The sequence below is a fragment of the Colossoma macropomum genome, unplaced genomic scaffold, assembly GCF_904425465.1.
Source record: "Colossoma macropomum unplaced genomic scaffold, Colossoma_macropomum, whole genome shotgun sequence".
In the NCBI taxonomy this organism is placed as follows: Eukaryota; Metazoa; Chordata; class Actinopteri; order Characiformes; family Serrasalmidae; genus Colossoma; species Colossoma macropomum.
The window spans coordinates 18,027,534-18,099,622 of record NW_023494796.1 but is presented as its reverse complement, the minus strand read 5'-3'; the positions used below and the strand labels follow the sequence as shown (position 1 = coordinate 18,099,622).

The window sequence follows — 72,089 nt, the reverse complement described above, 5'->3', positions numbered from 1 at the left end:
TGAACTGAATGTTGTTTTACGTCCAAAAATCATCTGTCTCATATGTGTGTTTTTTACATGCTTTAATCTATGACCATCAGATGCTGCTGAAATTTAGTAAATATTACAGACCATTCATGCTATTAGTTAAAGCTGTTGCTCTCAGTTTGTAGCTCAAGACTGCAGCATCGCCTGAAGCAGTTATCCAAGGGAGGAGACTGTAGGGATAGCTGGCTAGTCTCCATCCAAGGCTAATGGCTAACAGCTAACCCCAAGAGACTGACTTTTCCTTTCACTCTCTTTTCCCCACTGATTAACTCATTATACTCTTTGACAATAATCTGGACTAACTCATATTAGGATGCAGCTCAGTACATGAGAGGTGAGGGAGTTATTTGCATACAGGTACAATAATAGTGACAAACCCGTGTACTGGATATATCATTCACACAAGCTAAATTTCCTTCATCTATCACTATGAAAAAGACTAAAAGGATGTTGAGTTGCACACATCAGGAAATGGCTACAGAAAAATCATGAAATTGAATTGAATGATGGAGAAACATGAAAACAGTTGAAAATGTCCATTTGCACTATCAGTGAAATACTTCAGAAGTTTAAAGTAACTGCAGATGTTAAGAATCTGATTGGACGATTGGCCAAAGAATCTCCAAGGATTATAGCTAGAAAACACCACCTACATAACCACAAGTTGTTTTGAAGCGTTGCTAGGGAAAAGCCTCTGCAGTCATGGACGAATTAACTCAAGCGCCTACAGTTTGCCAAACGTTACTAGAAGTCTAAATGGGACCATGTTCTATGGTCAGATGAGACCAATATAGAGCGTTCTTGGCAAAAAACACCAAAGTTGGGTTTAGTGTAGACACAACAATGAATATAGGGAGATGTAAGCACATTACACCCACTGTGAAGTGGTGGATTTGTAATATTTTTGGGCTGTTTTTCTTCCAAAGTCCCTGGATAGCTTGTAGTTGGACCTTCCAGCAGGACAATGATCCAAAACACACCTCAAAATCAACACAAAGTAGTTCACAATTCATCTGTGCCATCACCATCCAGGTTCCCTGACCTAAACCCCACATAAAGCCTGAGGGATAAACTGAGGAGGAGAGCACACAGGTGTAGACCTCAGAATCTGAAGGATCTGGAGAGATTCTGCATGTGGACAAAATGAAACCCACGCCTCTGTGGAGACCAGTCCTGACAATATATGGCCGTGACGGCACACTCTTGATAGGTGCACATGATTTTAAAACAAGAAAATGATCATATAGTCTCTCAGTCAAAGTTTAGTTGCAACTCTGGACTAAAGCAAATGAAACTGAATGAATCTAAGAGCAAACTGTTTTAAAGGAGGGTGGATTGTCTGTCCTGCTTTGTACTTGGTCACATCTCTGACTTGAAAGATGAAGCTTTGGTATTTTATTTTATACCAATAGAATCCAAAAAAGAGAAGAGTAGAGCCTAAAAACTTAATGCTGGATGTTCCATTGCAATTCTGTAAGTTTGTACTTAAGTAGTAATTCATTAGTTTTTTGTGTTGCTACTTTACTTTTTTCTCAACTTATTTTTGAGGAAGGTACTTTTATTTTTAGTCAAGTCATTATTTTACCCAAGTAACAATATTTTTACTTGCAGATGGATGTAGGCTACACTGCCCACTTCTGGGCATGTATATGACAACATGTTGTTACTCTTAAAACGAAAGTTCTTCAAATATTCTTTAGTAAAGTTCTATATATAAGAATAGTTCTATATAGAAAGATGAACACCCAAAGGACTCTTTAAGGAGAACCTTTTCATGATGCAAAGAGTTTTTCAGATTGATGGAGAAAGTGTTGTATATGGTCCTGTATAGAACCTTTTTGAAAAAAGGTTAAGATAAGATAATCCTTTATTAGTCCCACAAGGGGGAAATTCACAGTTCTATGTAGCACCAAAAAGTCAAACGTCAAGCTTGTTACAATAGAAAAACCCTTTTTGGAGCTATATACTTGGTGCTTCAAGAACCCTTAAAGAACCACCTTTTTAGGTAGGGGGTTAGTAAAATAGTAAATTCCTTAGCTATACATTTATAAACTGCCACTATCTACACTGACCAGAAAGTATACTGCCATTTAATGGTTTTCTACTGATAGTTTTGCTGCCAGATGGTCTAGCATATGTTTAATCTGTTCATACAGTTCTGGTTTGGATGCAGTGAAGACAATAAGAGATTAAGAGCTGGATCTAAATCAACAGAAATCCCACAAACAGAGAAATACTGAATGAATTCCTACAGTGTTCACCCCTGTTTATCTTATAACCGGAGGAAAGAGAGTTTTTAATAACTTGAAAACTTTAATTAGAACAGTTTTACAGTGACTCAGTAATCAGAAATGTGTGTCCACCATTTGCCTCCTTGGGTCTGGCCTCAATTCTAGAAGTTTCCAGACCTCGAGTATCTTTCATTACAGTGTTTTCGTCACAGTGAGCCGAACACTGTGGGCGTGGCTCAAACACACGCAGGCTGAGGTGCAAAGACTGAAAGTTCCAGAGCAGCTTAATATTGTTTTAATCTAAAAAAGAATCATCTGACGTAATAATGAAGGGTTTTCTTTAAACCCAGAGCCGTATAGAGAGAGTAGCGTCAACGAAAGTTCAAAATGCTTGATGGTCACGTGATTTACGTAGACTTCAGATAGTTCCACGAAGTTCTTTGCAGGCAATTTAAACCCATAAACACTCAGCGACAGAACTGCGTCTTTTGGTACTTTAAAGTCAATAAATGCACTGATTTACAATATTTATATAGAAACCCAACGTGTGTGTGTAGTTACACCAATGATATATTTTAAAGTCAAATTTGCTACTATGGTAGGAAACAGCTATCGTTACCTGCCTTTTTGACATGTTAGGTTAATGTGAACATGGTTTCAAAGTGTGTTTTCGTTGTTTCATTGCTTTGACTTTTCAGTATTATAGATATTATGTTCTTAAACTTGTATGGTAGTTAGGATCAGTCATATCCTAATGTTTATTGATATACTTAGAAGGAGGGGAAGGGAAGGAATGTTTCAAAATTGAGATCAGATTCATTTTAAACATAAATAAATATAATTAACATAAATACATCTTTAATTAATGGTAGTTTCAGTAATCCCAAGGCCTAGATCATTTTAATGACTTGATGACTACTGTAAACTCTATGACTTTCTGAAAGGACAGAAGGAGAAGGAGCCAAAGAAATTTGTTTGGCTTGCATATGAAAAAATCTGTATTAAAAAGCGTACATTAAAATACATCACATCCAGACAGGACAGGACATAAACACATCTATTTATATTTGTTTGTACACATTAGCTTAATGTTTTATTTATTAAAAATAAGGAACAGGTAAAGAATTGCAAAACCCAGAGAGCTGAGTCTCAGGGTGCAGGGTGGGGGTGCTGTCTTATTGTAGGGAGTCAGGCTGTTGAAACCCCCCGTGGTTCTTGCCATTAATCCAAAATCATCTAAACTGCAACATAATGTACAGATAAGTCAACAGAATCACAAAGCCTGCAAACATCCAATCCATAAGTCTTATATTTGTTTACTCTTTAAAGTCTCCAATATGCGCTCTAAATTCACATCAACAGTGACGTATGACGAAAATAGCTTTCTTTTTATTGTGTAACCTACATTAGCTCGTACTCCAAAATGGATAACGATATTCTCATTTTATCTCCTCCACCTCCACTCTGCAAGCTCGTGCTCCAGTGTTGTAATTAACAAATATCCCACCCACCCCGTGAAAAATCACGTTTAGAAGCCTTTTCTAAGATTCAACAACGGTGGATGAAATGACATTAAGAGCAGGGATTTTACCATCACCAGGCTGTTTATGATATAATGTTAACATTATGGGTTCCTAACTTTACTCAGTACCCTAGCCTAATCTGTTATCTGTTAATGTTCCTTAAATCTACTAATTTAGTCGGGGATAATCCACTGACATACTTTAATATACATGTTAATTTGATTCAGATGTATTATGTACAAACTGATTCTTTAATAGTTTTACCCTTTTAAAGTGCATCACAACCGGTCTATTCTGCTGCAGCTCGGTCGCGCTGCTAGTATTTGCTGCTAACCTCCGCGAACTATTGAGAGGCTCCACTGGAGTGAACGGAGTTGACGCAACTCTCTCTCTATACGGCTCTGTTTAAACCGACCGCTGTATCTCCCGCTCAGTGAGCGTTTCAGTGTTAAATCTCACCGCGTGACTGTGAGCGTCACATAAACGGTTATGGCGCCAAGTATCAACAATCTGATTGGTCAGCACTCTGCTCATTTGCATAAAGCTCGTCCAGAATATGAGCAGAGTCAGAGCTGGTTTATGAAGAGCCTGGTCCTCTTCCTGTTTACCCGTTATATCAAAAACAGGACGGGAAAATGAAGCTAAACGGCAAAAAAAAACAAAAAACAAAAAACAAAGTAGTAAAAAGTAGTTTCTAACTAATTTTAGAGAGCAGAAGGATGTATTTCACCAAAAATGCAATGAAAACTTACCTGTATGTTTACTTTTTTCTACAACAAACGGTTTTGGGGTTGCAGGAGGCTAACAGTACTGCTACTGAATGCTGATAGCAATACTTCTATCGAGTGCTAATTGGTTGACGAACGAGCAGCTCATTGGCTGTTCGTGCTCACTGACGTCATTAACGTAGACGAGGCGCCGTTTTAACATTGTTTTATGCTGTTCTGTGTTCAGGAAATAAATGTATTCTTTTACATTAAAAAATGTTTTAGCATTTATAAACTAGGATTTTGCCCAAATGCTCCATATCAACCCATTCATTTTGGACTCGCTCGGGAGCGCCCTCTAGCGTTTGAGAAACCCAGAAGACATTACTGAGTGGTAATTCTCCTCTCTACAAGTTCTCTGCCAGAGTGATGATGTGCATCAAAGGTCTGATGTCTTTATTCGCTTCATTCGAGCACCGTATGGCACGTTCTGTTTGATGTAATTTGGCAAAAAAAAAAAAAAAAAATGTAAAGGACATTTATTTTGCATGACGTCATCGCCATCACTGCTTAAAACTTCAGCACCCCCAATTAAAACCCCTTCCCGCGTCCCTGCTGAACACTGTAGGCGCTGATTCACCACTGAGTCCTCAAGATCACTGATTCGACACTGCAGATGCTCCTTCAGCGCGAAGAATTGTGCTGTGCATTTGTATAAAAGTTGACAAACTTATGAAAATCAGTCGGGCATTTAGGCTACGTTTATTGCCTTATATTGGTCTCCATCACATATCAAAACACACACACACACACACACACACACACACACACACACTTACTCTATAAAGACCACCCCCCCGCCCCCAGACTCAGCAGTCTCCTCCACTCTGTACTATGGTGAATAAGAAGGTGCAGATGCTCGCCCACGCCTCCCCGCACTTCTCCTCCGCGAGCCTGCGGTGATCCGCGCTCTCCGCGCACTCCGGTGCGCGCGTGGTGCTCTCTGGGAAGTCCACACTCGCTGTTGTGGTGGTCTTTGGTCCCGTCTCCGGACGCGCGAGTCTGAAGTGCGCGGCCGGCGGCGCACGCACACACATGCCCGCCCGCACCACGGCGCGCTCGTCGGCGCACAGCTGCTTCTGCTTCGCGAGAGCGCGCCCGACCTGCCGCCAGTAGCGGCGCGCGCCGGTGCCGTAAGCCGAGCACGCCGCCGGCTCGCCCGCGTACTCGCACGTGAACTTGCCGCGCGCCTCCGACTCGCACGCGATCCTCAGTGCGAACGTCTTCTCTCCACTCGCCGTCCACGTGCAAAGCGAGCTGTCGCGTGCCGTAAAGCTGCCCTCGAACACGCTCCCGTTTCCGCTCCGAGCGCTCGCGACTGCGTCGCCTCCCCGCCTCTTTCCTCCGCTGCGCGCTCCCGCGCCTTCGCCAATCAGCAGCAGCAGCGCGAGACTTCCAAACAGCCACATCTGTATCTCACACGCACGCGCCGATCTGAAATATAATGATGTGTCTAGTTAGAGACAGAATGTATTGTTTTTGACAACAAACGGCTCAAATGGCTCCCTACTCCCTACACAGTGCACTAGGTAAGTCATGAAATAACGGCTTCTGCTCACTCAATGTTAAACATGCAGTCGTGCAGCCCACAGCTCACCGCCAAACTATTATTATTAGACATTTAATGCACCATTTGGGTGTGAAGGTTCATATTTCATGACCTACATAGTGCACTTCAGAGGAGACATTTGAGATTCATCCAGAGTTTAAACCAGGAGGGAAAAGTACTTAATCCAGCGTACTTTGTTACTATACTTAAGTACTATTTTGGAAAAAATCTGTATTTCGAATAATATTTAAATTGTACTTTTACTCTAATTACAGTAAAAAAACACACTTTGTACTCCTCACATTTTCATTTAGACATTCAAAGTACAAAGTATACCACCATGAGACAGAATTGTTAAAACACCCTAAATTCATTCACAACTCAGTGCCCACAGCTCCACAGCCCTGCAGCGCCTTTTAGTAAACACGGCAAACAGCTGTGAGCTGAATACAGTTAAGAGTCAAAAAGATAAGAGTCAGTTCTCCGTGACAGATGTAGCCTCTCCTGCGCTCAGTTTAAACACACGATCCCTTTTAGTTCGTTATAACTGTACTTACCGGTACAGAGATGCCCGGAATGCGGTCCGTGCAGCGCGAGGCTTAACGCGCGGGTCCTTTATACTGCACACCCACCTCCCTCTCCACAATCACACACACACACACACACACACACACACACACACACACACACACACACACACACACACACAATCTCTCTCTCTCTCTCTCTCTCACACACACACACACACGTTCATTCCAGCTCTTTTCAGTGAATTAAATCAATCGGTTCAGATCCGGCTCTTTCGACTCCCAGATTAGCCAAGTTAGCAATACTCTTCATCACAGTGGTCACCAGCCCTGTTCCATCCTCAATCTCACACACATCAGCTAATCAGGAACTTCTGAAGGCAATAATTATGATCAGGTGGGTCAGTTAGGGTTATGGCTAAAGCAGACGTGTCAAACTCAACCACTGAAAGGGCCATATTAAAAAATCTCATCAAATCTGTGGGCCAGCTGTGTTTTTATTTTATTTTTATTTATGTCTTATTTAAGTCATGCTGCTCTTCATGCTGAACAGCCTTCAGTGGGCTATACAGCACAAGCTGTGTGCAGGACAGGGGGGTGACTCGCCTGCCAGCTTCAGGGACTGAGCCAGTCAGACTATCTCAAACAGCCAGTTCTAGCGGCTTTTAAGCGTGTCCATTCATAATTTGGTCAAGAGATGATGAGCCTGTATGACTTTTGAAAACACTACATACAGCGACTGAGGGCAAGACGCTTCATACTCATCTCCAAAGCCAGTTTTTATCGTTTCAGCTTTGGATCTGTCTGTGTGGTAAACCTGTGTGCTTTCCAAGCTCACCTGTTTTCCTCCGTTTGCGAGTCGTTTCACTCTCATTACACTCGGATTGTTCAGCTGAGAGCAACTTCAGCTAGAAAGTTACTGCTTTAACCGCGTTATATTCGCAGTAAGTTAACTTCATTAGATAGATGAGGTCAGCAAACATCAGCAGAGAAAAGCTGTATAACAGAGAACCTGTAGAGAGGAGAATTACCAGAGGCGGTTTATGAGGAATCTGACCTCTTTCTATTCCCCCTTAAATCAAAACAGGACTGCTAAACGCCAGAGGGCGCCCAAGAGCGAGTCCTCAATGCATGGGGTGAGGAAAACGGCTAAAAACGAAAGGTTAAAATAGTTTCTAATGACTTTCCCAGAACTTTCCTTTAATTTTAGAGAGTAGAAGGATGTATTTCATTTTAAAAGCAAAGAAAACTCAGCTGTATGTTTCCTTTTTGTACAGCAAACAGCTTTTAGGCAGCAGGACACTAACATTACTGCTACTGCTACTGATTGATTAGTATTACTGTTGCTGATTGAATGAGCAGCTCATTGGCTGTCCGCGCTCACAGACGTCATGAACGTACATGAGGCGCTGTTTTAAACTCCTGTAACTCGAGTTCTAAAGCTCTAAAATATAACAGCGGTGTTAATGTTTTATGCTGTTCTGTGTTCAGGAAATGAATGTGTTCTTCTACGATAAAATGTTTAAGCATTTATAGACATTATACAGTGGTAATTCCAGAGAACTTGTAGAGAGGAGAACTACCACTCTGTAATGTCTTTGGGTTTCTTAAACACAAGAGGGCGCTCCGCTAATATAAAGCAATACATTCATTTCCCGAGCACAGAACAGCATAAAACAGTGAGCGTGAACAGCCAATGAGCTGCTCCGCTCGCCAACCAATCAGCACTCAGTAGCAGTAACGTTAGTGTTCTGCTGCCCAAAACCTGTTTGCTGTAGAAAAAGGAAACAAACAGGTGAGTTTTCTTTGCTTTTTTAATGAAATACATTCTTCTACTTTTTAAAACGGAAAGTACTGGGCAAGTGATTAGAAACTATTTTAACTTTTTGTTTTTGGCCGTTTAGCTCCATTCACACCCATTCATTTAGAACTTGCTCTGGTGTTTTGCTGTCATCTTTTTGTTATAACAGGAAATAGGCCAGGCTCCTCGTAAACCGGCTCTGGGTGTATCACAGAAGTACATTCAATTCCACAGTATGCAGTACCGTTCTGTCCCCTACACACTTGAGTGCTGGATCTTCAAAAGTCCTGCAATGACTGATGGGTAAACTTTCCTGCACCTCCATGTGAAGAGATAAACCAGTGTTAACTACTCCCTGTGCAGTTTAAAGTTCTCTCTCAATGGACATTTTTCACTCCCTGTGGTTTGAAATCACCCTTAACATGTCTGAACACCCTGTGCAGTACACTTTGCAGGGGCCTATGAGGGCGACTGGAATTAACCCAGAGATCCTACCTGTGTACTGGGATATTTGGTAGGATTAGTACGTCATCCAGGTATCTTTGGCGTAGGCCTACTGGTGAAATTCATGTTGGGCACACAGGCATACTACTTAGGCCTACTCCTTTTGGGTTCAGTCAGTACGAGAGCAGGATGTCAGCTATTTCGAACACAGCCATAGACTTTCAGGTACAGCATCATGTGATTTGCCCACTGGTCTTGTCCTAATTTCCCAAAAATCGGCTCTTCGATGCAAGTTGGCTCCTAACGTTCACCTAGAAGAGCCGAATCAAAGAGCTGACAGCACTCAGTCACACACAAGGCCGCGAGAGAAAAAACAAACAGATCAGAGCTTATGTCTGCTTCTCTTCAACGGTCGTGCTGTTTGTGTTTCAGCACCATTTCTCCTCCAAACCTCTGTTAGCACTTTCCTCTTCAGAGTGGAAACCATATGTGTACTGAAAACACGCAGACTAAAAGAAGACAGTAAAAGTGACAGAAAACAAAACAAAATCAAACAAACAAACGAAAAAGAAATAGTGCACATAAAAGCAGTTTGGTGATTTTGATGATGAAGGGTTCGGTAAATTTGTTGTTGTTAGCTTAACACGTGCGATGTTGGTTGTGCTACTCTGTGTTGGTCTGTGGGTGGTTGGTGTTGGGCCGGTGTCTACCATGGAGTGGAAGTGTTTGGCTAGAAGTGACCTCAGCGCTTGGTTAGCACCGAGTGGCGGTTCACTTGCTGCCTGTCCAATAAAAGAGCATTCGCCTTCAAAGCGCAATGTTTCTGCTTCGTCTTTGCTGATGCCACAGTATGCGGCAGTATTACTGTCACATATACATTTACTTCTTTATATATGTCTTGTTGAATATCAGGCCTATCTGTAGTGTGAATTCATTGTTTGTCCATATGCCCAATGATGTTGCTAAAGAATGGAGTGAAGCGTTAAATAATTTGCAGTATCTTCACATATTTCACACATTTTGTGCTATTTATGGTTCCAGCTTTTTTGGAGAAAGTTTGTAAAAGTTGTGGGAAACACAAGGTGCACATATGTATATATAAAATGTAGCCTGTGCAAAAGTAGAGCAGAGTTTATTTATTTGTTCACAATATGACAAACTAAAATTTGAAGAAAAGGCCATAGGTTTGTTTTCTATAGATGTTTTATTTTCACAAATTCAACCAGGAGTTTTGGATACAACTGTGACTTTTACTTGGTTTATAAAGATTCCTTTGTCTTTACATGTTTTTGTAACAGTTATCACTGTTAGTTCAACTTATTTTACCATGCATTTGTTGCTATGTGTTGTTTTCATATCTTGACTTTTATATAGTATGGCATGTGCATGGTGTAGGCTAACTTGTGGCTCGTTGATTAGCTTGCAAATTCAGTCAGTTTATCTCGCCTAGCTGGGTAGGCTATCTTTAGTGAACTTCCATTTGCTGGATGTCACAAGACAAATTAAGGACATCGCCAGAACTTCAGTGGTATCTCTGTTTTCCCATGGAATTTTAGTCAGTTCCCTTATTGAAAAGAAACCCATATGGGCATGCATATTTTTATGTGAGATACATTTCAAATATATTGTTTCATTCCAAAACATATTTCACATACTATAGTATTCATCCATTTTTTGGTCATTTTCATATGTAAATATTTAAATTTGATAAACTTTATATATATTTATTTTTCATATGGATTGATTGTAAATGTTTTTATTGATAATAGGATTATATGTGCTGAGTTTTATTGTATTTTTGGCTGATTTCTGTCTTGATCTGGGGTTAACTTATTTAATTCTTGTAAAATTTCAAATTGTTTTTGCTTTTTACAGGGCAATTCCACCATTCTCTCAAAAGTTTGCATATTTCAGTTGTTGAGATGTACACAAAGTCATTCAAAGAGGTTTAATGTGAAATGGTAGTAGACTTGGATGGTTTCACAGTGGTTGTGACAGGGATCAGATGTTGTGATGTCTACAATGCAAATTTTATTTACTATCCAAAAACACCAGTGAACCTACACGTCTTCTGAGTTTTTACATGTAATGGTGATGATGGCAAATGGTGGCAAAAATATGTTTAGCTTGGAGACCATTTTGCCATACAAGACACTGCATGCATCTCTCTACCACGAATGGATTTAAATGTGAATGTAAAATGGAAAAAAAAATGAGCCAAAATCTGATCTCAAAGCGATCATAAAACAGCCTAGGCAGGCTATCCAACCATTTCGTGAAACGCTTTAGTCTTGTTCCCATCTCCACCACTGTAAACAATTCTGACTCAAAAACGTTTCTCTAAAAAGGAGAATTTTACATCAAATCACTCTGAATAACTTTAATAATTATACAGAGATTAAAAACAGGTAGAATTCCTCTTTAAGTTGTTATTTCCCATAGTTATTACTTCTTAGATTTAGATTTAAAGTTCCACTGTAATAACTCAAGCCATAGATTAGAAGCTAAATATTGATTTATTACACATTCAGAAAGATGTCTGCTGTTAAATATAAAAAAAGTTAGAAATACAAGACAACACAAGGCTTATTATTCAGTAATAAAACTGGTTGAGCTATTCTTACACATAGAAGTGTGTAGTAAAACTTTGGTGGGCCCTGGCAAATGAGTAACTTAGGAAATTCAGCAACTTGCTATACAGTTTACTAAATGTAAATGAAAGTGGGCTTGTTGACAGAGAGATCACAAGTTTTTTCTGCATTTTATTTTCTTTAACTAAAAAACAAACAAAAAATGCACAAATCAGACTCACACACACACACACACACACGCACACACACACAAACATACATATGCACACGCACACAGTTGCCCAGGTCCCGGGGGATGGCCTTGGCCGGTGGTCTGAAAGACTCAAAAAGTCTCCTATACTGCAGGCCTAGACGTAGGAGATGGGGGGAGGGGGAAAGAGAGAGGTTCAACAGTCAGCTCATTGAGAACTGTAAAGGTGCTGCAGGCAATATAGCTAAAACACTGAACCCCTGAAACACAGTGATGTTACACACCATTACACTGTTTTGTTAAGTAACATTAATGATCAGACATTATCAGAGATTACAGTAACCACTGTAAGACCTTTTATGAAACATGCTCAATATATTTATACTCTTGCATCTGTAAAAATAATAGTCTTAAAGACTTAATTCATGTTACTGTGGCAAGATTTTACTCCAAGCAATTTAGGACTATTTCTTCTGATCCATTTGCCATGAAATGAAAATGGCAGTTGGCCTCTTAAAATGGTCAAAAAAAACACCTTAAAAATGTTAAGCTTTAATGGCAATGACATATAAAACGCATTATTAGAAATGTAATGTTGAAGTTTTATCCTCAGGAGATCAGTTCACGTACTACATAGCAGTAGATCTATTACATTTACTTCCACAAAGTCCTACAGAGCTAAATGCATGTCAGCTTATTCCACTGTGCCATTACATTCAGTTACATTAGCATAAATGTGTTCAGTATTTTACTCCCACACCTATTTGCTAGTAAGGCTGCCTTCACCTAACTATAAGTTACTTTTAGCAGGAATCCATTACAGCACCTCACAATGCTAGCTAGTTTAAGGACTTAACCTAGTTTTCTGCATCGCTTTTATTGCACGATATATTCTGTTAGCTATATTTGTTCAGTACTTTACTCCCTCATCTATGTATACTGCTAGTAAAGCTAACAATACTTGTCTTAAAATGACTTTTTTAGTAGAAATCCATTACCAGACCTAGCAAGACAAGCTAGTTCAGGCTAGTTTAATAAATTAACCTAAATGTCTCTTTTTTTGTAGCTACATGTATTTTGTGCACTATGTTTACTGGTAATGGTGAGTTTTAAGTTACTGTTTATCGTCTGTAAGCAAATTTTGCACATTTTGTTCATGTATGGTAAGGAAATGAATTAGTGTACATTAAGTTGAATGATGTTCAGTGAGTTACGTTGCTCTGTGAAATCTTAAAAACTCTGATCCATCATTCACAAAATTTCCAGTAAAGAAGACAGTCCTATTTATACATGTTTCTTACCTGTGTAAGTAGTTACTTAGTTCTGGAACCATCCAATGAAGTAGGCGCAGATGCCTTGGAGGCTTCTCCAGCAGTACTCCTCTGCTAGTTTGGTAGCCCGGGTCTCTGCCTCCGCAGTGGGTCTTGGTGTAGTGCTTTTGGTGGGTTTGCGAGGTTGGACAGGTTTGGGACCAGGTTTGCTGGCTGGTTTCACAGGCTGTTGTGGCTTAGGAAGCACTTTGGGTGGTGCTGGTGGCTTGGAGGTGGCGGCAGTCTTGGGAGGTTGTTGTTGTTTCGGCTGGGTCTGAACCCGGTCTTGTGGAGCTGGGGCTGGCCGGGGGGTGAACGTCTTGGGCCAAGAGTTGTGGAACACCATCTGGGCTTCGTCCACGGCCGCACGGCACATCTGGGGCTTGTATGTCCGGAGTCCCTGGCAGGCGTTCGGGATCTTTCGCATCTCCCACATGATCTGGGTGAAGTAGTGACGTGGGTTGTTGTTGTAGGGCCGGCACAGGTTGGGCTTTCCCAGATAGTCACACCAGTAGGACTTGCCCTTGTTCTTGCAGGAGACCCGAAGCTTAGTAAAGTCTCCCTGGCCCGAGATCACCATTGTGCAAGCATCTTGGGCTTTGGTACTGAAGCGGATCGGCTCGTCCCAGATGCTGCTTCTTTGTTGAGGCTCCGGCTGGTGCTGCTTTATGCTGGTTGCCTGGCTGGTTGTTATATTGCCCTGGTTGCCGTTATCTTGTTTACTGATGCTGTTGCTGCTCTGAGCTTGGGCATGGATGGCCCAAACCCAACAAGCCAGCAGAACAGAGGCCCTGCAAGCTGCTCTCATGATGCAGGAGAAAAGCCACTGGACAGAGGTGCGGAAAGGACAGAGCACTGTGCAGAGGGTGTTAGAGGTATGGGCTGGGTTTATAAGCACAGTCCCAACAAAGAGGCCTTTGAGTCAAGCAAAGCTCGTATCCCCACTCCACCTCGACTGCAAGAGCTGATTGTGACAAGCCAGAGCAGCAAGAAGGTGTAGGTGTGGTTTAGTCTGGATTGGTCCCTTGTGTGCCAAAGCACGAGTGTCTATATGATGAATTTGAGAGTTGTGTAGAATGTGTTTTGGTTTCATGTGCCACGGTTTGTTTTGATGTCTGATGTGTGTTTGTGTGTATGTGTGGAGGGGGTTGGGGTTTGGTTACCCACACAGGGCCCTCAGTGGTCTAAACCCCTCACAAGACATTATATAATATAACATGCTGACATAAGTGAGCCATTGACTATTGATGCAAAGAAAGTTTCAGTTTCATAAGAAATGACAAAAAAGAGCAATTCAGCTGGAAGTCATTTAACTCAGTCCATTCTACCAACAGCCACATGCTTATAGTTTATATGACCTCAAAACCATCAACAGTATATCTTGCAACACATTCCACCAACTGAGTATGTTTTTGTCCCATGCGAAGTACAATAAAAAATAAACATTTTTGTCAAATCAGTTGTTTTTTTTTGTATGCTTTTGGGTGCTATCTTTGAAAAACAAATATGCAATGTGTGTTTAGACCGGTCACTGAAAACTTTTGTGCATACTGCCTAACAACAGTTGCACACTATTAATGGAACTGTAGTTATTAGAATCTTTTCTTCATTAGACAAATGTACCAAACCATATGTTATTCTTATGTACCAAACCATACATAAGAAACAACAAAAATCCCATAGATCATATATAACAATCCACTTGCATTAGGAACGGAAAAGTAAAGGGAAAATTAGTGAAAAATGGAGTTTCCAGTTCAGAAATGTACTGTGCATATATATGGATAAAATGGATGAGTGTAGATACAACATAGGTTCACCTAATAATGTTGTCAGTGAAAGTGTGTACACACATACACGCACACACACTATAGACAAAAGTATTTGGACACATCTCTTAATCACTGAATTCAGGTGTTTCATTCCCATTGCCACAGGTGAATAAAATCAAGCACCTAGCCATGCAGTCTGCCTTTACAAACATTTGTAAAAAATTGGGTCGTTCTAAAGAGCTCACTGAATGTGAGTGTGATACTGTAATAGGTTGTTACCGTTGCAACAAGTTAGTCTGTGAAGTTTCTTCCCTCCTAATTATTCCACGCCCAACTGTGAGTGTTATTATTGAAAACTGGAAGCGTTTTGGAACCACAGCAACTCAGCCACAAAGTGTCAGACCACTTAAAGTTATAGAGCGTGGTTGCTGAGTGCTGAGGTGCATAGTGCATAAAAGTTGCCAACACTCTGCAGAGTCAAGACCTCCTTTGGCATTAACCTCAGCACAAAAACTGTGCACCAGAAGCTTCCATGACTGAGTAGCTGCATGCAAGCCTTAAATCACCCATGGAGTGGTGTAAAGCAAACTGCCACTAGACTCTGGAGCAGTGGAAATGTATTCTGTGGAGTGAATCAGGCTTCTCTATCTGGCAGTTTGATGGACGAATCTGGGTTTGGCAAATGCCAGGAGAACATTACCTGCCTGACTGCATTGTGCCAACTGTACAGTTTGGCAGAGGAGGGATAATGCAATGGGGCTGTTTTTCAGGCCCTTTAGTTCCAGTGAAGGGAAACCTTAATGTTTTGGCATACCAAGACATTTTGGACAACTGTATGGTTCCACCTTTGTGGGAACAGTTTGAGGAAGGCCCTTTTCTGTTTCAGCATGACTGAGCCCCAGTGCACAAATCAAGCTCCATAAAGGCATAGATGGGTGAGTTTGGTGTGGTTCTCACAGAGCACTGACCTCAACCCCATCGAACACCTTTGGGATGAACTAGAATGGTGATTGTGAGCCAGACCCTCTCGTCCAACATCAGTGTCTGACCTCACAAATGCTCTTCTGGATGAATGGGCAACAATTCCCACAGATGGACTCTAAAATCTTGAAGAAAGCTTCCCAGAGGAGTGGAAGCTGTTATAGCTGCAAAGTGGGACCAACTCCATATTAATGCCTGTGGATTTAGAATGGGTTGTCATACAAGCTCCTGTAGGTGTCCCAATACTTTGGTCCATATAGTGTATATATATATGTGTATATATATATATAGTCAAAAATATGTGGACACCTGACCTGAAACGAAATACCAGAACCAGCGGTAGCATTACTGAATTTGCTGACTCGGATCTTTTCCATTTGTGCATGTATGTTTATATGAAGTAATTAAAGGTTTCTCTGAGTCTGCCTTTAAGAGGATCGAGGCAAAGAGGATGTTTTTAATGGAGAGAGGATAAAATCCATATTTTTTGTGCACGTTATTTTATGCAATCAAGTACTGCACATAGAGTTTCTTGTTGGTGATGTTGGGGTCTGCAATGTAAACACTGGGCACCTGAGTGAGTGAGAGAAAGAGAGAGAGAGAAGAGAGAGAGAGAATGACAGAAGGGCTGAGAAAGAGGGGTTTTGTTGGACTGCGGTAGAACATGTGGCAGCAAGCCTCTGAGACTTTCTTGTCTCTCAGCGTGAATGTGTGTATGTTTGAACAACCACAGGATACAGCTGTACTGCACCACTCTGACAGGCCAACACACGAAGCACTCAGCTGCACACAGTGACCATTTGGGTTCTTACAGTATATTCTGCACATAAAATTCAGACTGCCATTTTCTACATGAATGTATTTATATTAATAAGGCTGTATGATGATTATTGTTATCACTAACTTAGTGTCCTATTACTTTATACAACAGTAAATAGTAAAACAAAGCCTCACATACTGTATCAAATGTTCTTCTGCCATAAAGGTACAGGTACATATAACTATCATCTGGTTTAGCTTAGTTTTTTTTTTCAATATTTGCCAGATTAACCTGAATGTTGTTTTGTTTCAGCCAGTTTGTAAAGAATTTCGCAGCCCATCTTGTTTGCCAAAATGCATTCTATTCAGTTCAGCTTTGTTAAGCTGTTCTGCTGTCACAGCTATGGTATAATATGATATTATCATATGAAATTATATATATACAATATTCTGCATATATTTAGCTTTAAAAAAAGACAAAGTCCAGCAATTCTTATTATGCATAAATTTATTTTCCACTTTTGCATTTTTCAGCTGGAACCATGTGAAACTTCACATGCACTCTTGCCACTTACGGCTTCAACACAAGTGATAACAAGACCACAGCTGCGCAGGTAAAACATTTTAAACAAGGACGAAATTACCTATTAGTTACCATTTGATTCATTCACTTAATGTTGAGATTCATAATTTGGGGTGGACTTTTAGCAAGCCTATGATTTTTACAGCTGGATGCTAGGAGAGTGTTTTAATATTGTCTTTAAAGAAACTCTTCACACATGTTAACAAAATGTTAACATTATCGGTAACACTTTCTATGAATGTTATGTCTATAAGAACCTATGAACACATTTATAATACATTATAATGCATTCATAAGGCATCATAAACATGGCTATAAATATTTATAAAAATGCAATACACGTTATAGCCATACTTGTTATGCATTATGCATTGTAAGTAGCGTTCACAACAAATTATAAGAGCTCGTAAGTTGCTCTTTGTCGGCTCTAAGTACAGTGAAGTATACTGTACTAAAGGCTCCTCAAGTATTACGAGTGAGGCTTCAAGTTGAAGTATTTACTGAAGGATTTACTGCAACACTGCAACGTACAAAGTTTAGCACAATACAGGCTTCAAATGTCAGACTGTAAACTTGTGCTGCTATCAATAGTTTTACCCAAGTGAGGGAACCAGTGAGAGAACAAATTACAATGACAGCCTTCTTTCATCTCACCTCTCCATGCCTTCAGTCCACAGTAACTTCATGCTAAGTGTGATATCAGAGGGGGTTCAGGGAAGGGGCTGATGGGTACCGTGATGTAAATAAACGTTGTGTATTTGTCTTTACACTCTCCAAGCTGGGACTGACCTCTTTGGCACTGACAATATAACATGTTATTAACACTACTTATAATGCATTGTGTTAACAATTCATAATGTATAATAATCGTGGTTATAAAGTGTAATTCATTTTTATAAATATTTATAACCATGTTTATAAAGCCTCATGAATGCATTATAACATGTTATGAATGTGTTTATAAATGCTTAAAAACGTGACATTCATAGAAAGTGTTACCACATTCTCAATAACAAACGAGACCCAGCCTCATCCACAAGTATTCGTATATTCATCCACACTAACAGTGTTTTGGTCATTGCACAGAACATAAAAATGATGCATAAAAAAATGCTCACATGAGCATGCCAGCCCAGTAGGGATGATAATCTGATGTCAAACACTTCAAAAAGAACACTGTGAGCATGCATACAGCGTATGGCGTGCGAAGCCGAGGCAGGGATTTTTAAAAGTGATGGCAGCATTTTACAATAATAGTCTTGTTTGACATGACACTGTCCTGCAGACCTCAGTAATTCGATATCTCAAATAGATTTAAAGGCCGATTACTGCCAGAAAATAAAAGCTTAAAAAGCTATAATAAGCTACTATTTCCGGCAATGGCTATACCACAGCGTCTACACAGTCCTGATCAGGCAGAGAAATGTTTTCTGTTTCGGAAAAAATGCTTTATGGTTTATGATTTAGGATTTTTTTTAACCTGACTTTGATTAATGATCACTACGTCACAACAGTTTAGAATCAATTAGACTCTTTTATTATCATTTTATTGTTTTATTTTATTAATTTTTAATGTTTGCAGTTGTCACCCTCGTTAATCTTTTAATGAGCACAGGTTCTGATGCTTCTGCACAACAGCATAACTAAAAAATAAAGCTTAACCCAGTTGTGAACATTATCAGCCCCAAACTGCAAAGCACACAGAAACAACCTAGTCGTCTGAACCATACATTTGAGACAGAGTTCTGCATACTCAATAAATTACAAAAACAATTATGCACATTGTGCATATGCAGAAGTGATGTCAGTGTTTTCAGTGAGCTAAGATGCCGTGTGAACGGGAGGCCAAAACGCAGAGAAAAGACTGTTTTCAAAAATATATGGATACATGTGGATGGAAACTCCAATGAATTACCATGCAGGGTCCATTCATCTCTAGTTGAGAATTTTTGGGAATTATTTAAAGTTTCAAATTCAGAAAAAAACGGCCACTACTGAACATGGAATACTGTCTGTACTCACCATACTGATTTTCTTTAGAAACAGGGACTCAAAAAATAAATAAATAAGCAAATACAGTAAGACACTGGAAAATAAGACAATAAAACTTCAAGTAGGAATTGCATCAGTGAAATAATAATGACTGGATCACAAATAAAATCTCATATAAAATACATTATATGTGTTTAGACAACACATGATAATAATTATTCAAATTAAAAAGATCTATGTGTTTCTGGGCTGTTTGCATTATAACTGATATACAAATACATCATTTTCACTTTTAACAACATTTCTCCCCTACTTCTAAAAAACATTAACAAAGCTAACTGCAAATTCTAAAAAAGTTATTCCGTTCATTATTTACTGGACAGTATGTTGTTTATAAAAAGCATGTGAAATGTCTGATCTAGTCTGAAATAATTTGACGATTATAAACTTTTGCCAGTTGTATATATTTCATAGGCTCTACCTCAACCTTAAAACTGTTTAGTCTTCCAAACACTGAACATTGTTTTTATCAGAAACATATCTTCTGAGTTTTGCTATCACAGACAGGAGCCAGAAGCGTAATTAAATACAGCTTCCGACCTTTCACTTTTCCTTGTCTTTCCACAGACGTCCTCATAGGGTGTTGGCAAGTTTCCCTAGTACTTTGATCTGAGACCAGTTTTGCTATATATTAGCTGCTGTTTCTTAAATAAAGACTGGGTATAGAAGAAGCTAATCATAGATTAGCATGAAAGAGCAACATCAACTCAGCTGCTCGTAAAAATTCTTACAACTCTACCCTTTTTTGAATAACGATTACTAAAGGACATGGTTTATAAAATTGATATTAACAAAAATACAAAAGCCTTAAAAACATTTGTGATATGGATGAGTAGAAACGAACATTCAATAGAACAGCCATAGCTCTTTACGGTAAACATACCTTACCACTGGTCAGTGGTGTGTCAAATGATCAGAACAGCACTCTTAAAAATAAAGGTGCCAGAAAGGATTCTTTTAAGCTACGCTATAGGAGAACCACTTTGGTTCCCTAAAACAGTGGTTCTCAAGTTAGTCCTCAGGGCCCCCCTAGATCAATTTCAAATCCTAACGCACAGAGATCGAGCAAAAACGTGGTTCGTTTTTTTTTTGTTTTTGGGAGGGGGGACCTTTCAAAGGATGGTTCTGTGAAGCTTTTTTAATGATACATGTGAATGTGAAGCACCCCTTTAAAGTTTTAATAACCTCCACATTATGTAAATGTTATATGCCAACTAAAGAATTTTCCCAGAATCATACATACAAGCCAAGGATCATTTAGGAATCTTTATTTTTAAGAGTGGACTATGGCTACCTTTCACTGATTTAATGTTACAGATGTATTACAGTCAGTTTTTACACAGTTCACAAGTTCAGTATGTTGTATAAAATTAGTCTTACGGAAGCAACTGAGGCTCCTTCTGGTTTGTCTGGATATATTCCCTTTTTTCTTCCTCTGGTATGAAATTAGTCACAGATGACTCCCTGATCAAAAAATGGCAAATATTCATTTATAGGTAATAGAAAAAAAAACATCTCATAGAAGTCAAAAAGCTGACAAATGTATGTGTTTTTTTTACCTTGATGACTTGTCTAGCTCCAGTTTTCCGTACCACTAAGAGAAATAAGAAGTTAGTGTTATTACACATACTGTAAAAAATTTCCACCTGAATTTGAAGATGAAGATCAAACATAAGATAAATACTGTACATTCACAAACACTGAAGGAGATCTGCCAGGTAAAGATATGTAAATTATGCTTAAGAAATAAAGTATTACCACAGAATGTTATGAGAAATGTAGGAGAAATAGATGAATCACACATCAACGACAGCTCAGAAAAATGCAAATACAAAGCATGCAAATGACCAAACAGCAAGTCAAAATCAAAAAAAGATCGCACTGGAAAGAGATTGTGGTGATGAAGTGATGCAGGCAGATTAAGCCTCAAGAAAAACAACAGTAGATGGAAAGATGGACAAATTGCTTGATGACTTTTGTGGCTCAGTGATGTGGATGGTGATTAGAAAGAGTGGAAAAATAATTCAAGCAGAACACATAGAAGAAAAGAATAAATGGTTGAAAAGATTTTGTAATAAGAAGAGTTTAAGACAAAGGAACTGCTGCATGTCTGAAGTGACAGAATCGTTTTAAATCTGGAGAAGAGCTGAAATAAAGAACAGTGAAAGGATAACAAGGCTTGTGTGAAACGTGGTGGAGTATAAGTGATGAACAGAAATGGTGAATGAACAATGGAGAGACTGTTCAGCTGTTTCCAGAGGCACTACCTGTTTATGCTGATCTGGGCTGCATGTCCCATGTGTGTAAAAGTGTGAATGTGCTTGCATTTGTCACCAGTCAAGCTGCCTCGGTGGGGCGGAGGCTCTAGGATACCGTGTCATTGTGTCGTATGAGGGATAGCTGCAACACATTCAAGTTAGACGTCATTATGGATCATTGGCTGATGAATCATCTTGAGTAAAAAATATATAAAACACTTTCCTATAGTAAGGTCTTTTACTAACTAGGGATGGGCATGCTGAATCTACATGTCGACTGGATTATCTCTTATTCTAATTGCATAAAAATGTTTTTGTTTATTATTCACAAGAATATATAATATTATCTCTTTGCGATATCTGCATACTACTCGTTTTAAAAAGGGCCTATCTGATTGGCAAAAATGGCAAAAAAATACCCATCCCAACTACCAACATGCAAAGCTAGACATACTTCTGAACTAAATAACATGCTGAAAAAGCAACAAAAGCAGTGCAGCAGACACGTCTGAAGGCAATCAGTGACTATAAAAATGATCTGTAATGAAGAAAAGGCAGTTCCACATGCAAAAATAAAAACATATTGTTAGAGTAGCATTGTAAAACAAAAGACAGTATTCAAGATCAGAGCGATCACAGTTACGCTAGACCACTGTTAATGCAATTGTCTACCATGCCATTGCTGTATGAAAACATTAATTGAAGCTACTGCCGCTCTCATCACCATTAGGATAGTGTGAGGCACAACCAAACAAGAGGTGTAACAATTTTTTATGTAGTTAAAAAGATCCAAGGCAGAGGTGTAGCTGGAACTTTTAGAATAGAATGGACAGATGAGACCCTGACATTTCACAGCTAGAAAAAAAAACTAAATAAAATTGTTACTTTATTAAAATGTCATAAAAGTGAAGTGGTTTTCTCTATACATAAATAAATCTGTTGATCATTTTCACGTGAATAAGGTGTTACATCAATACAACTATCGCTGAACATAAACAGAAAGACAAAACTGTGTTGATGTAACCTATATAACTCATAACCATTCATGAGGAAAAGAATATTAAAGTAGACACATTTCATATAGACAGGCCACAGAAGCTTCCTTGCTACAGATTATACATGAGTCTAATGATTAGAAAGCTAGCCAGTCAGCAGTGTATGAGGTAACCTACAACACATGCATGTGTTCAACGGTAAAAAGTAACTAGTTAGTATAATAAATGATTACAGCTGACTCATTTTTGATAGTTAACTCATCTTACCATTGCATAGCCGACTTCATATTTTAGCTCACAGAGCACTGAAGGGACCCAGCACACATTTCACTCGCCTATTTGCTAAGCATAGCGGTTTTATTAAATGCAGCATCATCAAAATCTTAGAACGGATTGATTGCTGATTGAACTACCTTGATGGCGGATTTTCACCGTAAAGTGTAATTGACACTTTAGTGATGATGGCTAACTGTCTCACTTTCTATAGCTGCTTCATGCTAGGATGGCACTGGCCACCCCTCACCATCCCTTGGCTATGCCTCTGATCTAAGAACAGTGTGCTTCTGGTGACCTTGTATTCTCATAGTAACACCACCCATAATTTTCACAGTAATCAGGCTGGTATTTCTCAAAATTCACTTTAAAACATGTTTCCATACAATGAAATGAAAGTGTTTTCGATTACTGAGTTGTGTCACAGAATTTACATTCACATTATTTTATTCACTCTCTTGGTAGCTGTAATATAGCACTGTTTTAACACATAGACAGAGCTAAAGTACAGCCTTTAAACAGCAAGGATCATTTTAACAGTGTTAAAACTAAGCTTCCCAAAGTAAACAATTAGAAAAGTCCAGAGCTTTTCCCATTGTTTACAAAGACTCCTACAACTAGAACCTCAGTCTGCTCCAACTAACCCCTCTAAGTGTAGATCAAATGAAAGCGTCATAGCATAAACACAGCAGAACGCTGCAGAGGAATATAGACCACTCTTTAAAAAAGTGAAAGATATTCGTCCATGTTCTCTCAATTTGTATTACACGGTCCAAAAACTTTAGCCATTCTTTTGCCCTGTAAACCAGCCCTTGGCCCAACTCCCTAATCATGCCTACATAATACATATTGCTCATCTACATCAGCCAATAATGTTGAGTCTTTCTCCCTTTAAAAGAAAACATGATCATCTCAACATCAAAACATCAGAAACACATAAACGTCATTCTAACAGTTTTACTCCCTGCTTTCAACTGATTTTTTTCTTACTAATGGTAGAAGTTCAAAACAAAGTTGACATTTTCATTTGTATTTTTGTGTTTTGTCATTTTTCATTATTTTTTTAAATGGGCTAGTTTAACAAGACAGTGCAGTTCAACTTCCGATATAAACAGTGTGTGCATAATGATGTATACATAATTGAACACAATCTTTGACAGATTTTTGGTAGAAAGTCACTGAGTAGGATCGACTGAGAGACGTAGGACCACCAGAGGACGTCGTTATGCACATACTGCTTATACCAAAGTTAAACTGCGCCATCTTGTGCAACAAACCCATTATTTAGTAAGACCTAAAAGGTGTTAGGTTGTGCCCCACTCTCTCCTATTTAAAGACATCAAAATGGCATGCAGATAAACAAGGCAAGGCCTTACTGTACCTGGCCATCACTGGGTTACTTATGCTGTAAACGTGATCATTTTGATAACCACTGATACCACTGATGTCCATACTGAAAACAAAACCATGCACACACACATAGAAACCAAAGTCGCAAACAAGGAATGGGACAAGGAATGAAAAGTAGTATGAGTGAGATGTCTGAGATGGATTGTTTAGGTTATGAAGGTTATAAAGGTTAGGTTATACCACCTTTCTCAAAGACACTAGATAACCCTCGTACTTATGGAAAAAGTAAAATATATTTGAAGAACTGTATTTTATTCAAGAACATTTTTTTCACTAGATTTTTAGTGAAGGTAAAGACAAGTAGAAGGAGATTTTTATTTACATGAAAGAGGAGAGAATACTGGAAATAACATGAGATGAAAAAGAAGAACAAAACTCTGAGGAATGAAATATGTGATTTGGTAAAATTAAGAGTGGCAGAACAAATGGACCATTTCAAAAGAAAAAGAAAAGATGAAGAATGACCAGTAATGGAAGGGAATGTGTATTCAAAGAGTGAAGTGCCAAGCTGCAGGAAAACTGGAAGGAACAAAGAAAAAAATGCAAAAGGAAAGCAAGGTAAGAGAATTTATTAGGCATTACCTGCCCATGGAAAAAGGCATGGCAAACCTAGAAGTAAGACATGTCTGAGCAAAGTTTCATATTTACAGTTTCAGCCTTTCCTTAACAAACAAACAAACAGGAAGTTAGAAGGCCTTAGTAATTTCTGCAACAGTTTTTTAGCATCTTTAAGTAGCTTTAACCCTTAGAAGCTGCAGTTAGGCCTGTCACTATTAGATAACCGCCTAATTGCAATTACTTGGGGTTACTGCAATTCTTTGAGATCACAGAAGCTCACTGCAGTCATATTGCAGAGTTATTAGATTTCACAATCATAATATGCCACAACAAGCAGGAAATCTGTGGTGAACTAGCTATGCTGGATTGAGACAATTCATTGTGACACATAATAAGTCTCATTAAAATAACCACTAACTTGGCACTGCAACACATTTAAATGGCAGCACAAGTAACATGCTTATTTATCTGCTAACTAACGTTTTTAGTATGTATGCTAGCAGAATGATTGCTGCTTATATTTTCACTCAAGAAAATTATTCTGTATAACAGAAACAGATAACAGTGTAGTAATTTCAGCACAACCAGTAAACATAGCTACTAAGTAAACATAGATAAGAAGCAAGACAGCTAATCGGTTTGGCCACTTTACAGTAGTGCCTTAATAGTTTAATATAATAAACAAGCAGAGACAGTTAAATTATGAATCACAATTATTTATATGCCAATTAACTGTCAGCTAAAATTTCATGACTCATGACAACAAAAGCATATTATATTATTGTATTAGTGTAAAAGTATATTAATTATTTCTCACTCATTGATATTGATATGGCATTTGTGTTTGTCAATAATGTGTTTCGTTTTGCAGAAAGAAAAAAAAACACATTGTGTCTTTAGCACTGACATCGAAACCAACAAGAAAAAAGTCTGAAGTGAAGGCTTGAACCTGTCAGTGCAGAGTATAAATTGAATGGTAATGTAATGATTTACATAACTATTACATGTAAACAGTACAGTAACATGATTTAATTCACTTGGCCTCAACTTATTAGGGCTTAAAGCAACAACAACATACCAAGTTCGTGCGGATATGTTTTTATATATGCTTTATATATACTAAGTATATATAGTATATATTTTATATATGAGCCTCGGACACTCTGGTGCCAAGTTCATCAAACTCAATGGCAATGGTCAGCATATAGAAGGTATGAAGCCCCCAGCATAAGCTGTGGGGCAGTGGAACTGTGTTCTCTGGAGTGATGGAGCTCTATCCAGTACATTTGGAATGAGTTGGAGTGGGGTTTGTAATCCAGGACTAATCGTCCAATATCATTTATTAATGCTCTTGTGAATAAATGCAATCAAATCCTCAAGTTTCAACAAGGCCTTCCAACATCGATACAGATGTGATTTTAGGGGGCTAAAAATTCAGATAATCGACAGTATAGTCTAATATATTTTTATACTTATATTTTAGATGTTAATGTTTTACTCCTGTTTTACTAGTTGAACAGTTATGTGAGCAGGTATCTACAAACTTTTGGACAACTAGTGTCGATATGTGTTCACTCACTCATCGAATACGTCCTCAGTGTCCATTCTGCGGTAGAATTTGGCAAGTTTGACCGACATGATGATACTGGGGATAAGGAACAAACAGCAGCCACCTAGACCAAACCAGAATGTGTTCTGCCATGCACAGACACACACGCACACACACACACACACACACACACACACACACACACACACACAAATAATTATTACACAACCTGGCCTTCAAATAAAAATTTGATGCTTAGGCAATGAGAACAGAATACTGTGACCTTTATTGACTCTAATGCCGTTGAGATAAGGATGGTAGACAGATTGGCCCAGATTATGAGGACATTCTGTATTTACAGTCAAGCTGCTGGCAATGTAAACAGCTCTGACTCCATACATCCTCTTAAGACTACTAAAGAAACCCTCTTTGAGCGGCAGACTTAGGTGTCAGGCTGCTGTTGTAAACACCTGAGGGCTACAACAAGACAAACCTGTGGTTATCATGGGTTAGGAAACCTAGGGTTCTACTTAAGCTAGCCCTGAGTTGACCTGAACCTCCATGCTAACTGTGGGATTTACTCAGCTCAATGCTACCTTAATTTTAGCAAGCTGACCTTAAGAAACGTGCTTTTATGTGGAGGTATTTGGGGTGCACTGGGAGTTCAGGGATCTTGAATTTGTGCCAAAATGTATATATATCTGCAAGTGTGTTGAAACACACACATGCACACATAGATGTGCAAAAGTCTGGCATCACTGTTTGCAGTAAAACCAGTTTAACTACACATTAAAGATTATGCTTTACATTTTTTTTATTCTAATACTGTAAAACCTCACATGTTCAGTAATAACAATAATAATCAAACATCGAGACCTATAATCAAACACCTGAGAACTATGGACAAACCAGCCAGCAGCAAACTAACAAAAGCAATAGTTCCAGTTCCCCTCAAGAGCCTTCACTCTAACAAGAATCTGCTAGCTGTATGATTGAGAATGAGAGGCTACAATCACAGAGGAGTTGGAGCCACTGACTGTATATGTGATATATACAATCTTTACACTTATTGGTTAGAATATGCAGCCACTGTTGCTCTCACAACCAAAATGCACTGCTTTTTTAAATGGAAAAATCTTTCTTTAGTGTCAAATTTGAGCAAATGTAACTGTGCCTAACTACACACAATGTGACTAGTAATTCCAAACTTTTGACAGTAGTGCCCACAACACGCCTAAATATTGTATACAGTGCTGAGGCAGTTCATATTTTACATGTACTAATGCACGTATGCGCTCTCCCTCTACATCTCACTCTTACTCCCTCTCCCCCCAACCCCGCAGTGCACACACATCTCTCCAATAACATCCCTCTTCTGTTTTGCATCACCTGGGGGTTTGGAGTGTGAACAGTGAGTATCTTGTTCTGCTGTGTGTGCTGGTATGGCCATGCTGCTCTAGTGCATGTTCTAGCCTTATTAGTATGCTCTCTATACGCCATATGTGCATGGGCAGAATATGAAGCAGGAAGAGAGGTGCTGCATGACTTACCACTGAGTCCACTATAAAACTGCAGCCAACAATCTCCAGAGAGTCTATGATGTTGCTAATTGGTTTACACTGAGCCACCTCCAATGTTAACTACAGAGAAACACAAGTTACAACATTATGACATCAGCAGCATTATGACAGCAGCATTATGACATTAGAAGCCAAAAAAATGGGCTCGACGATGTGAAAATGTTGTGGCCAATTCTAATACTTACTTCTTAAACATAAAAAAAATTCTGAAATTAAATAATATAAATGTTGCAGTACTGTACCCAGAATTCGCTGTGTTACCTCTTAGTTTTTATTACTTCTCCTTATTAAAAAAAGTTATACCATGATATTCTCATGCCAAAGGTTAAGTCTGGACACATTTTATTGTTTTAATCATGATGGTGTTTTGCAGCCAGATTCATCATTTCAGCCTTGATTTGTAGGACTATACTTTAAAGCAGTAATTCCTTACTATTAAACATTAGTGTATATCGTTTGGGATGCATAAACACCCATTTGCATGCATAAACAGATACACAAACAGAAACAAACGTACCGAATTCTGGACCCAGTTAGTGTACTGCCTGAAGTATCCCACCAGGTTCTTGATGTATTTTTCTGTCTCCTGTAACAGAAAAAAAGCCTCTTAGTGATACTTTTAGTACACCTTTTTTAGTACAAGTTGTACTTGTTCTGGGTGACAGAATGGATGTATAGCTTGATGGGTGGTTAAAGTAATCAGTGCTGCATTTGTACCTGTTTGACAACATGTGAGGCATTGTTGGCAATGAGATACTCAGCTGCATCAATGGCACTCAGCACGTTGGTCACTTTAGCCTGAAAATCAGACAAGCATATAATTTCAGAAAAAATTCACCTAGCTGAGCTACATTTGCACACTTCTAAGACGCCAATGCACTAAGATATTAGTGTTGCTTGTATTGACAGTGGAACTTCGCACTGACAGGTGGGGCAAAAGCATGTATATAAAGTAAACATCCTGAAATCATATCAATTATACCTTACGTAGGAACTGGTTTTGTTTAAACCAAGGGTTCGACAACTATAATATGCATAGAGTTTAAAAAATATTCTTAACTTGAATGATAAACCTGCCTATTCAAATGGAAATTGCTGATTGTTGGAAATTGTAATAAAATTAAGTGTTAGCATTTTTAACTAATAGCATTTGTCAAACAATTGTTTATTTATTAGTTAATGGTTAATTGGTTTATCATTTACATCCATAATATATATATATAGATAAGTAAGACTTCACATCCTTATGTAAAAAAAAAACAAAACTTGTCTGTATGAAGAAGTGGGGGGGGGGTACATTTTGATCTGAGAAGGGAACCTTAAACAATGTCAGCAATGTGCTATGGACTTACAGGAAGCTCTCTGGAAGTGGTCTGAAGTAACGTGATACTTTGACTGAGAGAACTCTGAAAGAGAAGCATGATACTGCATGAATACACAAGACAGACTGAAGACTCTTAGAAATAAAACTCTAATGCTGGCCATACTAGAAATAATCTGCCTATTTCTGTATGAAAGGCAGAGAAGAGTACAATATCAGTCAGATAAGAGCTAAAGAAGACAGGGTGGGATTTAAAATCAAATACCATTAATGTACAATACAAACAGAACATTCTCTGCTATACATTCAAGGAAACAACACTCAATCACAGAGCATAATTTACAGGTACACATAAAATGCCTTATAAATTATGCACACACATAAATGGAGAGTAACTCAGTTTCTTGTAGGGCCAAAACAACAGCATCAAAACACACATATACATCACAACTACAAAGGTTTTAGAGAATATTTTCTGTTAGCACATCATATTCCTGAACTCCTGTCTTACCCTTGCTCTCACAAATTTCTTTAGTTGCAAAAAGGGAGGAGTAGAAAGAGAGATAAGTAAATGGTTCAACAGAAAGGCTTGTAAGCTGTGTACAAGTGTGGAATGTGTGTTTGTGATTACCATAGCTTGCTCCATGGGCAACACTTGTTCTTTATGGATCTGTCTGATGCTGCTTGCGTGACCCTTCAGTGCATTCCCCAGAGCTCCACGGGGCTGAGGAGAAGATGAAGAGAATGAGAGAGGTGACAGAGAAGAAATCCAGATACGTTAAGAAATAGGGACTGACACTATGACGATATTAGGTTTAGTATCACACCTTGATATTGATAAATAACATGAATTATATCTACACTAATGCTCTGTTCCTTAAAACAGCAGAGTCTTTGTTGCCAAGCAGAGTTGTTTTAGTTTTTTAATTCTATCCACACCAAACTGTAATGCATGTCACTGTCAACTGTTGTGTTTTAAGAGAATAAAAATACCTGAAAGCTAAGTAAATAGTAAGTTTCCGTTGTAAATGCCTACAACTGGTTTACAATACTGTGCAAGACTCTCTTTGGTGTAATTTTATTCATGCACAATATTAGAAATTACTAGTCACCTCCTTGTATCTACACTTTTGGTCCATTTTATCAGCTCCACTTGCACAGAGCAGGTATTATTTGGGTGGTGGATCATTCTCAGCACAGCAGTGAAACTGACACGGTGGTGTGTATTAGTGTGTGTTGTGTTGATATGAGTGGATCAGACACAGCAGTGCTGATGGAGTTTTTGAACACTGTGTCCACTCACTGTCCACTCTTTCAGACACTGCTACTTTGTTGGTCCAACTTGTAGATGTAAAGTCAGAGGTAGTATCTCATCTGCTGCTGCACACTTTGTGTTTGTTATCCTATACTCCTTTATCAGTGGTCACAGGATGCTGCCCACAGGAAACTGTGGCTGGATATTTCTGGTAGAAGGACTAGTCCCAATCCAGCTGAGGTATTTAGGAACTCCAGCAGCACTGCTGCGTCTGATCCACTCACACCAGCGCAACACACACTAACACACCACCACCACTTCAGTGTCACTGCATGGCTGAGAAAGATCCACCACCCAAATAATACCTGCTCTGTGGAGGTCCTGGCCATTGAAGAACAGAGTGAAAGGGGGCTCACAAAGTATTCAGAAAAACAGATGGAGATGATTTAGTTTACTGAATTGCAGCCACATAAACAAATTAAATTGGCCAAGCTAACTTAAAAAAGTTAAAAAAAAACTTATCAAATCTCTCAAAAACTAAATGCTCACACTAGATTTAGCTTTCATGCCATTCAAATAAATGCACGAGACATGAGCATAAGGGTTCATGTCCTGGTGCATGTTGTTTGTGCTTGCTCCAGCACTTTAAAAAACCCTCAGTCTACTCCGTTCACACGTTACAAAAGTTTCCTGAGTTGTCTATGTGTGTGTGTGTGTGTGTGTGTGTGTGTCTCTGTGGGTCACTGCTGTGAAAGGGGGTTTTTGTTTGACTCTACAGATGGAGAAAGTCCCAAAAACGTTCCAGATGTTCAAACTGCTATATTTTAACTTCCGAAAAACACACAGCTTGCTTTTGATAAGAAAGACTTATTTAAATTTCTTCCTATTTGAATCTATTATAGAAAGCACTAGGGATGTACAGTCAAGCAGATTTTTGCTTCAAATACTTGTTTGGCACCAAGTGCATTGGTGCTGTATTTTGAATGCTGTTGCTACATTATTATGCATGACTTATTGTGCTAAGCAGTCAGTTTCCTTTAACTTACGATATTATTTAAATATTACGCTGTGAAGTGGTCAGTTACGCTGACCACTTCACACTACAGGACTTTTTTAATTGTAAATTGTAAAAAACGCCTTGAAAATATTGGAAGGCCTTTACAACGGATTACTCCGGAGCTAGATCAGAAGTCTAGAGTCGTTTCTCCTCTCACACTACCAGATCATCTACACCATCAATTGAAATCTTAACCTGAAATTCAAACTAAAAACAGTGTGTTTACTCAGCTTAAAACAAAGATAAGTTATTCAGAGCAAATATATGAGTATGGGTGCATTTTAGATACTTTAAATACAGGCAATTGTTTTTTCAAAATTCAACGTTTGGAGTCGGAAGTTACTTACATATATCTACTGCTATAGCCAGTCTAGTATTAGTAAAAATGTAATTTTGCTCACCAGATGGTCGGCCTGGGCCTCCAGTTCATTCGCAAAAGACAGAAGATCCACAACAGTCACTCCTTTATTTACCTGCCAAATTAAACACATGCACATAAACACAGATGAAAGAACTAAACAGTAATCAGTAAGTGCTTGATGTTGATGTCCCCAGAGAGAGAGAGCGAGAGAGAGAGAGAGAGAGAGATGTGACAACTGAGTGTGTATGAGAGTTTGTTTATATGTGTGTAGCTGTGTATTTACATCTGGATCAGAGAAAAACATAAAATTTTTGATCTACTAAGGAAATCTGGCTGGTCCCCATGAAGAAAAATATATTTTTTTTCACAAAGGTGTCTACTTTATTTAACAAAGTGAAAGAGTCAACAAAAGTTCCTTAAGCTTACTGAGATTAGGGTTCAAGTTAGGCACAGATCTGTGTTTAATAAGCTATAGTAGTACAGATGCCAAAGAAAAGACATAAAGACAGTAATGTGTACTTGTGTGAGTGACAAATGATAAATGGATTAAGAATTAAATCATGTTCATGCTATTTAGTCAGTTTGCATGAATAAATCTCTGCATAACTGCATTAACTCAGGGCTGATATGTCTATATAGGCAAACTAGGTAACTGCCAACAGCAGCACTTAAGCAAGGGTGGCAAAATGTGCCTAATAATTCTGTCACTTATGAGAAACTTGATTCAAGAGAATGGCATTTTTCACTCTGGATAAGAGCATCTGCTAAATGCTGTAAATGTTGTACCGTGTCAAGTTTACAGGAATCTTAAATCTGGCTTGTTTTCACACTCAACCCTTTTCCTTTTAATTACTGTAAAATAACCAGGTAAAAGTGCATGTGGCTTTAGATCACTTGATGCGTGTGTGAAGTTGTACATGTGGTGCATTACCTCTGAAAGGTAAGCCTGGTAGTTGATTTCTCCAAGGCCTGTATTAGCAAAGTTAATGAGGTTGTCTTTGCCCTCTTGCTCTAGTAGTATTATTCCTTGCAGGTCCACTTTCACTCCACCAAATATATTAGCCAGCTCCTGATTATACTGTAAAACACACAACACACACACACACACACACACACACACACACACACACACACACACAAACAGGTTATATTCTGTTTAGCGTATCTTGTCAAATCCAAAGGAGTCAAACACCTCTTTAACATTAGGCATCTGTTGTCTTAACTTTTATACTAACAGACATGAAACTCACCACTGTTGCATTGATAAACCTAATGAAGTTGAACTTGTTCTCCAGTTGTAATGCAGCATATATGCCGCTATTCTCATAACAATCCCTGAGAAAAAAGCACAGAAATAATGTCTTATTCTAAACCATACAGAAGTATAGCCCTCTGGTGGACAAACACTGTAGTCCATTTTTGGGAGAGAATAAAACCATTAGTCATTTGGATGAACAGATGCATTGTGCAAAACGTCTTAGGTAAGAAATTTGTAAACTATATCTCAGTCAGTAAAAATAAAATGTAACAGAATAATTACAAACAAACAAGAAATACAGAAAATGTAAGGATAATTCTTGTTTTTTTTAAGGTATGAACTTCTGTAAACTTTAGAAGAATACAGTTAGAAGAACACAGATTTGGCTCCTGACTTTTGTACTCCAGCCACTGCATAATGAAGTAATGATTAGCTGAGCTGGGTATTGCATAGTAACTGTAAATCCTGGAGGTTCTCAAGGAGAAGTCTGTAAATAGTGATGCTAAGACAATCCATCCATCCATCCATCATCTAAACCGCTTATCCTTCTGGGTCGCGGTGGGGTGCTGGAGCCTATCCCAGCTGTCATCGGGCGGAAGGCAGGATACACCCTGGACAGGTCGCCAGTCCATCGCAGGGCAGACAAACAGACATATACATCCACACACACTCACACCTAGGGGCAATTTAGCACGTCCAATTGACCTGACTGCATGTTTTTGGACTGTGGGAGGAAACCGGAGTACCCGGAGGAAACCCACGCAGACACGGGGTGCTAAGACAATCATGTACATAAAATCATATTGTATTGTTTATTAATTTATTTGTATTAATTCTAATGCCAGAAGTTTTTAAAACAGATAAACGCCTACTAGTCGATAAACTGCTGTACATATTTTCTTAAATGCCCAACACTATTAGAGTGCTGCTGTGTACATACATAAGTAGATGCAAAAAGGACAGACGCACAAACAAACACAAACACAAATGTGCACACACCTGTACAGGCTGCCAATGGTAAGTTCAAGGTTGGGGTCTTGAAACAGCAATCCAGGGAGAAAGTTCTTTTTACCTGGATGGACCAAGTATGGTGTGTCTATCACCTACACAAAAAATGCAGCAGCATTCGTGAACACACCCTGTTATAAATCTGCAATAAAGCACACAAATTTAAGGCCTCTGACTTTGACTACGTTAGAGCTGAAGCATGTAAACCCTGTGTTTTGCCTAACTGAGACACAAATGTGTGTGAAAACAAAAATCAGATCTTTTAAAATCAGATCTGAGCCACTTTCTTATATGCTCCTAGGTCAGAGACATTAGGGCTTTGATTGGAACACTGGCCCAAACTATGACCCGAGAACATTCTGCCCAAATCCAATCTGACCCCTAGCACCAACTTTAGAATCCGAGTGCACAAAATTCTGTCCAAACCTGATCTGAACCTGAGCGCTGCCAAATGTAAACAGAATAAAATTCCACATTCTTAACAATAGTGCCTGTTATGTAAGCAACAGTTACAGCTGTCACTGGATCAGAAAGTATGTTTAAATTCCACTTCAATAAAATAATTTATGAATTAGTCCCTTCAAATAACCAGTGTCTGCAGCATGTTGGCAGAGGCTTTTGGATTGGATTTTATATAATGTTCTTGACAGCCTTGAGGCTTAACATTTAGCATTAGCAAGAAAACAAGGCTAATTATTTTGCCTTTTTAGTTATTGCAGCCTGAACAGAGAGATGACACTGCTAACTGGTAATTCTATATTCAATGCTTATGTCTACTTTTACCTGATAAAAACTTGTGACAGATGACTACAAACATTTTTAATCCTGTGATAGATAAAACTGACAGGCTAATAAAGGCAACATCAATTAATGATAAGAAGTCCTATGCCTGTCAGAGTTTGTGCCTGCTGTAAAAATACTGTGAGGAAAACTGCCTAGGTCATTCACATCATGTTATCTTGTCCTTGTTTAGTGGAAATACCTTATACAGCTGTCTGTTGGCCAGAGGCTCACACACAAGCTTCTCCATGTTGCCTCCAGCAACAAACGTAGTGACTACAACTCCCATCAAAATCCAGGAGAAGATGAAGCTGAACCCGACACCTCTTGAGATGTCAGAAAAACAAGACACAATGTGGGGGGATGTATGTGGCACAATTTGGCAGCAGCATATAAAAAAACAGTATATAAAAAAATAGGGTATTCATGCTACAATATTCATGTTGATTATTTGTAAAAAATGTTTTCTACCACAAATATGTACCAGTCAGTCTCAGCCATTCACAGCATCTATAATAGTTTGCAGTAACCCGTGTAGTTATCATCATATAATAATGCCAGTCTGTCCAGCCTTCTTGGTTTGTTTAAGTTGGTTTGTGGAACTCAGCCAGCATCCATGCAGCTTAGCCAATTAGCAAAGACCTTGGCTTCACTGATTTGGCCACTGTGAATTGTAAACCAGTGGTTACAGTGCTACTTACGCCATGAGGAGATTGCCGCCAGTGTTTGACAGGCAGCCTCGTGTGGTGGGGGTGGCGTTCTTATCATAGCCACATGATCCACACATCAATCCCAGGAAGTTGAAGGCCAGGATCAGCACCAGCATACAGCACACCACAACACAAGCGATCCATCTACAAAAAGGAGAGAAACCCAAATTGGATCTTATGGAGACAAGCGGAGAAAATGGTTTTTGGCATCTGCACTTTCAATATACACCACAAATGTGTTTGTCAGTAGGTAACATTTAAAATTAATGCTTTTATACAGTCTTGTGCAAAGAAAAAGGAAAAAAATGTGCCCTGTTTCTGTCATTTCTGTAACCAAGAACAATGAAAAGTGCAGATACACACCTGTTGACAGACAAGGTCAATCAAACGTAAGCATAATCAACTATGTAACTATGTAATTAATTCTATAATTGTAGGTTTAAACATTTAAACAGTGCAGCAAAATAACACTAATAACTTCTAAAAATTCCACTGCAGTAGTAAATACGCTGTCTATGCAAACAGAATATAATAGAACATATGATTGTTTGAAGGCTTCAGTATGTTTAGAAGGTAAATGGCCTATGTAGTCCGTTCAGGTTATAAAATGGATACTTCATGTGCAATGATGGCTTCTTTTAAGCCATTTCTGGTCTTTACTTTATGGCTTCAGTGTGACTGTCAGTGGTCTTGTTACCTGTAGAAATCAAACTGGTCTATCTGAGGATAGTATGCCTCAATGTTCTTCTGTCCTTCTGTGAGGAACTTGGTGAAGTTCTCTAGTGCTGGTTCCACCGGGAACATCTTAGTGAAGCCAACAATCTCTGCACCTGACTTATCCAACAAAGCTTTCACCCCTTAACCACAGAAAGAGGAAAGGAGAGGTGTTTTAGTTAGCATGTGTGTGGTGTATGGAGACAAGATGTTAGCATCAAATTTACTTCACAGAGAAAGAGGGGAATGAAAGTTAAGTACCAAAAAAACACTAATAAAATTTAATAAATTAAAAAAGTACTAAAACATCTAGTCAGATGTAGCACAAATTATCTGCAAAACTTACTTGGCAGGGCTGCAGTTCACCCAAGGGTAATACAGAAAGAAAAGAAAATGATACATTATTTTGTATAGTAAATATAAAATGTGATCTTAGTATATAATGCCAGTTTACTATACTCAGAAAATCCAACGTGTATGCTTAGAATCGGTCGATTTTGGAATATGGTGTTGGTCCTACAATGTGAAGCACGAAGGGAGGAGCTACTCCTACTTCCATTAATGAAGAATAAATTCTTGTAGATAATTGGATGGTTGGGAAAAAAACTCACTTGACACAACGCCTCTTGTCTGTTCGCTCACCATCCTAGGAGTGTCATTAAAAGCAGAGTAACCCTAAACAGAAAGCAGAAAGAGGTCAACAAGAACACAAATGAGAAGAGAGATAATTAACAGTAAAACACTGCTGCACGGTGTTTAAGGAAATGGATGTAAAAAATAAGAGACCAAGTTATGCATCTGAATTATTAATATTTAAATAAATGTATTTGATCCAAATGCAATTATACGTGTTTACAGTTAATACAAATGTTCATTTTAAACTATCAAATTCAATTCAAGTATTAATTTCAATAATCACAATTCACACACATTATTAAATATATTCAAATTCATTAGTAATTTCATTTCAGCTCTTGAGGGAAAAATGTCAATCATACCTTCTGTACGATGTAGCTGAGGTCAGTCCTCATCACGGTTTCTAGATTTGTCAGTTGGGGGCTTACATCAGGGAGCTGCAGCATAACACACAGTTCAGAAATCAGGCTTCAATCACAGACAAAGGAGCTGAACGAAAAGCATAAAAGTAACGAGCATTAAGGAGTTGGTCTGACTCTCTAACTTACCCAGAGGCCCTCTTATCTTGCCTATGCATGTGTATTTGTATATCTATGTGCATAAAGTGAGGGGAAACAAGAATTCAGACACTTATTTTTTTTATTTAATACACTTCCAGTGCATATGTCCACAATGTTTTTTGACTTTGTAGTTGCAAAAACACTGTAAAACTTCTATAAGCAAAAAGGTATACATTCATAATGCATTCATAAGCATAAACAAGCATCTGTTTAAAAAGTGATATTGATAGGGGGAAAAAAGGATTCGGATGCCGCAATTATGGCTTAGTGATGTCAACGCTAAGAAGAAATTAGCTTTTTGTAGTATTGTGGTTCAATTTTGGCCCATTCCTTTTGGCAAACTGTCTTCAATTCCCAAAGCTTATGAGAGAACTTCTGATGGACTCGCAGTTTCAAGATCCTCCATACATTTTCTAAGAGATTCAAGTCATGAAATCTTTGCTGAGCTGTTTTGGTTCTCTGTTTTCTGGTCATTGTTTTGTTGATACATCCGTCTTCTCCCCAGGTTCTTAGATTAAATTCAACTCTCTTCTAATAAGTCCTGGGACATCATTCTATTCATTTTTCATTTGATGACGTGTCGTATCTCAGTGATGTTTGCAGAGAAGCAGTTCCATATTTTGATGCTCCCACCTCCGTACTTCACTGTGTATATGTCGTCTCTGAGAAACTTAATATACATCAATCATTAAAACACCATTTCTCAGCTCCACTCATCATATAGGAGCACTTTGTAGTCCATCTGTTTCTCTGTATACTTTGTTAGCCCCTTTTACTCTGTTCTTCAGTGGTCAGGACCCCCACAGAGCAGGTGTTATTTGGGTGGTGGATTATTCTTAGCACTGCAGTGACGCTGATGAGGTGGTGGTGTGTCTTGTTTGTTGTGCTGGTATGAGTGGATCAGACACAGCAGTGCTGCTGGAGTTTTTAAACACTTCAGAGTCACTGCTGGACTGAGAATAGTCCACCAATCAAAAATTCTTGTTTCCCTACCAATTTTGTTTTTTAAACATATTTTTCGCTTACATACTTTTTTGTGAAAAGTCAAAATACAGGTATGTGTATAATGTAAAGTGGACATATGCACTAGACGTATATTAAATTACAAGAACAAATGTGTGAAGTCTTGATTCCACTCTGTATGTGTGTATCTACTCTGTATGTGCTTTTAGCTGGATGAATGTGTGTGTCTGCGTATGCGTGAGCATTACCCCATTAAAGTTGGCACTGATAGCAAGCTGGCTGAGCGTGCCTCTAACGTTGTTGCACGTGTGTGAGACATCTCCGTTGCTGCAGGCTGGATCGTTGAGAGTGTTTGAGAGTGAAGCACGCTCGGACTGCAGGGACCTCTGCAGCTTCCCTGTCCCGTCTTGCAGGGTCTCCAAAGACGTACTTACACTTTCTAGAGCCTCCTTAGTCTCCCGCATTGCTAAACACACATACACACAGGTACAATAACACATCAAAATCATGTGGGCATACAAATGCAAACACACACAGTACCCTTCAATTAATTTTGAGTCATAACAACCATTTCAGGTTATTCTTTTTTCAGTGTCAAGAAAAAAAAAACAAATAAACAAAAAACACATCATTCACAGAAAATTACAGAGATGCCTCAAGAGCTATTAAAATAATACAACTTTTTCAGCATTTAGTGTGTCGACCCATTGTCTTTATTACAGCTTCCATTTTTTTGGGAGACTTGCTTTAAGTTGTACTATAAAGAAAATCTGCAGGGACAATTTTCTATACCTCTAAAGTTCAGTTTTACAAGTTGGTTGCATTTTCTCCTTCTTACACACATTTAATAATGTAAAGTTCTGAGCTCTGGGATAGTCAGTTGATTGTTCTGAGAACACCAGCAGCTTCTTTGTTCGATTTGCAAACTGTCCTTTTTGCCATCTGGACAGCTACAGACTGATAGCGTTTAGTCGTTTGACAGAAACACCTGTGGATTTTTACAGATATGAAGCAAGAGTGGAGCTTGATTTTTTGCAATTTAGTACTGTTTATCTGATGGTGACAGTTTTAGTGATCTACCAGATCCTTCACGGTTGCATTTTCTTTGTATCTTTCAATATTTTTTTTAATGCCAGTTGTGGAAACTTTTTTCCATGTTTTTCTTTGACATTTCTGTGTTTCTTCTTTGACTTTTCCCTTCCTTACGCAACTGGAATATCTTATTGATCTTAAAAGGAATTACTTGGAAATAAAATAAAATAAAGGGTGGTCTCTGACTGTTGCAGTACAGTACATGTGTAAGAATAAAAACTAGTGGTATATATCTTTGATTTTACAATGTTACGATCTGACTACAATTCTAATCAAATCAAATTTCACCATTATTTTGGTACAATTCAAAATGATTTCTTATTAACATAATACAGACAACAAAAATAACATACATCTCATATTAGCTATAAAGGCATTAACACATGAAGGTCTGATTTTTAAACAACCTTTACTCGACTCACACACAGCTTTAATATAATAAGGGTATGTATGGAGAAACACACGACCTCAAACAAACATGCACATACACAACTGGATGTTGGGGCTGTGTTGATTCTCTGGCTCACTACATTATCTCTTGCGTACACAGTCTTCCTGCTTTTACTATTTTGGAAACCTGCTTCTCAGTTGGACCATGGCTGTGTGGATATTTAAATCCTGCAGGGTTTTCGCAGGGGATTTGGCAGCAGTATTGCTGGCTGAGTTATCTCTCATGCGCGTTGAGTTTAATGAAAGACCTGCACATTTATCCCACAAGCTCACTTATGTAACCCGGCAGAGATATCAGCTTGTTTCAATGTTGCTGTGCCATTATTAGATTAGAGCCTGTGAGGGAGCATCTCTCTTTTTTAAATAACCTACCAGGCGTTCTGGGTCCAAAACCCACAATATGCGTAAAAGTACAGTTAAAGGAATCAGTGTTAAGCTCACTAGGTCCTCACGTACTTTAAATGATACATTTTGTATTTATTGTAATAGGATAAGGCAACATGTGCTTTGGAACAATATATGTGGTAAAATGTGGCATACAAATAAAACTGAATGGAATATGTGGTAGTAGATTTGTCATTATGACCTCATGATGACATCAGTTTGGCTTGTTTACTAGCTGACACCACACTGACTGTACGAAACCGCTTTGTTCTATCATCAGAATAGTTTATATGGTGTTATACAACAGTTAGTTCAAGCCACGCAAGCTGACTGGTCACGGGTTATTCACAAACACTGTATCACTCCGCTGAGATGCCATTGCTAAGCAACGACTTTGATAGGAGACGCTCAAGCCATTTGAATGTTTTTACTTCTTACTTTGCGCACAAACAGAAATGGATACTTTTAAGATCACATTTGACCCACAGCCGATTTGGTCAGACTCTGAAGATGAGACTACACTAAATTCCCAAACTGTAAGTTGGTCTGTGTAAGGAGTTGGAGAACGAACTGCTGGCTGTGCAGCGAGTGAGCGGAGTACGTTACTCTGACGTAGCAACAAGCTGCTTGTTAAGGAACTATAATTTGGCGGAAGGAATCTAACATTAAAACATATTAAATGCCACGTTCACGGCCCAATTTATTTATTTCTTACTTTATTTAACTGTTGTATAAAAGCAGTAGAACACTCGAGGTTGTGTGTTATCGCTATAGCTTTTGGAGATGGTTAGTGACCATGTATGACCATATCAGATGTATAATACGAGCATTAAAGCAATCTGATCACAGTATGTGGATTGGAGCGGCAGACATTTCCACTCCTCGCTCAAAAATTTCTGTAATCACTCCAGATTTTCTTCTTCCCGCTCCTCGCTCGCTCAATATGATTATTCTTATATTTATTTTATGTCTCAAAAGGAGAGAGACACCACACACTTTATTCCAAGAATCATATAATTGATGTTATTAAACGAAAAACTAGTTAAGCATGCTGAGCAAGAAAAAACACAGATGCTCCAATTTTCTGAAATCTTTTTTAACTAACTAGTTTTGACCTTAACTAGTAAGTTGATATGTATACTAGAAGCGTATTTTGCTCACTCTAAAGGAAAAACCATAAGCTCTGCTTGACTATGCTTGACAGCAAATGCCGAGAGAAACTAATGTAGTAAATGTGCGCAATATCCTTCCTTCAGTCACGAAATCCAGTCACTGGAGACGCACTGGAGACACACGGAAACACAAGGTGTAAACTTTCGGGCATGGTACTGATTCAACCATGAAGCGCATCACTGACAATAACAACAAACACAAACTACAATAAAGAAACAACGACACACCAACAGCTGCATCACAACATGAATATGTTCGTAACATCAGCACAGTGATCACCAAAAACACGACAAATGCACTTCACTATCACAGACACGAGTAACAGAATGATGAGCACATGCTCTATGAGCACAGGTGGGTGCTTGATCCATTACCTTTAATTGCACCTTCCACTTTGACTTTAGCACAAAATCACGCATTTTCACAGAGAGAGAGAGAGAGAGAGAGAGTGAGAGAGAGAGAGAGAGAGAGAGAGAGAGAGAGATGAGAGCGAGAGAGGGAGAGAAGGGTGCAAAGCATTTAATGCCACACATCAGTATATGTGTACATGTCTGTATGTCTGTATAAATGATTAATACAATGTAATATAATGTTCCTTGTTAAATTGCATCTGTTTGTAAAGTGTATGTACATGTTTTAGTGTGTGTGCACATCCTCATTAGAACAGAAAACTGGGTAACAGCTTACTTGAACCCTGCTACATAAAATTGACGTCATGCCATAAACATGTAATATACTGTCTTGACAGGTTATATACAGACCGACAGTTAATTGTCATAACAGATGTCATAATGTTTGATGTTGTGACGACTAATGAGTGCATAGCAAAAATCAGCATGTGATATAAGCTGTCTTGATATAAAACAATATGGCATCAGTCATGACGATGACTGTTAATGGTAACATGACACTGTTATATTACTGAACAAAATCATGACATGTTTATGGAATGGATATTTCAATGTTCTGAAGCAGCATTCTAGTGTTACTGAAAACTGTTGAGTAAAATGCTGTTAACCTTTACTTTACAAGCCAGCAGCTACTTCTACTTTGGAATCTACTCATCTCTGGTGATTAAATTGTTTCTTAATACTGCTTAAAATAGATTTTTATTTTGTTTGTTTCACATGCTACCATTTGAAACAAGAAAATGAATGAAGCACAAGAATATGAATATACTTTATCTTTTATGGTTACTCGAACCAGTGATCTTAACCCCATTCTAAAAGTGCACAGAAAACACAGTTGTGCACAGAAAGCTCCAATTCCACATGCTCATACATTTTACTGTGTCCGATGTGGGAATGCATGCAGCCCAGGTTAAAAGGTATAAAACCATAGTCTCTAAATGTATTGCTGGGGAAACATTAGATATAATTGTGTTACTGTAATGACATAAAATGATACAATTCAGATGCCAATTTGTGAATGTGTGTCCCTGTTAGTATGGTGAATTTCCAAAAACCCTGACCTTTATAACAGACCTCACAGACCTACTTTGCATGCATTTATTTGAAATGGAGCTGTACTTTGATAAAAGAGCCTGAACATGTCTTTAGGTTTAGGTTTTGGGTAATTTGTAACAAACAGTTGAGTCCAGAATCACAGAATTAATATGTATTTGACAGTACCTCCTGTCATGCGTAGGGCGTTGTCTAAAGCAGGCACCACTTCTTTCTCCAGCTGGTTGTGTATTCGGCCACCCAGTAAAGGCCCAATGTCTGATGACATTGACAGTTACATGACAAAAACACAGTTACATAACAGACAAAGACTGTAAAGACTTAGATGTCAGTAAGAGAGCGAGAGAAACTACTTACTGTCTAAATCTGAGAGTACTTTATTCTTGGCTGTTGTGTACTGTGCAGTCAGGTAATCTATTTGCTGTAAATATAATCAACAACAGCAAACAAAGAGAATAGCATCAGATTAGTAGTCACTGTGTGCAATTCGATCTTATGAAGGTCAGTAAGTTTAAGTGCTATACATGCAACCATGGGTGCCAAGAGATTTGAGCCAATATGGGGAAGGGGCTGCCTATTGGACTTACCGGGTGTCCCAGCTCCCAAAATTATTTTTTTGGGTCATTTGTGTAGCTCAAGTTCAGCAATTTTAACAGCATTCTTTTTCATCAGCCTGTGAGCCATGCAGCTTTACTTGAATAAACAGCATCATTTTTGGTTTACTTTGCATCTTCCCTCATTATTTACTGTCTTGGCTGTGAAAGGGATTTTAAGCATTGTCGGCTTTAGGGATGGCTACAGCAACCAGAAAAGCATAGTTAATGCTGTACTGCAGCCTCAAGCTCCAAATGAAATAATTCAAAATATGTTTCAAACAACTTTGGATACTTGCATACGCAAAATAGCACAGGTTTTTCCAGCCACTTGTGGCCGATGCAGCCACTGATGCTTTATATGCATTTTAGACTGCTACATGCTATTTCACCCTCTATTTTTGCCCCACCCTAACCAAGACTATATGTTGAGATGTCAGGAGTGAGGGAACCCTATTTTTTTCATGACTGCCTCTGACATGGAAGTAATTATATGTTGTTCTCAGCACTGAAATCTTGAAAATGTGATTAAAAATAATAGCTTTACTCTTTCTGTGTCAGTGGTTTAATAAAGTCAATTAATTTACTTCCTCTACTGTTTCTAATACTTTAGCCCAAATTTTAGGTTTGGGGGCCAACAACCCAATACCCTCCCACAGTGCCTATGCACGCAACACTATGTCTTTGTAACTGTGTGCGTGTGTCTTTTTACCGCTGGTGTATAATTGGCGAATGATTTCAAGTCTCTTATGTTCGTGCTGACAAGTCTTCTGGTGCTTTTGATCCGGGTGGTGATATTATGGTTCGCTGTGTAGGCAACTAGCACACCCACTCTGCAACACACACAACAACAGATAAAAAATGGCAAGCAGTTTATACATATGGTACGTATCATTGCTGTCCAAAAAAGTGTATCTGCAAAATGGTAATTTCACAGAAAAAGGCATAAATCTTTTAACTTTTAATGCAAGTTTATGTAAAGAGGTTTTATTTCAAGTGATTCTGGAGCATTTCTATTGGTCCATCCATCAATACATGTTCATACAATATAAATGACAGCTGTTCAAATGGTGTAGAAAAAATCAACAAAAATATTTGTTTATAGCGGCGATATGCAATATATACAGTTATTCTGTTAATACACAGGGTTATGACAGAGAGGTTATGCAGTAACTGACTTTGACCACAGGGAGGCACTAATTCAACTTCTTTAACCCTCCTAGGTCCCCAAATTATGTATGCATCATGAAACCTTCTGTTTATATTTTCTGGTATTATTTCTCTGTTGTAGCTCACTGAAAAAAGCATAAGTTCTGTTGAAAATGCAGATTCTAAACTTCAAAGTAAGACCACATTTGTGTTTGTAAGTAGAAGAGGTATTTGTTCAAATTTGATTGTTATTTTTGTGGTGTGTATAGTTTATGGGAAAACCATTGTGTACATTTTTGACGTTTTATCATTTCTTGACATCAGAGCAAAACGGAAAAAGTCACAAGTGTAGCCTCTAACTTGCAAATAAAGAATAAATGAAAATACAATTATGTACATAACTGTAAGTAATTATATAGTCATGTACTTGAACAGGGAGAGATACATAGTTAATGTAAGTCAAATGTATGGCAAAGTATACAATAATAACACATTTAAAAATGTTCCATTTTAGATAATTTATGCACTATGTAGTATGTGTTTCAGTTGTACCATGGACATTTCCCACTCAGTCCACTATATGGAAAACACTACGCACTGAAGAGCGAACGAGTTAACAAGTGAACCACTTCAAACAGATCATGGGCCTCCACCCATGGCTGTAGCTAGCTATGAGGACACCGAGGTCTGAATCTTAGATGTTTTGAATGGGTTGTTTCTCCATTCAGGAGATTTAATGGGGAAACAGTGCCATTCTGATGATGTGGTAGCCTACTCAGGGGCACAGCCCATGGGTAGGCCTGGGATTGATCACAGAACTTCCCAATCTAATGAGGATGGAATATTTATTAAACTGCAGCCTTCCAGTCACTTCTTTGCCATCTGCCATTGCCTCAAGCCTTCAGTTTGTTAACAGCACATCAGCCATTTTTGTAACTAGCATGAGGACACAGAGGTCCTGGGCAGATTCAGAAGAATTTTCAGCAGATCAGCAGGGACAGGTTCTCAGTTTATCTCAGAACAGCTGTGCTTTGGCCACAGATTAACCACCTGCTATGTTTATCTCTGTACAAGACGCGTTACGTTACTCAGAGTGACCATGATGTCCTAAGGTGTTTAGGTTTGCAGCAAAATCCAACAAAGCTATGATAAACATGTGAGAGTTTAGGATTGAGACCAACAGATAAGGCTTGTAAAATGCAAACCTCATAATTCATTTTTATTTGGACCACTCATAAAACAGCCTTTAGTCTGTTTCCAGTAGGTGCACAGCCTAGGCCATAAGCTCCATAGATAGCTATATTAGCGATTTCATGAGAAATTAATGGTAGTTCAAAGTTGCTGTATTGTGTTAACTACTTGTAACATACTACAAAGAGCATGAGAATGTTCACTGTAAACTAGCACATTGATGGCACAGTATCATGTACCATAATAAGCATTCGGTACATTTGAATGCTTAATGCTTATATTACATAAGTGATTAAATATATCAAAGAGTGATATAGAGAGTGCTTTTTATAACACACTTTTAATATATGCTTTTTCACTAATGAGTGAGGACTGATAAGAGAAAAGGGAAGAAGAGAGAAAAAGAGACAAGCAGTTTATGGGTAGTAATAACATTTTATGGAAGAAAAACATAAAGGAGAAAGTGACAGTTGGTCTAATAGACATACTCAGTTTATTGACTGTGTTAGTATAGTGAGTACGTAATATAAGTCAATTTTCTGCTAAATGGACCTCACTAAAACTTTTAACCCTGCCTTTACACTGTTTGTATCTGGGACCTTTGATTGAAAGCAGATCTACTTCTTTTCGAATTGTTAGAGCAAGTTTATGAACAGTTTAACAGGCCAACAACAATATCCCACATACACTGCAAAAAATAAATCTTAACAAGTGAAATCATCTTAAATCTAGTCAAAATACTTAATGTTTCTCATTTTAAGACTAATGTAAAAACTGAAGAGTTGCAGAACTGATTACTGTAACTGTACTGAGATTTTCTTTAACTGTACTGAGATTTTCTTTCTTTCTTTCAAGTATTTATTGTTATTATTGTTATATTGTTATTATATCACTTGCCAAGAACTAGTTTATTCGCACTGTACACTTTTTCCATTGTCTGAGTGGCTAAGATCTCTCTTGTTCTCTCCCTGGCACTCCGACCTTTAAGGATATTAAAAAAGCAGGAAATATCATGTAAGAAAAGAAACCAAAGTTGCTAAAAAAAGATATTAGAAAAAAAAAGTTGTGAAAAGGCACAGCTGCAGAAGAGTCAGTCTCCCAATCCAAACACATTCTGTCTCAACCAGTGAAAGTCACAAACAAGCAGACACACACAGACAGACACATGCACACAGCATGCAGATAGGGCCCATGGTTGTGTAGCCTTCACAAACGCTCATTGTGGTCTGAGAAGCGGCTGTCAGCACCGTCCAGGAAAGAAAAAAGAGAAAGGAGAGGGATGGAGGGCAGAGAACTTAAAGTGGGGAATTTCTCTCAGGACAAACTCAGGGCTATCAATGTCACATAACTGCCGTGCGCGCAAACACACACACACACACAAAAGAGGAAAGAAAATCATGCTTTTGTGAGTTCTGCAAGTCACAACTCTGTAACTGTGTGTGTGTGTGTGTGTGTGTGTGTGTGTGTGTGTGTTGTGTGTCACTCTAAACCACGGCAGGTGTGCTCTCCTCTCTGGGCCTTTCTGCTAATGATAATGTTCCATTTGATTACACACTGAGTTACACATCCTTAATTGAGATGTTTGAAGCTTTTCCTCCATTTTTTGAACCATGATTAGAAACCTGCAGAACAATAGGCAGGAACTTGCAGACCAAGTTAAAAAAGCACTAACGAATAGCACAGTATTAGAAAACACTGAACTGTAGGGGTCCGATTTTTGTGATCAGAATCAAATGGAAAATTAAGGAACAAGATCAGGATGCTGGCATGTGCAGGTAGTACCTGGTGAGCAGCAGCGCAAATATAAGAAAAAGGTTTTATATATATATATATATATATATATATGTATATATATATATATATATATATATATATATATATATATATATACACACACAAACAGTACATGTGCACTCATGTCCTTGTCTTAATGTTTATGCACCAAGAAGCAGCCTGAACATGTTTCGTTATATGTTTCGTTATGTACCACAATATTTATACACACACACACACACACACACACACACACACATATATTTCCCTTTCTCTGTATCTCACTCATATAGACACAATCACTGTACCCTAACTGCTCTAGACAGGATTAGATTACACTGCAGTTCAGCAGTTCAGTAGCACAGATTGTGTTTATCACGCAAAGACAAGGACAGAGAGAGACACACAGAGAAGACAGAAGAGTAGGACAAGATGGACACTGCACAGAGAAAGAGGCAGAAACAGAAAAATAACAAATGAAATATGGAGAGACAGTGAGAGGGGGCAGAAATAGAATGAGAGGGAGGTGGAAGATAGACAGGGGATGATGGGTCGGGGGGGGGGTTATTGCACAGCCCATGACCTCCATTCTATTTCTAGCAGCGAATTAGTGTAATGAACTTTAACTAGAAGCTTCAGCCACACATACACACACATATAGACTCTGTTACATAGGACTGTGCACCCTGAACAATTTACAAACAAAGGATAATTGATTCCTAAGAGCGTTTTAAATGTGTGTGTGTAAAGCTGCTTTTTTGTTCTGTGCAATGCAATAAACAAGGGGAAAAAAACTGTTAAAAGCTCTGTGTGTTATTAGTGTGCGTATGTGTGTGTTATTAGACAACTGCCTATGTTATTATTACAAGCTAGGTTTCCATCCATGTATTGTTATATGTATTTTGGCATACTGCAAAAAACAGACTTCATGGAAAAGGCAAATGATGAACAAAGTCACCAAAATTTTTATAAACATCTGTAAGCTCACTTGAGGTGAACAGACTTTTCTGCCACAAATGTGGTAAATCATATTCTAAATGTATTTGCCAAATAAATAATGTAAATGCAAATAAAAAAGTCATATAACGGATGAGGTGTTCTTGTTTTTGTCCAAGAGAACTATTTTGTTACCAGAGTAGAGAAACAAAGCTGACAGAAGCTCAGTCCGTTGCACATACTGTTCTTAAAAACATTTTCCTTTTTCACTTTAATTTAATTAAACATTACTATTTACAATCCTATACAACTTCAAATTAATACAACTCCAAAACTCCTATAAAGGTGTCACTTCAGGCCAACAAAGTGGTGATCCTGCTATGGGACTGACTATAAAGCCAAACGAGAAAGGAGCTGGAGGCTTTTGTTCACTCAAATTTATTAACACAGCTTTGGATACTAAATATAACCTGGTAAAAGTAAAGGATGGGCTCAAAACTGCACTCATATTTCCTAATGTTTGAGGTAAAGCTGCTTTCACACTACACAATTACTCTTCACAGTTATTGCTATAGCTCCAAATGTTTCAAGTGCAAGGTTGCACAACACGAAAGGTATGTAGGAGTAGAGCTTTATGTAGGTTTCCTGACATAAAGTGATTAGAAGAAAGCTGTTCTGAACCTTTAAACCATCTAAGAGGAACTGCTGACAAGAATAAGATTACAGTATAAAGCTGAAAGAAATAGAACGGCTTTGTGGCTTTAAAGGTGGTGGACGAAAAAGTATTTGTTTATACTTGAGTCTGTCAACTTATTTTCTTAATCTGTTTATGCTTTTAGCTACAGGCTCCTGCATGAACATGTTACTGACTGCAAAATGGTGCAAAAAATAGTGTTGGTCATTTTGAATGAGAGATTTCTTCCCTTTCATGGTTACAGGTTTGGATTTGATTTGTGTTGCACTATATTGGAAGACACTGACTGACATCAAGTGATCCTTTGAACCAATCAGAATTAGGGTAGATTTCTAGCCAGCGGCTCTTTACCACACAAACCAAAATTCTTAAACGACTACCAGTGAGCAAGCTACCTACTAACTGATCTGTCACCTATCTGAGCCACCTAGCCACAATGCCAAACTTTAACAACAGTGTTTGGGTGATAACCAATTGCCTTCTTGCAACAAAAGCTTAAAAAAGATGCAAAAGCCTGCAGCTCTGAGGTTCCACACAGTCCTCATGAGGTAGAGAAATTGAGTTTTTCTAGCTTTTCACTTCCTTTAAAATATTATTTAGGCTTTTTTTTCCAATTCTTTACAATCCTTAAGTCACAAATCTTTAGATTCACTGGAATAGTTTTAAATATTTGAAATTAAGCTGCCAACACTTTTAAGTCATCTGGCAAACTACAGCATGCCAGTAAGACACAATCACTTGTTTTGCTTCTTCATAAAAAGCACACTGATTATACTAAAGCCTACTTAGTGTGTAACAGAACGCTCTTTAACATACAGGTTATGTTAATGCACTGGACTCTGCAGATGTGTGCATTCAGCTTAAATTAACCATTCACTGCTTTTACAGTGTGGCTAGTGTAAGAGACAATATTCACTCTTCATTAAGGATAAAAATCTCCATGAAAAACAGGCAGATTGTACCAATGTCACTTTGTGTATCATTTAGGGATATCATTAAAAATGTGACATCCATATCGGTTCCTGACCAAAACTTTTTCTGATGCCTTCTGTTAACCTACAAACTGAAGGTAGGTGTGTTTTAAAGCAGAAATGAGTGTGAGGAGCTGGAAGTTTGTGTGTTCACTGATTGCAATGGAATGCAGACTAATAAAGAAGCTCTGATAATAACATGTGTACAGAACGTAATTCAGGATTGCTCAAATATGTATTAAGGTCTATTTCGTTCAAACCAATTGGTTGTAAAGGAAACATGCTTTAAGATTGTATGGTTCTTGCACAGTGTTTGGCTTTGTTATCAGGACTGCTGTAGTTTTGGTTGTTCTCAATTAGTTCAATACATAAAATGATGTGTTTTTCAAGAATCATCATATAATTTAAGTAGGGATGTCCCGAACTGGCCCCCTGCCCCCCCGCTCAGATTTGAGTCCTTTAATATGAAGTATCAGCTCCAATGCAATCTTTGCATTTTCAGAAATAATACAACTGTACATTTTCTTCATTTTCAGCTTGTGCGTAATGTAACATTACAAAATGTAACCAGACTGTTACATTTACATTTTTAGCTTAAGTTTTGGCTTACTGTTTAACATGATGCAGTTTTATTGACATCCATAATGATGTGGTTACCAGTCACGTTAATATGCAATAAAATCTTTAACATTTTTGAAAAATAGGTTTTTTGTGGACTTCTTATGTGAAATTGCCATTTTATAGAGTCATGAATTCACAGATTTCATTTTGCTATAATGTGTGCTCAGCTGCTGCTCCTTTCTTTCAGTTCTGAAGACTGAAGTTTGAATACTGTGTCTGCTAACACCAGTTTAAAACCAGAAGCAGCTTGGCACAGCTGGTAAAGCAGAGCGTTTATGTGACAGTTTTCTTCTCAGTTGGTTGGAACTCGCAAGAGAAAAGGACCGCAGGAGTGTATTTGTACATGTGTACATGCACCAAATGTCAGAAAACAGACTAGAATAGTCGAGCGCTTGCATGTTTAGACGGAAGATGGCTGCAGACATTACAAGTTCTCGTTTTCTACCTTGTTAGTAGTTTGTTACTGTCTTGTTACCTTCTAAGAAACACTCCTCACTACTGCAGGTTGTGAATAATGTCCGCTCATGGTGCCTCTGTTACAGTGGGGTAAACAGAGCACAAAACGATACAAAGGACTGGAAATAGATTGGGCTTATATGACCTTATAAAACGTTTCAAGTATCTGCGGGAACCCTGTAACTGAGACAGCCAATCAGCAGTCTAGATTTTGGAACAAGCATGCATACTGGCTTGTGAATACTGATAAGACTGACTGCTTATGTATTGAAATTACTGAATGATATGGAATGTTTTGATACTTGAAGCAATTTGGTCAGCCATTAAGTAAAGTACTGAACTTTAATACTTAGCTCCAAAAACAAGTGCACATTCTGCCTAATGCTGAAAAACAAGCACTGCCTACCACACCTGTGAACTAGGGATGGGTGTGGCTATTTGAATATACAGATATCTGAGCTCATTTCAGTGCTTTTTGGGTACATGAAGAAAATCATGTGTAGTTTGGAGTAAAAAATGAGACAAACTATATTATCGTCATTTTTGATTTATCATGTGATGCAAAACCTCAATGCTGGGCAGCTGATATTGTAACTCACTAAGTGAAAGGATGTCATCAAAGCAGAGCTATAAATGGAAAAAAATCTAACAAAAAGAAGATAAATTTATCATCTTGTGATGGTTATTGTTCCGTGGTATGGATGCATGGTTGGAATTGGCCAAGATCAGAATCGGTTTCAACCACACGATCAGGAATCAGGCAATATATTATATTATTTTGATTTAGGTGTTACAATCTTATGACATAAATAAAATAATAAATGTGAGACAGGTAGGTGTTTGATTTAAATGCAGCTGCTACCCAGACATCAAAATCTCCCAGCATTATTATGGACGACTCATTGTGCTAAGCATCCAGTTGCCATATACTTCAGTGTAGCATGTCATTTGATTTATGTTATTTAAACAGCTGACTGATTTTTTATTTATAAATTTAAAATGTCAGTTTAGGTCACTAAAGACCAAATAATGTTATTTCTGTTGCAACTTTGGCTAATAAAATGCCAAAGTAGTTTGATTCGAATTTGCCTAGTAGTTTTAGTGTGTTCATTCAGCCTGTGCAGTGTGAGCATCAGGTAGCTTAAAAAAGGAAAAAAAAGGCAAAAGCAAAGAAATTGGAATTGCCCACAAAAAAATCATGATCAATGCACTTTCATTCTGTAGGTTACCTAGTAGTGTCAAATCACATACACTTAAAATAATAATCTAAAATTTTTCTTTGTGCTAAAACACTATTTTTGTCTGTTTTTATAGATGTCATACAGTGTCCACATAAGCAAGTCTATTTGAGAATTCTTAACAACTCAATGTAGTTTGAGACAAGTGTGTGATGATTTAGGTACGCAGTTTGTACAGTGCTAATTGGTGGGGTATAAACTTCTATTACTTGCTAAAGAAGTAAATCAAACATGTTTTGGCTAATGGAAAACACTGTATAAATTAGGAAATTGTATAAATTGTATAAATTACGTTTTCAAACCTCCCCTGTAAATCTTCTTTACACTTTGTTTCTTAATTCAGTTCAGTTCAGAAATATATTTTCTCAGCGGTATATTCAAATAAGATTTACATAAATAAATATGTACATAGAAATAGTAAAATGGGTAGCTGTGAACCCTTACATTCTTTTTTTAATGGTTTTGCTTTTGTAGAGACTTACGTGATGAAGATAGATGAAGCAATGAGGCTGGCTGTATAAAAGCCCCGCTGGCAGTCAGCGTTCTTGCGGTGTCTCTGATGCATTTCTCCTCCACAGTTCTCACAGCAGCGGCACAGGCAGAAAAAAAAGCCCACCAGCGGCATAAGCATCACAAACAAAACCCCCAACACCGCCAGCACGATGAAGCCTATCTCATAGTAAATAGCCTGCAGAGAGAGGATAAAGAGAGAGGAGAATGAATTTTCATATAGAGTAATGTGCAAAAACTCAGACCACCTGAAAAAAACATTTAAAATCTGAGCACTTGTAAAAACATTACAAAATGTTACAGTAAATTAGAGCTGACATATACGAAAACTTTACCAATTTTCAAGAACTAAACATTCCAATAATGGATAATATTGTTTGATATAATTTTATATGAACAAAAATTAAACAGACTCCAATAGTTGTAGTTAAACAGTGGCCGACTGACTGATATGACTGAGTTGTCAAGTGTGAATTGCCAATTATGATTATATACAGTTCTTAATCGCTAAATTTCTTTAACAGCAGAATCTCACAAAGCTTTTGATGTTTTTTGTGCTGGAGTTGGGCCTTCCCAGAATTCCTCACAGATTTCTCTGTTATTTTCTTATATAATTTCTCCTTCACATAAACTTTTTAATAACATTATTCTCCTGCTAAAGGGTAAGTCTGTACGCATCATGTTTTGTTATTTTGACCATGATGTTGCTTTCTGATCATGTTCACCAGTTTAGCCTGTATTGCTGAAATAAAGCTGAGTTAACTGGTTACTGTCCTAAAATCAGTAAAACCCCAGTAAACAGTCTGTGGCTAAGTGAACACATTTTCTGTATTCTAATTCTAGTGTTTTTCCAGGCAAGTAAACACTTATCGGACAGACAAATTATTTTTCTCAGATGTCCTAAGACTTACATTGTATTGTGCTGTACACAGATTCATAAGGAGGAGATCCGTTGCTCTGGCTAACTAGTGTAAATGGAAAGTAAAAATGCTAGTAAAGCTGCTGGAGGTTGTTACCTGTAGTGTTAGGACAACGTTCTCAGGCTGTTGCGCCATAACGTTGAGGGAACAGCAGGGAAGTACAGAAACATTGCAAAATGAGATTCAAACACAGGATTATGATGACAATAACAAATGCATTAGTTATTTAGTACAAATAAATGAACAAACACATAGACATACCTTCTGGAGCTCCTCTGGTTTAATTCCTCCCATGTTTTGCTGTAGAAGTTTTACAATGAGGTCTATAACAAAAAGAAAAGGTTATTGAATTTTATTAGGGTTCAAAACATATTATGATTCAACTTCATCCAACAGCCAGTAAAGCACACAGCCCACACAGTACAAGCTAAATATCTATGGCTTGTTAATTATTTGTTGTTATGTCTGTTTGTCTAAAACAGGGGTGTCCAATCTTATACGCAAAGGGCTGGTGTGGCTGCAGGTTTTCATTCCAACAAAGCACAAGCTAACATAATCAGTTGCTTGAACACTGAAACCAAATGACTGAAAAAGTGGAATCAGGTGTGCTCTTGCTTGTTTGGAATAAAAACCTGTAGCCACATCGGCCCTTTGTGGATAAGACTGAACCCCCCAAGTCTAAACAGCTCTGGGTTAAAACTGGCCTGCCACTTGCAATGATTGTGGACCAGGACTAATTGCTTATGAAATTTAGTGTTGTGGCTTGGTTTTGCCAACAGGGAGGGTGGTGCTGTTTTTTATCACTCAGGTCTTATACAGGTCTCTCCTGCTTTGCTCTATTCAGACTGTGTCCCTCATGCTAAGTTCCACATCTTTTCTGCTTTTTTGCCTGTGGTCATCCACAATCTGATGAAATGAATACTTGTCATACAATAAACTTAATTCTTTGCATAACTGTTCTTCATGCATGTTCTTCCGTTCTAATGATGCACAGAAAAAGTTGCTTTAACACTAACAGCTCTCCCTTGTGAAGAACCTTCAGCCTGCTAAACTTAAGTGAGTGTGAGTTACGAGCCAGGTTTCACAAGGTGCTGTAGTGAAAACACAAGACAAAACAACACATTTTATCGCCATCCAGCACATCAGCCTAAAGATAAACCGCACAAGATCAACTGAACCCTATCACGACCAGCCAGTTCAAAAACACAATCAGACACAGTCAAATAACTCTACATACATGAAATCTCCAAGAAAAAGAGAGTGGAAGTCTAGCAAAATGGCACGTCAGTATAAAAAGACCTTTAGCCACAGAGCTCAAAGATAAAAACAACCAGAATAATTGAAATACACACGGACTGGTAATGTGAAAACACTTGGAGACTCCCTTTGGGGATACTCACCAAAGCTGGTCTTTGTCCTATTTAAAGATGAATTAAGTCCGCTTAGAATTTCACTATTTAACATGAGTTCTCTCAAATGGCTTTAAAATTAGTGCCACAGCTGTATTACCAGGCTAAATTACATTAGCTATGTTTACCAAACCTGGTGCCTAAAGCTTTCAACAGGAGAAAATGTGGTCAAACTGGTCAGTTGACTGGCTAAGGGCAGTGAATCTGATGGAGAGTTTGGAATCCTCAGCACCCTGCAGCACAAACAAAGCCCATGGCCAAAGAGTTGTGGTAAACATAACCTATAAAATGGTATTAATCTTTTAGATGCACTAGCCAGTTAAACTCAACCTTTTAGTACAAAACAGTTATGTATCTCAATATTGTTATTTCTTCTTTTCTGCTTGTGGTTACAGGCAGGGGGCACCTTAGAGCCAATAAGCATCACGACTGCACATAATAATACTGCTTTTAATAATATTAATAGGCTCAGTTATGAATATGGTTTAGTCTTTTCTTTTCCCTCAGGCAGATTAACCTGCCTAACTTTAGTATGTCCCTGTTGTGCTGCCACTGATGACAGTGGTCACTGTGCTTACGGTTGAAAAATGTAGCAATATTGTAGCAAGTTGTTTCAATTTTTTACTTCTGTTTGCATAAGGCAACATAGCTGCTATAACTGACTGCAGCTTGCTTTCAACATTTGATGACTCATGTTAGCACTACACATACAGAACAGAAAGGTAACAGACATGCAAACCATTTATGCTCTAGTTGTTAAGTTTAAACTATTACTGTGTAAACAGTATACAGTAAAACATTATTTTGTAATTAATCTTAAAATTTAATATTCAGTAACTACAATAAATTATTTGGTAAATGCTTTGAAACTAATACTAGCAACCAGCATTACTATGATGACGTAGGAACACTGATTACTGCTAACTCTACCGTATGTTTCTACCCATCTGCTTAGCCTGCTCTAAACAGCAGGGCTGGACCGATATTATATTGTACCGATGTACTGATAAGTACTCCTTTTATTATTTAAAGCCACAGCTGTATTACAGTTACATATTCAGAACATCAGATGGTTTCCATTTCCACCAGAGGGGGTGCCAGCCTTTTTCTTTTGTCAGCCTTTTTCTGTCAAAGCCACAGTAGGTCACGGCATTGAGAATCCAATCTTACCTGCCTGTGCTAGAGCTCTAATTTGAGGTGATAATGTTGGTTTTAATAGCCCAGTTCAATTTCCACTCACTGTTGTGCTTGTTAAAGTTACAACACTATGTGCCAAATATGCTGATTTTCCATCAAGCTGGACTTTCCTTTTATTTTTTAAGCCTGTGCGTGTGATGTTAATATGTAGTGATGTATAACGTGGTCCAATAAACTCCTGCACAATCCAATCTGGTGCCTCTGATGCTTAAACTACTATTTCAGGCTTTCAGGGTGACTCGCAGCAGCACACACAGACTAAATTTTAGCTTGCTTTTTCTCAGAAATAAGCGACCTGCCTAGACCACATGTTCAAACAGTATCAGCAACCTGGTGAGGGTTGCCAGATTGGGTAGGATCCCTAGGAATAGCAATCTATGCTGTTTGCTACAACAATTGTTTATCAATGATGCTTTTCCATTACCTTGTAGTTTCAAGTTTCATTAAAAAATTAATAAAAATAACTACTAATGATAGAATAACAACAATACAATAATGATAAAATTGAAAAACAAAAAAAAAACATTAATCTACAGTGTGAAACACATATATTGAGATTTCTTTATTGTATGCAAAAAACTGACAGCTGCAGCCCAAATTAACATTAATGCAGAATTTCATTTGAGAGCTCATGGTGGCTCCTGTAGTTTGTTCTGCTTTTGCAGTGCCCAACGCTCCACGCTAATCAGAGTCTCAAATTCCACCACACACAAGGCACTCCTGCAGAGCTCTGTGGAGATCCAGCGACTAAAGCTCGGACTGATGTATCCAGACCTCCTGTGTTCAGAGTTTTTAATATCAAAAGCACATCTGACTTGATGTGAAGCGTTCAGCGCATTCAAAATCGCACTTTCCACTAATCCACTATTTTCATCCATAAAAGTGTTTGATCGGAGCACAGAGCTCTCACTCATGTCCAATAGGTGCATAAAATCAAGCACATAGCCATGCAATCTCCATAGACAAACATGGGCAGTAGAATGGGCTGTACTGAAGAGTTCAATGACTTTATGTAGTCATAGGATGTCACAGGATGCCACCTAAATCAGTTGATGAAATGTCTTCCCTGCTCGATATGCCCCAGTCAACTGTCAGTACTACTATTGTAAAATGGAAGCATGTAGGAGCAACAACACATCAGCCATGAATACGTAATGCATGCAAACTCAAAGAGCAGGGCTGCTGGATGCTGAATCAGGTAGCATATAAAAATGGTCTATGCTGCACCACTCACTACAAACTGCCTCTGGAAGCAAAATCAGCACAAGAATAGTGTGTCAGAGACTTAATGAAATGGGCTTCCATGGTCAGTACTTTCCTGTTCCAGCACGATTGTGTCCCTATGCATAAAGCGAGCTCCATAAAGTCATGATTTGATGAGCTTAGTGTGGAGGAATTCCAGAACCCTGACCTTCTCATCCAACAGTGCTCATATAAGTGTGATGGTCAGGTGACGTAGTGTGTTTGTGTACATATATGACATACTGTTCATTGTTCTAGAAATACTAATGATACATATGATATACTCAAAAAAAGTACTATTACTTAATGGGCCTAAGGTCACCATGCCCGATGCCCATCGTCAGCTAAAGGGGTCCCCTCAGCACTAGGTTTGGAACCAGCGTGCACACAAATCTAATATCTGATATCTGATGCTGAAAAGACTGATTTGTCTTAGCTTACAGAGTAATCTGTCTCATGGCAACCGTCTAGTTGAATCATGCGCTTAACAAAATCCGCTGTTGATAACAAAATGGTGATAATGCTCCTCTGTTCTCTTTTAATCAGTTTGTCTCACTGTGGTTTACAATATGGCAAGGATTTTAGTGCCAGTTTTGGGTCTGTTATATACAGTATCATAAACCTGATACTATTAAAATGTCAGGCTCTCAGAACGAATCAGATGCTCGCAAATTAAAACCCGAGGTAGAGCTTTACTTGAGAATAAGGGATTCATACAACAATCGTGGTCAAAACAGACCAAGGCCAAACACAGAAAGCAGGACATCCAGAACAGGAGAATCATAAAGAGAGGCCCAAAAACAAAGTCCAGGATCAAACATGGAAAAGCAAAACAACAACAACAGAGCAAAAGGGCAAAGGCAAAACAGGTCATACATAGATAGTCAGCAATACAAAGAACACTCAGTATGCAGCTGGAGATGTTGGCAATACTTTGCAATCGACTAAACTAAAGCCCGGGCTTATTTGCTACCTAACTGATTACATGTAATGACAAACAGGTGAGACATTAGAACTCCGGGGATGAGGAGCGTAAAAAAAACAATCCATTGGTTGATGGAGGTGAGGGCGGAGACACAGGTTCCTCTAGAGCAGGGGTGTCCAATCTTATCCACGGAGGACAAGAGTGGCTGCAGGTTTTCACTCAAAACAAGCTGGAGCACACCTGATTCCACTTGTTTAATCAGTTGGTTTCAGTCTTCAAACTGCTGATCAGGTGATCTCCTGCTTTGTTGGAATCTGCAGTGTTAAGGCTGTGGCTGATGAATAACTGCAATATGGCTGGTTTATCAGCGGCTATCATTGTTTTTTGTTGACACGCCCCCAACTCGGAAACTCAGGGCTTATTGAAAAATAAGCCACTAGCAAATATGACACTGTGGTGCCGTTCATGTGCGTCCATCTCGTAAATACAATATTTCTGATATGACTTGAAGGCAGCATAAGATCGGACACCGCTCTAGAGTCACAAGCTGCTCCAGAGACTCAAGAGAACTCCCATCACAGTCCGTGGATACTGCAGAATCCGCTGGTTGCAAGGAACAAACAGAAGGAGTGTCCTCGGCAGTAGGCGTGACAGAAAATGGGTTCCGATAAACACAAGTCACATTTTACACTCTGTGTCCATGAGGTAGAGCCGTCAAGGTAAATTAAACAATTCAAATATTAAATTAATTCAATTCAAAAATGAATAATGTCCATTAGAATATTAAAATCCGAATATTATTCAGGCCAGGAGTTAGTAATATTTGCACACGCTACCAAACGCACAGACGAGAATGCCACTGCTTTCTCTCAGGCAGCCACACTGCCTGGCTGCTGGCTCATAAGAACACAATAATACTGGCATGGGGATTTCATGGAAAATTCATTGGCAAAATTAGGTCAAAACTGACCTATGCACCTTTTTCCAAAAGTCATGCCATGGCCCTCTGGCTGAAACCACTGTTTAAAATAGTGTATTTTTTGTGTGGTAGTGCCTTTATAAGTATAAAATATATATATCTCTTATACAGACACACAAAGTTACATAAGGGTAAGTGATTTCAGACTGAATCCTCCTGAGTTACGTGTAACAGTAAAGACTTGTGTATGTGTGTCTTACTTCTCTTAAGTGAGTCACAGAGTATTTAAAATACACACTTAGTCACACATGACCTAACATGACCTACATTAACAGTCACAACACAAATGAAAAGCTGCTTATCTGGTAATCCATATGTACTGTATGTCTTAAGTCATAACCCAGCAAACCCCATAACCTTTCATTAGGACTAGATGATCATGAATGCCCATCTGACATTTCTGATACCCTGACGTTTTGCTTTATGCTCTTTTAAAAGCGTGTTACTGTTTGTAGTTCAGTCACTTGGTCTGGACCAAAGCAGAAAATTATATATTGTTGCATTGCATTTAACTGACGTAAAGAGAGGCTGATAAATTGTACTTGATTACAGATGGGTACAATGTGTAATTGTAGACCTATATAGTTCATAGCTTATGGCTCATAAAATAGTTGGAGAAAGAAAATCCATATACGCACTGCAGCACAGTGACTGCTTTTACTAGTTGATGACATATGGCAACATTATAGATAAGAAACAACGGTGTAACAGATTGTGTAGTTCTCATTAACTGTATGTGGGTTCAATGTGTCCCAGAACTAATCACCAGTTGAGACTCAACAATGGTGTGCACTGGAGAGCAGGCGGCATGTATTAGGGCAGACTCGAGGTGTGTGTGTGTTGACAGATGGATAGGTGTTCGTCAGTAAGCAGTGACACAGATATGTGCGATTTTCCCCAGCTGTCACAGCAACTGGACAGTGGGACTGAAGATGCCATTACTCTCAAGCACTCATAGACACAAACACACGTATACAGAAACGCAGATCAGTTCTCTCTCTAATCAGACCTGTGACCCGGCAAAGGTTAATCGAGTCCTGTGATGGAAAAAAAACCATTTACAGCTGGTTTAACAACACAGGTTATTTACTGATTTATTTCATGAAAACCATAGCAAGACACATGAACATGAACTGACCTTTGGGTGAATACTACATTTATTATATCTAACGTAGATCAGATTGTTCTGTTTCCATGACTGTTGAGCTGTGCTCGTTGAAGGCGTTTGGCGGTCTAGGCACATACAGAAATGTTATAAAAGAGGAGACAGATGTCATCTGTTTACAGGGAAAGTCTGCCCTTCAATAACAAAGAGCCAATCGGCTTGCTGGTTACACCACAAGCAGGAAAAGCTCTCTCATTTGTGGAGAACTGCGAGAGCATAGTAGACAAAATGACCTGGAAAAACACATTTGTGCATTATTTGAGCCAAATGCTAAAAATAATTTATAAGATTTTTATAAGACAGTGAAAATACAAGCCAACAATTCCGTTAAATGTGATGGTTTTGCTGATATTTGCAAGTAAGCATCTTATGTTATACCTTAGTACTTTAAAACACGGGTGCATTAACATGAGCCCGCTGCCCAGGACAGGTTGTTAGCTGTAACTAACTAAGATAACTAACTTAGCTATGGTCAGAAACAATGAAAATGTATTTCTCTGACAAACAACTAGTAATGCACCGAATTCTAGGCCAATACTGACATCTGACATTTTACATGAACATATCTGCCGATGCCAATTTCCAATATTGTGCCATGCCGTGTTCCGAAGCGTCCAAAAATTCAAAATTATTGTTTGTAATGATGGCAGACACACCAGCAATGACGCGCCACGTTGATGCTCTCGTCGGCTCTCTGTGACCCTGAGCACTAATCAATTACTCAGTGTGTCACAGCCTGCCAACTACATTAAATTATATGAAAGCCATATCGAGGCCACAGAGCCACAGTACATCACGTGTCTTGAAATTTACACACACAAAGGAAGTCTTTTATATAAAGAGACAAACACTAATGGTCTGTTGCCTCAGCTAACATTCTAGCCTTTTTTCAGCTCGAAAACAACCAGTTCGTGAAGAGGCTGTATATGAGTAAAGTGTAAAAATGAACTTGAACCTGGCTTTTATCGGCTCTCCCTGCCAGCATTCCATAGCAGCGCTCTGCTACATGACGTGACACTGCCTGGCGCATCCGATGTCCGGTGGCCTTAATTCAAAACTCTCGTCTATCCACTGTGCGGTTAAACTAGGAATACTCACAGTATCTACATCAGATGTCCAGATGTCTGTGGTAAGGCTAAGGGATGTCACATTATCATCAATAAGCTTGTGAATATGAGTCGCTACCATGTTGTGTAGCTCCACTAGGGCTACATCAGAAAAATAACGATACTGGGTTTTGTAAAGTAGCTTAAGATGTTCGAGCAGCTGTCAAAACCTCCTTCACAACAGAGAACTGCTGATTGCCCAGAGTGATAAATTCCATCACCTCTGCTGTAACAGTTGTAGCTTTAGGGCTGTTTTTCACTGATTTTTTTATTTCTGAAGGAACCAATCAATCATTAGCACTTTTTCTTAAAGGAATTTTGAGATGGTCCCTAACTCTGCCTCATGGACTGATCTAGAAGCATCTAATTTTGTTTATGCTCAGCTTGAGCCATCGATCCACCAGTTCACGGACAAAGACAGTGCCAGCATGATTGTGCCTGGTTGTGAACAACTTCTATAGAGCCTATATTCAAGATTTCATAATGTTGTTGCAAATATTTTTCTTGCAATGGCACGTTGGGAGCACAGTAATAATATACACAGAACTCTTTTATTTTAAAAAGAAAGCAAAACAACACTGCACCGGTAACCTTTGCTGGAGTTTGTGTATCTTTCTGTTTGAATGAGAACGAGACAGAATGAACTGTATGGAGTGGCATATGGTTAATCCTCTTTAAAGGGTCTTGCTACTGGGCAGTTAAGCGATCCCTCTTTTCTCTGTTTGTGTTTCTCACTCTTTCATTGTCAATTTCAATCCCTCCCTCTCTTTCTCTCCCTCTATAATCCTCAATCCCCCTTTTCTACCTTCCTCCTCAATCCATTTTCTCTCACTAATTCTGCCTTACCTCACCTTTTCACCTCATCCCTCTCTGTGTTTCTTTTCCTTTCTCTCACAGTATGGTGCCTGAAAGTAGCTTTGCTTGAGTTACTAAGCAAAAGTAACATTTCTTTTCAGGGTAAAGAGATTGACAGAAACACCACAGCACACCAGGCATATATATATATATATATATATATATATATATATATCATAGTATATTCAGAGACCACCTTTTGTTTATTTAATTTCCAGAAACAGAAAAAAGCAGGAAATACATTAAATACATGAATTTAACAGAAATTAAACCAAAGCTTCCAGCACTACAGTCTAATAACACATCTATCAGTATTTACTGTGTTCACTCTTTACTTTGGCACACTCTACTGCCACATTAATTCCATCTTTCCAATCTTAAAACCAGTGAGTACCAGCTGTCCCCCCAACAAAAGATCTTCACAAAACAGTCAGTTACATGATGTTCCCCTTCAAAGAGACACTAACATTCACACACGCAAATACTCCAACACAATTTATCTGTCTTGCAAAGTTTGCATCTGAAATGGCTAAAGGAGATTTTTCTGAGGGGACTGGATATAAATGAATCCACTTCCATAAGCAAGAGTAAAGTCAAAGGAAAATAAGTGAAAAACTCGTAACAGCCAAGGCAGACCACCAAAACCGTCACTATCAGATTAACAGCACTTAAAGCTTTCATCTTTAAAAGAGAGAGAAGAAAATCAAGCTCCACTCTTGCTTCAGATCTGAAAAAAAAAGTGTTTCTGTCCATCCTTCCACTGAGAGACGATCACTCAATGCTATGGATCTGAAAGAATGTGTAAGCTGCCAAGAAGCCATTACAGAGAAAATAAACTAGTCAAAAAAGCACAACATTGAAAATGGACAACTGAAATTAAAGTTGGTGAGGGTAGTGTGACTAAATTTGTAACTGTTTACTTTTTTCTGTAAAAAAATGAAAGCTGTAACAGAGGCAAGGAGTGGACACAGTAAACACTGAGCATTTTTATATTATATTTAGGTACTGTAGCATCAGTGTAATTTTCTGTTAAAAATATGTTTTCTGCTTTTTTGTCTGCTATAGAAAAATTAACAAAATGTATGCAACAGCCATTTTGACAGGGAATTATGTAAATAAACGGTGGTCCCTGACTTTCGCACAGTTCTGTATATATTTTCAGTTATGGGTAGAGAAACTGACAGAAGATGAGTGGACGAGAGAGAGGAAGGTACATGAAAACAAGATGGATGGATCAATGATAGTATCCTCAAAGAAATATTCAGTTTTTACAGTAGCCAATCAACCAAGTCACATTTGGTGTCTGAGGTTTACTTATTTTGCACTGTATCTTCAAGGCTAATGAAGTTAACATGTAATAGAAGCTTACACCCAGTGTCAAATGACTGTTACTGTTAGAGCTAGGCCTTCAGTTAAAAATCAGGCAAAACATCAGGAAAAAACACTTATATTATAATGCTAATTTCTGCTAGCATCCCTATGAGATTCTAGTAGTTTGTTCGCATTAAGTTAAGGCCATTCGCATTAAAATGTTTTGGCCCTTCTATTTACTCGTATTCACAGTCAGTGACATATCTAGGGGTTCCAGATAACCTAGAGTGACATTTGGCTGTTTCCTTAGCCTATTTGTAATTGTGCTGATAGTTATTCTGACACTTTTTTTTTTTCTTGTTTTTCTCTGTGGTATCTATTAAGATACCACAGAGAAAATCAATTCCTCACTGGACAGTTTTCCTCTCAGCATCTTGTAGAAGGCATCACATAGCCACAGATAATATAGATATCTACATTTATATACACTCTTCATATTACTGTGCCTCGTTTATACCCTAACGGCTGCACTCTGATGAGCATCTCCAAGTCAAGTCATGTGCCAAGACAAATTCTATTTACATGCAATAAAGTGGAGATTAAAAAAACGATGCACAATAAATGTACAGTATGTTAAGAGCGTCTGGGCCTGCAGGTTAAATCTAGGAGCACTCCCTCTGTCTCAGCTCAGATAAACCTCCTTAATATTCACTGATCACCCTGCTAGATTAAAATAATGCACCGCAAATACAGCACAGATAATCATTTAGGATATGACCTCCTTATGCCATGCAAGTGTGTGTATGTGTTCCAAGTGTCTTCATTTTGTGGTGTAAGCACGATTAAGTGGATTATACACATTTAAATGTACTCATCAAATAGATTTGTGTATTCAGAGCTATTTAGTAAATGTGCATGCTAAATACCAATGGTGCAGTAGCATTAACTTCACATGCTGATCAAGAGCTTCATTTAAAAAATGAATGATTCCGAAATGTATGTATTCAAGACATATTTGGTGTCTGAAGCACTTGAGTAAAGAGGCTAATGTAGTTAACAAGTAATGGAAGCTCTGCCAATTAGCTTTGTGCAAATGACATGCCTAAATTATCACACACCTCAAACTGCACTGAACTGTCAAAACTCAAGTAGATTTGTTTATGCAGTTTATGACTAGAAATGGGCAATATGACAATATTTTATTATAGTCAGTACTCAGACCACTGACCAACACCATGTTTCATTAAATGACAGCATAATTAGTCCTGCTGACTTAGTTCAGTGTATAAAATGTAAAAATGAGTTTTTGATGGCAGTTTTTAATGTGGCACTAACAGTGCAGTGTCTGTGTGTCTAAATATTGTGAGAAATATCGTGTGTCATGAAAATCTCTTAAGTATCGTGATATTTTTTTTCCCATATCACCCACCCCTAGTTATGACACTGTGTGACACTGTAATCTATTCAAACGGACAAAATTGCATTAGATAATTAAATACAGCCACCTTAAAACCTGAATTTTATCAATATTTTATTCCAATTTCACAGTTAAAGGAGAATTCCACCAATTTTTTTTTTATATTCTATGTATCTAAATGTTTAAGATGTAAACAAAGGCATTCACAGTGGCTTCATAATGACTAAACATTAAATTCTATTAATGTCTGACGGAGCTTTCTTTGTGTGCTAGCACTTTGGTGTGTCACTCCCTGCTGAGTGTGTAAATGAAGTAAAACAAGGAGTGGAATTTTGGATGGTGGATGAGCAGGCACAGTGCCCATGCATACAAAATGTAAAGGAAAAAAAAGAAAGAAATAAAAAAGAAATTCTACTTATGTATTTCATGGCTGTTAACAGATAAGTGGTAACAGTTCTAGGTTACAGTATGGCATACGGTGTCAGAAAAAACATAATCACGTCTATTTATGATTACTATGCAAGCAACATCAAACACCAAATATGTCTTGGCTGATCAGCTACATTTGGGGAGAAATCGTGTGAACCTAATTTTTTACCAAACCAAAGTATTAAAAAAAGCTGCTATAGATGTGCTCCTTAGCAACACAGTTAATGTCACAAATTCAGCTTTACACGGATACACTGTTCGTACTTCATATGCAGGCAAAACAGAAAAAATTCTATTTAAAAGTTAAGATCAACTTCTTGGCTAAGGTTAGCTTCATGGTACTATTTGTAAGCAGATGTTTAAAGCATACAGGGCCCAAATTAATTGGGCCGCTTTGTAACGGCACTGGCAGAACACTTCCGTATAGGTACAAAGCCTCTTTTTAGCATCACGCTGCTTTTGTTCGTTTACTTAAACGGAAGTCATTACCATGGCTTTCTGACACTTTGTAACTCTCACAAACTATGAGTAAGTGATTGAAAAGTCTAGCACATAATGGCTTACTTCACTACCATAAAGTGTATCTAGATTTGCATTTGTGAGGTTGCTTACTTCATATTGGGTGTCATCAGTAAGTATACTATGGTGTATTAACTGACACTCCACAGTCGTTCAGGGTCCTTTTTTCATTAGTAGTTATGTGAGTGTGAAAGTCCCAGAAACCATCTTATGTCAAACACCTTGCCAAATTACATTCTAAGTAGGCCTGTGCTGGGGTTGTTGGGAAAGGCAGGATGCTATATAGAATAGTAATAGTGTGCAAGTTAAAACTTCATCTTTGTCAAATAAAAGGACATGTACTGTTCGCTGTTCAGTAAAAGTTGTGGTTGTAGTATACAATCATGTTAAATTTAGCCAATGTAATGAATTAACTGTAATTACATTGCTGTCTAAGGCTGTTTTGTTTGAGATCATGATGTCTGTGACTTCTTAGCCAGATCTCTTCTTGTCTGAGGCTGTTTTTTGTACCTAACTGTACATAAGCTGACACATGACAGTGTTTTTTCCCAAGACCCAAACCCATTTTGTTTGATGTCAGAAACTTGATGCTCTGGTCTTAAGATGGCCTAAAATATCCACCAGACCATAAGCAGCTTTTTTGTACAGGCATATCTGCAATGGCCCTCATTGCCCTGCCCCCATCCCCCTCCAAGAACATTAAACCAGCGCAGTTCAACATTTGCATTTTTACAACAACCTCATCTATGCTAGGTACAAAAAGTAATAATGTAAGACATCATATCACTTAACAAAAAGTTAGATTATATTCACATAAAGGAATAACAGAGTCTTTATATAGCTTCTGTGTTTGTTAAATTAGCAGTAAATGATTTTTTTTACTGTTTCAAGGGGCTACTACTTTAACTTGGTGAACCGTTACAGACACAGGCCTAATTCTAAGCACAACCAGATAATCTGAAATTACTCTAAATTTATCTGATATACTGAGTAATTAACTAATCACACTGTGAGTAATGCTGCATTACTTTTTTACAATTTCAACTCAATTTAAAATATATGGTTGTGACAACACTGACATCATACAACATTGCATATATATTTAAACATTTTGCCATACATGCCTATGTAACGTGTAGGCTGGATGTACGTTTTGTAGGTTGTTTGCATAAGCGCTGTGTGTAGGTTAGCAGCAGGCGTTGCATTGGCAGCATATGGCACTGAGATTATCAGCTTACCTGACTGGGCAGGTGACTCAGAGAGCCCCGCCTAATCAGGCAGATCGGCTAATTGATTAGGCAGCAGGGACTTACCACTGCAATCCTATTCTCCTCTAAACACACACGCACACACACACTCCACTCTGTTTCTCTCTACCAACAACTTGCCCTCAAATAAACACCTGTTAACACTTCAAAGAGAGAGAAAACATCTTGTGACAGAAAAAAACCCTTAATATTACTTTCTAATGTCTGCTCTTTCAGTATTAATGACCTGCTTATTTTAGATTTCCTTTGTCTTTTAACTTTTCATTTTCATCCAAAAAAAAAAGCTATTACATTAAACAGTTACGAATACGATGCCTGACACCTGAGACACTACTTTACGATAATTCTGAGACTGGATATTGTTTTTAATCCGTTCATGTCAAACAGGTACATGCAATACACTGTTGCAAGACAAAACAGCAACATTTTCCCATCATCAACATTTCATATAAAAACTCAGAAGACATGTGTAGGTTCATTGCTTATTTTGGACAGTATATAAAATGGCTATATTTGCATTGTTGACATTGTGATCCCTGGCTCCTCTGAATGACTTGGTCCACATCCACACAATTGAATTAACAAGAATTTTTAAAAATCGATAGAATTCGCCCCTTAATCATCCATCATTCTCTTTTTATAAGGCTATGGGCTCTATCCTGAGCTCACCTCTAAGTGCAAGTTCACACACAGTTTGGTACTGCAATCACCTGTAAACACTTGTTGACTGCCAACCACCACATGAACTAACCCAACCTGCCTTAACTGTTTTGAACCAGCTTTATTCTGAACTTATACTGAGCACCTTCCCTACTGTGTGCTTATCTAAAATCTTGTATATCTAACACAACAGTTTGATCTAGTCTGAAGCACCGAGTATACTACAAGTAGCTGTTAGCAAGACTAGACTAGCTAGCATTAACACAAGTATACCAAAAAATAACATAAATACTTGTCTATTACCATTTGTAGTGTGTTATTATATGTGTCAAATTTCAAATACAATAGTAGTAACAGCCAACATGGTTCCTGGTGTGTATTTGGCACATGGTCACCAGCAAAACCAGCATATGTGGTGTTCTGGATGCTGGTATGCTGGTCACCAGGATGATCATGTTGGGTGACCAGCTAAACCAGCACCAGACAAGTACTAGACCAGCAGAAACTAGCATGACCCAGCTTAGACCAGCACGGAATGAGCCATAATCACCCTCAGAACTGCTGAGCGTTTTCAGTACCTACAACTGCGCCATGCGCTCCTGTCAGTTCTACAGCCAAGTGAACTGCCAAACGCTGCACGTCATAATGCATACAGTCTGCGTACACACTTAGGGGCACTGGTCGCACGTGCACTGAACGCTTAAATGTAAACTGACAGCACGCGCACTGAAAACAAAACTGGAAATTCACTGCACGCGCACCAAACACTGAAATGCACACTTGCTGCGCGCTCTGAAAGATGGAAAGCAAACTCACTGCATGCACACTAAACGCTAAAACACACAGTGGCCGCACGCGCACTTAAAGCTTAAATGCACACTGGCTGTGTGCACTCTGGAAACAGAGACGTACCCACTCTCTACGCACACCGATATTTAAACTGACTGCACGTGCACTGAAACTCGGAATGCACAGTGGATGCACACGCACTGAAAGCAGAGGTGCTCACCTTTGGGGAAGGGGTTGGGCTGCACGGCGTAGAGGAACGCGTGCACCATGTGGAAGAGGAGGCCGATGGCTCCCGGCTCATAGTACGCGTGCGTCTCGTACACCACGGACGGGACGTAGCCGAACTCCAGCACTTCAGTCGCGGGCGCCCAGTGCGTGTCTGCGCGCGCCGGCTCTTCGCTGGACTCGGGCTGCTGCTCGCGCGCCCAGCTGCACGATCCACAACAATAGAACAGCAGCAGCGCGAGACGCGCTTTCCACAGCATTGCGATGCGGTCCTTAAAGAGGAATGACTTCAAAAAAGAAACCAAAGAAATGAAATAAAAACAATAACGAAAACGAAGCGAGGAAGCGCGCCTCAGCCGATGTTTTCGGAGCCTCTTTTGGATTTCGACATTAAGAAGAAAAAGAAGAAAGGCTGCAAGAAAAAGCGGGAAGGTGAAAAGACGGAGAAAAGAAATAAGCGTTCCAGTATGAGCTCAGGCGCGGCTCCGCCGTGTCGGTTTTGCAGGACTCATTTCTCCGTGCGTTCCGCGGCTCCTCAGCGCTCGGTCTGCCGCTCGTCTGCCTCCCTGTCTGCGCTCCTCTGCCGCTCGTTCTGGAGCGCGCGAGACTTTGCGCGTGCGCATAGCCGTAGGTATGTTTGTGGCGCGCATGCGTAAATATTGAGGGCCATGGACGATGCTTCTCATTTTCTATCCGATGGGACAGCAGGTAATAGAAAAAATACAGACACCAAAATCAAAACGGATCCTACGCACTACACTCTTAAAGATGCTTTTCGAGGGTTCTTTAGTAAAGACAATGGTTCTATATGGAACCATGAACATTCAAAGAACATTTTGCATGATTAAAAAGTTCTTTGCATGGTGAAGATCCCATAATGATTGACAGTGCCGTCTCCTTGGCAACGTAAGCAACACGGCCAGATGCAGTGGTGAGCGCCACCACCAACGATGCTGGAGATGGTACACACATCAGACGGTATCAGTGTAGTTCCGCCCTACATTTTGGATTTTGAAGAACAAAAGCCCCCAACAGACCACTTCCCTCTGTTCTTTGGCACCACGCAAAGCAGAGTAACGCACAGCCTCAAGTGGCTTATTGCTTTTATAAAACGGCGGCCAACATAAAATAAGATAGAATACATTTTTTTTTTCAGAAAATTAATGTATTATTAACATTAATCAACATAAACAAGTATTCCGCCAAGAAATGTAGTTCCTTTAGGCTTCCTGCTCCATACAAAGTGCACTAGCTATGTAGGAATTTAAATACTGGATCCTGTACTCAAACTCTGCAAAATATAAGTTAGTGAACAATAGTCATTTGGGATTCAGCCACAGCCATATTCGACAAACAGTGCACTGTCTGAGCAGCAATAAAGTCAAAGATTAATCCATCACCAGCACACGGATTTTTCATGACGTGGCGCAGTGATACAGAGTTGCTGTGAGGTGGCCATAGGTGCGGCTTTGAAAGTGGCTCAGCCAATCACATTTCAGGACCGCGTCTATCCGTTTTATAATAGAAATTTTAGATATGTAGTTACGTTTTGTGGCTAACAGTTAAGAACTCAGGCTTTCATCTCACAACGGGTAGGTCACGGACATTTTGATATTTAAATGCTCAGCACTAACGTTATTTAGCGTGTAGCTATGCTACAAACAATGTTGTAATGCAACTTCATAACAAGCACCATTAACAAATTTAGCAAAAGCTTAAATAAACTTCTTGCTCAGTGTTTTGGCTGGGACTGACATATACATTTTGCTATTTCTGATTGATACTTTAGTCCCGCCTCACTCAATCTGAAATGAAGAACTGAAGAAAACAGCAGAAAAAAAAATTCAAAAATCTCTCAATAGAAAATATCAACTTCATTCTTTCTCTGCCCGTTTAAAGTAAAAACATCACAAAAGTGGGGCCGAATGGTTTTCAGCATGTAGGTTAAGCGCTCTAGTGGCATTTCCACACAAACCAGACTCGGCGCGTTTTTTTCCGACACAGCTAACTGTGTTCAGGGCCGCAGAACCGCTTGGTGGGATGCCGTAATGATGCAGCTGTTCGCTGACTCCTTCTACTTTTAGGTGCCACTGCATACTGCATTATTTCATCTGAAAACAATCTAGTAAGTTCAGTTTGATTATACAGTCACTAAATAAATGAAAGCAGTGCATGATTTTAAATCCACAATTTAACAAAGGTCAAAGCAATCTAACGACTGCTAAATGTTAAACAGCGCTGTTAACTAGGAGAGAGTAGCTGGTTAGTATTAGCTTAGCTAGCATGTTGCCAGCTCTGCTCACCACAGAACAGGTTCAATTTTGACCAACAGCAGCTTTACTGACGCAAATTTAGATGATAATAACTCAAATCTAAGAAGTTGCATGGCTGGTGTTGGAGGGACAGTAAGCCAAGATTAAACATGTCTTGTGATGTTTAGATCTGTGGCCTCCTAGCTCTCCCAGTTGGATCTGTAGCCTCCTGGCTCATCACTTAAAGCCAGATTTAGTTGGTGTGTTAGAGCAGGGAAAACACCAGACTGTGCTGGTCCTCACTTGTTGTAGACGGCTGCAGTGGTCTTTTTATGTTTCCTTCTATGGACTAAATCAGAGATGATTATGAAGCA

The 72,089-nt window shown here is 38.6% G+C and overlaps 3 protein-coding genes across 3 annotated transcripts; all 3 read right to left on the bottom strand.

Moving 5' to 3' along the window:
* Positions 1–5,357: 5,357 nt before the first annotated feature.
* fgfbp1b (fibroblast growth factor binding protein 1b) lies at positions 5,358–5,957 on the bottom strand. Its single transcript, XM_036583416.1, has one exon. It carries the CDS (start codon positions 5,955–5,957, stop codon positions 5,358–5,360), a length of 600 nt encoding a protein of 199 aa, XP_036439309.1.
* Positions 5,958–11,488: 5,531 nt separating this feature from the next.
* Positions 11,489–14,071, bottom strand: fgfbp2b (fibroblast growth factor binding protein 2b). The gene is made up of 2 exons (XM_036583476.1): positions 12,952–14,071; positions 11,489–11,807 (listed from the first exon to the last, which is right to left on the bottom strand). Exon 1 carries the CDS (start codon positions 13,766–13,768, stop codon positions 12,968–12,970), a length of 801 nt encoding a protein of 266 aa, XP_036439369.1. The 5' UTR covers positions 13,769–14,071; the 3' UTR covers positions 11,489–11,807; positions 12,952–12,967.
* A 12,105-nt stretch (positions 14,072–26,176) lies between these two features.
* prom1b (prominin 1 b) lies at positions 26,177–69,723 on the bottom strand. The gene is made up of 24 exons (XM_036583473.1): positions 69,459–69,723; positions 54,229–54,290; positions 54,064–54,090; positions 53,020–53,225; positions 44,221–44,341; positions 43,273–43,336; positions 43,084–43,173; positions 38,602–38,819; positions 37,193–37,267; positions 36,806–36,869; positions 36,541–36,549; positions 36,178–36,337; positions 35,472–35,624; positions 34,973–35,096; positions 33,982–34,085; positions 32,975–33,059; positions 32,656–32,802; positions 31,765–31,836; positions 29,683–29,775; positions 29,083–29,136; positions 28,448–28,528; positions 28,248–28,316; positions 27,701–27,790; positions 26,177–26,296 (listed from the first exon to the last, which is right to left on the bottom strand). Exons 1-24 carry the CDS (start codon positions 69,721–69,723, stop codon positions 26,177–26,179), a joined length of 2,553 nt encoding a protein of 850 aa, XP_036439366.1.
* Between the last annotated feature and the right edge of the window lie 2,366 nt (positions 69,724–72,089).

Bases quoted from the DNA above. Each gene is read 5' to 3' on its own strand.
- fgfbp1b (XM_036583416.1), bottom strand. From the start codon at position 5,957: ATGTGGCTGTTTGGAAGTCTCGCGCTGCTGCTGCTGATTGGCGAAGGC.
- fgfbp2b (XM_036583476.1), bottom strand. From the start codon at position 13,768: ATGAGAGCAGCTTGCAGGGCCTCTGTTCTGCTGGCTTGTTGGGTTTGG.
- prom1b (XM_036583473.1), bottom strand. From the start codon at position 69,723: ATGCTGTGGAAAGCGCGTCTCGCGCTGCTGCTGTTCTATTGTTGTGGA. The intron at 43,337-44,220 runs GTAAAAAGACAC...TTATATTTACAG, and splicing joins TCGCCAATTATACACCAGCG to CAAATAGATTACCTGACTGC. The intron at 33,060-33,981 runs GTGTGTGCACAT...CTTTTTTCTCAG, and splicing joins ACCATTGGCAGCCTGTACAG to GGATTGTTATGAGAATAGCG.